This window comes from Mchenga conophoros, linkage group LG7 (genome assembly GCF_057382185.1).
Source record: "Mchenga conophoros isolate Kocher_MC1m ecotype Shallow Benthic linkage group LG7, M_conophoros_male_GT1.1, whole genome shotgun sequence".
Taxonomy (NCBI): domain Eukaryota; kingdom Metazoa; phylum Chordata; class Actinopteri; order Cichliformes; family Cichlidae; genus Mchenga; species Mchenga conophoros.
In genome coordinates, this window is record NC_140532.1 from 24,626,878 (window position 1) to 24,698,966 (window position 72,089).

The 72,089-nt window shown below is 39.5% G+C and overlaps 3 protein-coding genes across 3 annotated transcripts; 1 reads left to right on the plus strand and 2 right to left on the minus strand.

Moving 5' to 3' along the window:
- Nucleotides 1-1,115: 1,115 nt before the first annotated feature.
- LOC146570170 (carboxypeptidase A1-like) lies at nucleotides 1,116-14,532 on the minus strand. Its single transcript, XM_085283034.1, has 11 exons — nucleotides 14,387-14,532; nucleotides 13,709-13,790; nucleotides 13,399-13,533; nucleotides 13,185-13,292; nucleotides 10,630-10,731; nucleotides 10,239-10,340; nucleotides 10,001-10,111; nucleotides 7,640-7,730; nucleotides 1,917-2,113; nucleotides 1,674-1,758; nucleotides 1,116-1,422 (listed from the first exon to the last, which is right to left on the minus strand). Exons 1-11 carry the CDS (start codon nucleotides 14,461-14,463, stop codon nucleotides 1,235-1,237), a joined length of 1,278 nt encoding a protein of 425 aa, XP_085139160.1. The 5' UTR covers nucleotides 14,464-14,532; the 3' UTR covers nucleotides 1,116-1,234.
- Nucleotides 14,533-15,595: 1,063 nt separating this feature from the next.
- Nucleotides 15,596-21,701, minus strand: LOC146570171 (carboxypeptidase A1-like). The gene is made up of 11 exons (XM_085283035.1): nucleotides 21,514-21,701; nucleotides 20,574-20,655; nucleotides 20,240-20,374; nucleotides 20,044-20,145; nucleotides 17,869-17,970; nucleotides 17,591-17,692; nucleotides 17,348-17,458; nucleotides 17,004-17,094; nucleotides 16,593-16,792; nucleotides 16,382-16,466; nucleotides 15,596-15,931 (listed from the first exon to the last, which is right to left on the minus strand). The coding sequence occupies exons 1-11, from the start codon at nucleotides 21,579-21,581 to the stop codon at nucleotides 15,744-15,746; spliced, it is 1,266 nt and encodes a 421-aa protein (XP_085139161.1). The 5' UTR covers nucleotides 21,582-21,701; the 3' UTR covers nucleotides 15,596-15,743.
- Nucleotides 21,702-27,083: 5,382 nt separating this feature from the next.
- tes (testis derived transcript (3 LIM domains)) lies at nucleotides 27,084-39,847 on the plus strand. Its single transcript, XM_085283036.1, has 7 exons — nucleotides 27,084-27,293; nucleotides 31,561-31,646; nucleotides 33,884-34,460; nucleotides 35,428-36,186; nucleotides 37,435-37,650; nucleotides 37,792-37,950; nucleotides 39,074-39,847. Exons 1-7 carry the CDS (start codon nucleotides 27,267-27,269, stop codon nucleotides 39,263-39,265), a joined length of 2,016 nt encoding a protein of 671 aa, XP_085139162.1. The 5' UTR covers nucleotides 27,084-27,266; the 3' UTR covers nucleotides 39,266-39,847.
- The last annotated feature ends 32,242 nt before the right edge of the window (nucleotides 39,848-72,089 follow it).

Below are 72,089 nucleotides of genomic sequence, written 5' to 3' on the forward strand. Positions count from 1 at the left end.
GGTCTGGAAATCCCAAGGTCAGAATTGTCATGGTCCTGGGCCATGTTGGCCCAGTATTCTTAGTTTTCATGTATTTTTGTATTTTGTTCCTTATTTAGGCCATGTTTCCTGAGTTGCCCTGGTGTGTTGTTCCCTAAGTGTTTTCCCTTCGTGACTCTTACCCCCTGTGTGCCCCTCTGTGTATTCATGAGCCCTCATCTCTCTTTGTGTTTATTCTATGTTTTCCCCAGCCCGTTATGTCTGTGTTTTCCCCGTGCTCTCTCTCCTCCTGTCTGAACCTCTGTACTTCCTGTTTTACTTTGCCCGTCTCCCGCCAGTGTGGTGTTCACTCCTGCTGTGTCTTGTTATGATTATCAGTGTCACCTGTGTTCCCCGTGTGCTCCCACTTCCCTCGTTAACCCTCTGTGTATTTATGTCTGCATCTCCCTCAGTTTTGTGTCGTGTTCTCCCTCATGCTGCGTGGATTTCCCTGTGTCTCTCTGCGAGTGTTAGTTTATGGTTCCCAGTTTAAGTTTTGTATTTCCTACGTTCTGCCTCTCCAGCATTAAAGCTGTGATTTTTGAGTTCATCCCCGAGTCTGTGAGTTTTGCAATTTGGGTCCTCCTCCTGCCTGCCACACAGCGATCCATGACAAGAATGGGATATACCCCCTAGTGTTGTTGAGAATGGCCGAGCTAAGATCCTGTGGAACTTCCAGTTACAGACAAAATGGTGATGGCTAACTGACCGGACATAGTAGCGGTGCACACATAATCAGCCTTAGTGATAGACTCGAGTTCAAAGGATATGACTATGTGGATTTTCATTTTTTAACCCCTTAATATTAAACACCTTCATTTAGAAATTGCATTTTGTCTTTATTTGTGTTAACTTTGTCTAATATTTAAATTTGTTTGATGATCTGAAACAATAACGTGTGACAAACATACAAAAAATAGGAAATTGGAAAGGGGGCAAACACATTTTTTCACACCACTGTAAATGTAAAATGTAGTTTAAAAAAAGGTTCAATACTGCCTTTAGTAATTGTAAAAAAAAAAAAAAAAAAGATCTTGCATAAATACTGTATTTGTGCAATAGAATCTAAATTAAATCATAATACATGGAAGTACCAATTTCAATGCATGATCATTTATTTCTTTGTAACTTTCACAATGGCTAAAAATCCACTGAATATAACAACTGTGATTTTAGTCTTGAAGATGATGCTTAAGTGGTTATATTTGTACACAGATCAGTATGGGTTCTTGAGGGTGTGATCCATGATGGTCATCAGAGCCAGCCAAGTCTCCTGAGCGGTGGGGATGATCTCAGATGCAGGGAGGAGGAAGCCATAGCGGCCAGTGTCCCTCAGCTCAAAGGTGTACGAGTACTTGATTCCCTGGTTGTAAGCCCAGTCAATGCTCCCACCACCGGCTTGGTCTACAAACAAGCAGTTTTACCATAAGTACAAAACAGGGATTTTTTGATGGCTAAGTCACTAGTTTTCAATATCTAATAATTACTTTACATTTTGATTTTGATAGCAGTAGAACACAAGTAGTAGTAGTTTTGATTGGTAAGTGTTTTCCTTTCACCAGTCATATTGTAAGACAAAAGCGAGCAAGAAAAAAACATAAATATTCAGTGTGGTCAAACATGTCTCCCTTTTAAGATGTTTTGCAGACACTTACAGATGGCGTTGATGATGCTACCAAATTTGTAGGAAGTACCATACAGGGATGCCAGATCAGTGACAGCCTTTTGTGCTAGGTTATCCTATATCAAGAGACTTCCATCAAACTTTTTCAAATTAATGTTATACATGTTTACATTACAGGCAAACACAAGGTCTAAGAGGTTAAATGACTGGTACTAGACCCAGTTTGATCATGAAAACATTTTTAAGGTTTTCTTTTCTTTATTTCTTTTTTTACCAGCTCAGTATAGTCCTTGATCGGAGTCCTGGTGTAGCCATAGGGAAACATGAGCAACTGAGAATAGGAGTGGATGGAGATGAAGGCCTTAATGTTGTGAGAGTTCACAAATCTCACAATGGAATTGACCTCAGACTCAGACTGAGCTCTGGGTCCACGATAGGTCTGTGAACAGGGGTTGCCACTGGAACCAGGTCCTACACATGATGATAAAACAGAAAAAAAAGAAACTATCTTAAAAACGTCTAAATTTGGGTCACATCCTAAGTTTAATGGGCTTTAAAACCTGGTATAGAATACTCTGCAAAAACACCAAAACTTAGACACATTTTCATCCATTAATAAATTCAGTGCCATTTTCATATTGTAAATTATTTTAAATTTTTTTTAAATAAAATACTAAAACAAAGCTGAATATATCAAAACCAATTGACTAACTAAATAAACAAATAAGTAACTATTCCCCCTGAAAAAAAAACAATGACAATGTCATCTCACATATTTTTCCCACAGTCATGAAGGAATTCAAATACATGCACTTCTTGACTCCTTTCCCTTTACTCTCTGGTCCAGCTCATCCCAAAAAGTTTCACATGGATTAAAGTTAGGTGTTTTGTAAGGGCTAGCTCACATGATACAGTGCTGTTTCCTGCTGGTACTTTGGTCATAGAATGGACCGTTCAAGGTCTAAGTTTCCATTGGCCTAATTTTCTTTCTTGTATTTTTAGCTTAAGCAGCACTTGGTTCTCTCAGCTAGGATTTATTTGCGTGGCATGAATCACAAAAAGAAACTCTGGAAAATCCTTATGTGTGCTCTAATCTGAGCTGGTCTGTGCTTTTACAGTGGGGCAAAAAAGTATTTAGTCAGCTACCGATTGTGCAAGTTCCCCCACTTAAAATGATGACAGAGGTCAGTAATTTGCACCAGAGGTACACTTCAACTGTGAGAGACAGAATGTGAAAAAAAAATCCATGAATCCACATGGTAGGATTTGTAAAGAATTTATTCGTAAATTAGGGTGGAAAATAAGTATTTGGTCACCTCAAACAAGGAAAATCTCTGGCTCTCACAGACCTGTAACGTCTTCTGTAAGAAGCTTTTCTGTCCCCCACTCGTTACCTGTATGAATGGCACCTGTTTGAACTCATCATCTGTATAAAAGACACCTGTCCACAGCCTCAAACAGTCAGACTCCAAACTCCGCCATGGCCAAGACCAAAGAGCTTTCGAAGGACACCAGGAAAAGTATTGTAGACCTGCACCAGACTGGGAAGAGTGAATCTACAATAGGCAAGCAGCTGGGTGTGAAAAAATCAACTGTGGGAGCAATCATCAGAAAATGGAAGACATACAAGACCACTGATAATCTCCCTCGATCTGGGGCTCCACGCAAGATCTCATCCCGTGGGGTCAAAATGATCATGAGAACGGTGAGCAAAGATCCCAGAACCACACGGGGGGACCTGGTGAATGACCTGCAGAGAGCTGGGACCAAAGTAACAAAGGTCACCATCAGTAACACACTACAACGGCAGGGAATCAAATCCCGCAGTGCCAGACGTGTTCCGCTGCTGAAGACAGTGCATGTCCAGGCCCGTCTGAAGTTTGCCAGAGAGCACATGGATGATACAGCAGAGGATTGGGAGAATGTCATGTGGTCAGATGAAACCAAAGTAGAACTTTTTGGTATAAACTCAACTCGTCGTGTTTGGAGGACGAAGAATACTGAGTTGCATCCCAAGAACACCATACCTACTGTGAAGCATGGGGGTGGAAACATCATGCTATGGGGCTGTTTTTCTGCCAAGGGGACAGGACGACTGATCCGTGTTAAGGACAGAATGAATGGGGCCATGCATCGTGAGATTTTGAGCCAAAACCTCCTTCCATCAGTGAGAACTTTGAAGATGAAACGAGGCTGGGTCTTCCAACATGACAATGATCCAAAACACACCGCCCGGGCTTACAAATGCTCTGTAAGAAGCATTTGAAAGTCCTGGAGTGGCCTAGCCAGTCTCCAGACCTCAACCCCATAGAAAATCTGTGGCAGGAGTTGAAAGTCCGTGTTGCTCGGTGACAGCCCCAAAACATCGCTGCTCTCGAGAAGATCTGCATGGAGGAATGGGCCAAAATACCAGCTACTGTGTGTGCAAACCTGGTAAAGACCTATAGTAAACGTTTGACCTCTGTTATTGCCAACAAAGGTTATGTTACAAAGTATTGAGTTGTATTTTTGTTATTGACCAAATACTTATTTTCCACCCTGATTTACGAATAAATTCTTTACAAATCCTACCATGTGGATTCATGGATTTTTTTTTCACATTCTGTCTCTCACAGTTGAAGTGTACCTCTGGTGCAAATTACTGACCTCTGTCATCATTTTAGGTGGGGGAACTTGCACAATCGGTGGCTGACTAAATACTTTTTTGCCCCACTGTAATTGTAAAATTATGGCTGATATTGCCAATGAACTTATCCTTTGCAACAGAGGTCAGCCTTATTCCTTTGCCTTTTCCAGGGAGCCCCTCTTCAGAGCCAGTTTCATCATAGCATTCAAATAAGTGATAGGGCTTTACAAAATATATATATACATATATATACACACACACATATATATATATACACACACACACATATATATATATATACATACACACACATATATATATATATATATATATACACATACATACATATATATATATATATATATATACACATACATACATATATATATATATATATATATATATATATATATATATATGTGTGTGTGTGTATATATGTATATATATATTTTGTAAAGCCCTATCACTTATTTGAATGCTATGATGAAACTGGCTCTGAAGAGGGGCTCCCGCCGGGCGGTTTATCCTTCAAGCTCGGGTCCTCTACCAGAGGCCTGGGAGCTTGAGGGTCCTGCGCAGTATCTTAGCTGTTCCCAGGACTGCGCTCTTCTGGACAGAGATCTCCGATGTTGTTCCCGGGATCTGCTGGAGCCACTCGCCTAGCTTGGGAGTCACCGCACCTAGTGCTCCGATTACCACGGGGACCACCGTCACCTTCACCCTCCACATCCTCTCGAGCTCTTCTCTGAGCCCTTGGTATTTCTCCAGCTTCTCGTGTTCCTTCTTCCTGATATTGCTGTCATTCGGAACCGCTACATCGATCACTACGGCCGTCTTCTTCTGTTTGTCTACCACCACTATGTCCGGTTGGTTAGCCACCACCATTTTGTCCGTCTGTATCTGGAAGTCCCACAGGATCTTAGCTCGGTCATTCTCCACCACCCTTGGGGGCATCTCCCATTTTGACCTCGGGACTTCCAGGTTATACTCGGCACAGATGTTCCTGTACACTATGCCGGCCACTTGGTTATGGCGTTCCATGTATGCCTTGCCTGCTAGCATCTTGCACCCTGCTGTTATGTGCTGGATTGTCTCTGGGGCATCTTTACACAGCCTGCACCTGGGGTCTTGTCTGGTGTGATAGACCCCAGCCTCTATGGATCTTGTGCTCAGAGCTTGTTCTTGTGCTGCCATGATTAGTGCCTCTGTGCTGTCTTTCAGTCCAGCTTTGTCCAGCCACTGGTAGGATTTCTGGATATCAGCCACCTCCTCTATCTGCCGGTGGTACATACCGTGCAGGGGCCTGTCCTTCCATGATGGTTCATCGTCTCCCTCCTCTTTCTTGGGTTTCTGCTGCCTGAGGTATTCACTGAGCACTCGGACAGTTGGGGCCATCTTCCCAATGTATTCTTGGATGTTCGTTGTGTCATCCTGGACTGTGGTGCTGACACTCACCAGTCCCCGGCCCCCTTCCTTCCGCTTAGCGTACAGCCTCAGGGTGCTGGACTTGGGGTGAAACCCTCCATGCATGGTAAGGAGCTTTCTTGTCTTTATGTCAGTGGCTTCTATCTCCTCCTTTGGCCAGCCTATTACCCCAGCAGGGTACCTGATCACGGGCAGGGCGTACGTGTTGATGGCCCGGATCTTGTTCTTACCATTCAGCTGACTCCTCAGGACTTGCCTGACCCTCTGCAGGTACTTGGTGGTTGCAGCTTTTCTAGCGGCCTCTTCATGGTTCCCATTCGCCTGTGGGATCCCCAGGTACTTGTAACTGTCCTCTATGTCTGCAATGTTGCCTTCTGGTAGTTCAATCCCCTCAGTTCTGACTACCTTCCCTCTCTTTGTTACCATCCGACTACACTTCTCCAGTCCGAACGACATTCCAATGTCATTGCTGTATAGCCTGGTAGTGTAAAGATGTCCCAGAGACAATCCAGCACATAACAGCAGGGTGCAAGATGCTAGCAGGCAAGGCATACATGGAACGCCATAACCAAGTGGCCGGCATAGTGTACAGGAACATCTGTGCCGAGTATAACCTGGAAGTCCCGAGGTCAAAATGGGATATGCCCCCAAGGGTGGTGGAGAATGACCGAGCTAAGATCCTGTGGGACTTCCAGATACAGACGGACAAAATGGTGGTGGCTAACCAACCGGACATAGTGGTGGTAGACAAGCAGAAGAAGACGGCCGTAGTGATCGATGTAGCGGTTCCGAATGACAGCAATATCAGGAAGAAGGAACACGAGAAGCTGGAGAAATACCAAGGGCTCAGAGAAGAGCTCGAGAGGATGTGGAGGGTGAAGGTAACGGTGGTCCCCGTGGTAATCGGAGCACTAGGTGCGGTGACTCCCAAGCTAGGCGAGTGGCTCCAGCAGATCCCGGGAACAACATCGGAGATCTCTGTCCAGAAGAGCGCAGTCCTGGGAACAGCTAAGATACTGCGCAGGACCCTCAAGCTCCCAGGCCTCTGGTAGAGGACCCGAGCTTGAAGGATAAACCGCCCGCGGGGGCGTGCTGGGTGATATATATATATATATATATATATATATATATATATATATATATATATATATATATAAAATCTGATGAACAATATCTGAAACAGGAAGAAATCAAGCAAAGACCTGACATAGGACATGAGAGATGCACTTGACCTTTCAGTTCATAATTCATTAAAATCACAGCAGAAATGGTCAAATTGGAAAGGTATATTGAAAACCCATTAAAAAATAGAAGCAGGAACTATTCCTCAAGACCACTTAAAGAAATTACAAGAAACTTTGGCTAAGAAATGTCATACTGTGTTAAACAGTGATGGCAGTCATACCAAATATTAATCTTTAAGTTGTTTTTACCATATATACTGTATGTCCGCATAGTGTGTGTTCAATAAATCACTGCACCTATTTCCCACTTTCCTACAAAAATATGAAGAATGAATTGCACAGTACTGTAGTACATACTGAACTATATGTTGTAATTTGCTGCAAAGACATTGTTGTTAATCAAAATAAAGAAAAAATTATATGCATTGTCCAAACATTTACTAGTACTCTATTATTTACAATACTTCATTATTTGTTTGTATTTGCTGATAATTTGTACAAAAAGACAAGAAAGACAAAACTAAGAAATACTTTTTAAAGTCACTTTCTCTTTGTCTGTGGGGTTTTACTAATGTATTGATTTATTTATTTCCATCTTGAGGCTGGAAAAAAGGTGATGTTACTAAAGTTCAAATTTTTTGAAGAACAATACTGAGGAAGTCAGGAATGCCTCGCTCTAAAACGTATTCACAGTAAAAGTAAAACTGCAATAACCTGTTACATGAAAACATGAATACATGCATATTTAGATAAAAGATATACCTCCAAAACCAGCTTTCCAGTTCCTGTTGGGATCAACACCAACACAAAGGGACCCGGGATTAGGTTTTCTGGTCTTACGCCACATACGGGACTGGAAACATCAAAGCATCCCAATATGTGTGGGTTATTAGTTTAATTGTTAGGTATATTTACGTTAAGCTTTGATTTAACTTTAAATAAACACATCCATTATCCATTCAGTCATCAACTACTATGGTGCAGTGGTTAAGACTGTTGCCTCACACACTCTAAAAAGTAATTCAGAGGCTTAGTAAATATCACTATAAATACAGTATAAGTTAGATGAGCCTGATAAAATCTATGAATATTCTTTTAGTAATTATTTGAGTTTGATAAGTTGAAATAAATGTCTAAAATGTTAACTTATATGTTTGTGTTAAATTAAGGTATTCATTTACATTTATCTCAGACAAAAATTCAGCATGTGGTTCACAGAATACCTTCTTTGCATGTACTTAATATTTTTGTTTAAAATTGAATCAAAAGAAATAGGTATCTATACTCATCAGTATCTTGTACCAAAATCATTAATTATTCAAATCAATATTATTTATTGTCAGCAACTACAACTGAAAAGTGTAAGTAAAACACGATATCGTAGAGTAATTGAGTACCATGAGCCTTTTTCATTGTTTTGTTCATTTTGTTTTTTAAATACTCTGAGCTTTTGTGTTTGCTCTCCTGGTTTGCCATTTATCCTTCAAGTATGTAAGGTTTTGAGCTAAAAGGGAAAAGGCTCTTGTCTTTTTAGTGCTTGTTTATTTCGAGTTATTGCCATGTTTATGAAAATTACATTTTCATTTGGAAAAATGTTTAACATGTGGTCATTTTTCATACATGTATTATGAAAAACACAACTACATATTAGGTTGTTTGGTTTTTTTAGACTTAGACTACCAGTGAAATACAATAACATTCATATTTGAAAGTTAGGGGGTGATCAAGAGTCCTCAAGAGATCGTGGCTCAAAGGTTGGCAGTTCATCTTGTAATAGGAAGATTGCCGGTTCAAGCCCCGGCACCGACAGTCTCGGTCGCCTACTGGTTGCCTACTGGTGGTGGTCAGAGGGCCTGGTGGCGCCACTGTCCGGCAGCCTCGCCTCTGTCAGTGTGCCCAGGGCAGCTGTAGCTGCAATGTAGCTTGCCATCACCAGTGTGTGAATGTGTGTGTGAATGACTGAATGATTCACACACACATTCAGTGTGAATGACTGAATGATTCACACACACCTTCAGTGTGAATGACTGAATGTAGTGTAAAGTGCTTTGGGGTCCATAGGGACTAAGTAAAGCGCTATACAAATACAGGCCATTTACCATATTTAATATTAAGTACAATTTTAATTACGTTCAGTTTACAATATTAAGTAAATGGAACAAAATTTCGGATTAACTGACCATCTCTATTTCAGTTACTTTGACCAAGCATGTCAGTGTTATTTACTCAATTTTTTCATGTTTGTGTAACAACTACAATTATTCATTTCAACTTAACATGTTTAAGCTTTAGTTATATTCAATTGATCAAGTATATTGAACAGATTTGACTGGTTTCGAAACTACTCAATATTTTTAAGTGCAAAAGTGTTGCCTCAAAAATTTTAAGTAAATGTCAGTTTTAGTTTTTAGAGTGCACCAAGGACATTCCTTGTGTGAACTTTACGGGCAATGCTGTGTGGAATTTGTATGATCTCAATTTTCAACTTTTGCTGGTTTCTGCTCCAGTTTCCACCCAAAGACATGTTCATTTGTTTAACTGCAAATTCTAAATCCTGTATATGTGACAGGTAACACAGTAGCTGAGCCCCTCGTGAATGACTGAGCTTCTCAGCCTATCACTAAGATAAATCTGCCCACGGTGGAAACATAGAGTGGCAGCCTCATTTTTAAGCTCAGCTCCTTCTTCACCACAACAGATTGCACCAGTTCATATGTAAACCTCCCGTTTCACCCCACATCATAAGACCCCAAGATAGTTAAACTGTCCATATAAATTGTGAACAAAAACTGTGACAGAGGACAGCAGTGCTGGTGTCCAATATCGGCCAGGAATTGTTGTTTTTTTTAAATTATTGCTGTATTACTGTCAATACAGACCAAGCTCTCACTGCGATTGTACAAATATATAGGATATTACACCTTCTGATAGTACAGAGTTAGGGTTAGAATCATTGTGATGTCCTGGACTTTACAGGGTTTAAACAGCTAGTTTTTGTTTGTTTGTTTGTTTCTTCTAATTATTATTTTTTTATAGAAGATAATATTGTAAAAATGTAACAAATTCATGTCAGTCCCTGAAAATGAAACTATGATGTGAAAAGTCTAACTATGACAGACTCACATTGGTGTGGGTGAAGGCATAGCCATCAGGGTTGGTCACAATCTCCAGAAAGATGTCCATCTGATTGAGGACTGCGGTGAGTTTAGGGTCACGTCCAAAATCAGTCACAATCTAACAATAAAAATCAAAAGGACACAATTTTGAGTGTAATCAGTTAGCTATTGGAATTTGAAGAGACAGAGAAGATCAAACAACAACAAAAAAAGTATTGATGCTAATAGCCAGACTGCCAAAACACCTTCTGGGCAAACCATAGTCCGCTGGCCTGGGTGACCCATTCTCTTGAGTGGATTCCAGTATCAATCCAGATGGCAGGGCGGTTGGTTCCACCAGTGCTGAACTAAAACATGGGAAAGGAAAGCATGAGGTCCGTCCATCCATCCATGCACCCAGCTAGCCATTCAATTCAGTTCAATTCCATTTATATTTATATACTGCCAAAAAACATCGACAGCAACCTCAAGGCGCTTTATATTATAAGGTAAATGCCCTACAATAATAATCCATCCATTTCTAAAGGCTAATAAATTTAAAGGTACTTGTTGTAATAACAGGGTGTTTGTTCTTTTTAAAGAGCATGCATTCATTGCCATGATATTCATTCAGTTCTTTTTCAATAGCAGGTTTACCTTGAGCACATTAAGGGGACGGTCCTCATAGCTCTGACCAATCACTATCTTGCTCACCAAGTTGGGGTTCTCAGCCACCAGCATGTCCTGAAAGGAGTAGATCTGAAAGACAAGTGAAGTCTTAATAGATAAGCACCAGGTAATTGTTATACAGTGGTCCCTTGTTTATCGCGGGAGATACGTTCTAAAATGACCCGTGAATGATAGGTGAAACCCGCGAAGTAGCCAACTTTATCATTATTATTATTTCATTTTATTTTTTACATTTATTAGATGTCACTAGACACTTTATACACTTTTCTCAGACAGGCGTGAACATTTTCACACTTTTCTCTCCTGTTTAAACACTCTCAAAGTTCAAACCTTCATAGAAAAATAAGTCCAGTATTATAGAATGAAACCAAAGATCAAACCCTGTTTCCAGGTCCAGAACATGGGAATAGAGCAGCTGCGAGAGAATTCAATATTAATGAGTCAATGGTACGGAAGTAGAGGACGCAAGAAGAATGAGTTGAGTAAAGTTTGACTTATCTGACTGTTTGGTTTCGCTTAATTGGCCTTATAATCCGGTGTGCCTTATGGTCCTTCCTTTAGCATGTTCATAAGTCCAACTTTTTGTGCGATGGTTAGCATCTTCCTCTGTCTTTTGGGTGCTACCGCAGGTGCCTTTGGCCGTGCAAAATGTTTCGTCGACAGTGTTATGTTTGTTGGGGAGAAAACTTACAAACATACAGTACAGCACTTCAGTCACACTGCTAGCGATCGAAGATTTATGCAAATCTGACAAGCTGAACGCATTCTGTACTGTACAGGAGACACGGCACGGAGATTGATTGACAATGGTCTACAGCCGATCAGGACGCAGAACACAATGCACTGTAAAAACAAAACAAAAACAAAAGCATGCAAAATTGCACAAAAAATCTGCGAAACAGCGAGGCCGCGAAAAGTGAACCGCGTTGTAGCGAGGGACCGCTGTACATAGCTCAGCACTCAGAGACTCCACTCTGTGACTTTATGTGGTCTTTCACTTTGTGGCTGAGTTGCTATGGGTCCTAAATGCTTCCTCTTTACAATATTATCACTTATCACAACAGAGAATATCTAGGAGGAAAGACATTTTACAAACTCACAAATGTTTTAAAGGCAGACTGCACAGCTAGGCACTTGATTTAATACACTGGTGACCAGAGATGGGCAGTAACGCATTACTGTAATCCGATTACTTTTTTCAGGTAACAAGTAAAGTAAGGGATTACTATTGCAAAAACGGTAATTAGATTACCGTTACTTTCCTGTAGGAACACTGCGTTACTAAAACCGTGATTTTTTTTTTGCAAGAACGTCTCATGACAGTGACGTAAGCGAGTGCGACATTGGTGACAACAGCTGTGTGCAGATCAACAATGGATAATATATCGAGTGCGGGAGAGAGTATAAGCGTGCCGTGCGTTTAAAGCGTGAAAGTACTGACCTTACTTTGAGTTTGATTCCATAAAAAGTGACAAAAACATTAGTGTCCGTTGTGCGTGGGAAGAAAACTTCTTTTTACAGCAAAAAAACCCCTAAACTTCCGAGCAAGCACCGAGTGCGCTATGAGGTAATGGGAAATTCACAGAGAAACTCGCAGATTCTTCCACTGATCGCTGCAGCACACCTGCACCAGGGTAAACCTCCGCCTACCCTACTCCTGCTATACAGGTGAAAATAGAGCAAAAGGACCACTGAGTCTTTGATGTTATTTATTTTCTGCTGTGTTTTACTTGCATCTATTTGAAAGAGTGTAAACACAAAACATATTTTATTTTATGTGCTGGAATGTGCAGAAAATAGGTTTAAATGTTAAACTAATTTATTCAAGTCAGAATGTTGCATATAATAACAATTTTTTAAAAGATTAAAACTAATAAAACAACTTTTAAAAGGGGACCTTTCCATTTGATTACATTTTGTATGATGGATTATGTAGAAAAAGTAGAATTGGGCTGAAAGATCTATCGCTTTATTACCTATTCAGGTTGTAAATCGTGTTTTTAAAAAGTAACTAAGTAACTAAGTAATTAATTACTTTTGAAAATAAGTAATCAGTAAAGTCACGGGATTACTTTTTGGGGGAAGTAATCAGTAATTAGTTACTGATTACTTTTTTCAAGTAACTTGACCAACACTGCTGGTGACAGTTGGAATGAAAACGCCTGAATTCAACTATTGAGCGAAATGGCCAAACATTTTTGTCCATATAGTGTATATGTTGAGAAAAATATGGTAAACATAAGTGAGTAACAAAGTTATTTGCAAGTCTGAAAAAATCATACAACAATAATAAGCAGTTAACGTCACCTTTTCAAAAATCACTGGGCTCCAATACCTGCTATTCTCAGACATATAAGAATATATTGCATATGTTATTGTATATAACCAAGAAAAAAAAAACAATACTTATCACCTTTAGTGCCAAGACTAAGGTCAAAATTATTTTTAAAAAGTTGCTGTCTCAAAATATTTGTAATTATCCTTTTACTTTTTACTTATGAAAAGGAAAAGTGTTTGCTGACCTCACTGAGGTTGTGGTAGCTAGAAAAGTCAAAGTTATCAGTGTTTCTGGGCTCAGGGACATGGGCTAAAGCAGACTCCATTGCTTTTTGCTCCTCATCCAGCAACACCTGCAGGACAGTAGCATAGTTATATGACCTCTATCAGAGAGGTACTCTCAATCTCAAATCCAGGTGCATGAGTCAGTCCAGGTTGATTCCAGGTGTCATACGCTACCTGCAAGTCTTTAATCATGGTGGAGAACTGTATATCGTAGGCTTTCAGGTAACGTTTGACCATCTTTAATTGATGTACTGGAACTCTGATATCCACAGGAAAGCCCACATCACTCACTTCCCTCCAGATGTCAAGCTAAAAGAACAAACAGTCATTATTCCCCAAACTGAGTTGAATTGCAATCAGTTTATTAGAAAAAAAGGTTCGGCATAAAAAAAATGGCGTGTCATGTGACATAACTGAATCTGTTCTTTCTATTTAAATTTTTTTTAGATTTGTCTTGACAGTGATGTCATGGGTGATAAATAACCTCCTGCTCTATCATGTTGTGCAGGTCCTTGATGAGAGACAGATGGCCATCACTCTTTGGAACGAGTCGAAGGACCTGATGCCTGCAAAAAGAGAACCACACTGTTTTACCGTTTTTTACTCAACTCAAGCATTTGCTAAGAAATTGGTACAGAGAGGGTGAAATAATGGTTTCTCAAGCTTGGTGGGTGCTGCTTCTTCAAAAGTTGAACTGTGAGAAATTGTCGTTTGTCGTTTGTTGTTGTTGTTGTTGTTAGTGTTTTCCAATGTCCTAGGCTCTTTCAAGCTGCCATTTTGTATGAAAGGTGCTCTTTAAATAAAACTATTCTGCTTTGAATGGGAATTCATGACTTCCCAGTGTTCAGCTGATTGCATTAGGTTATCAAAGGGGAAGCATTACACTTTAAATAATTAAATGTACAAATATACATATAATATAGCGACAGTACTCTATTAAAGTTTTCAAACGCAAAAATTGCACAAGTGCACCCAGGAGATATGTTGCTGTTTTAAATGCAGTGACTAGTCAGGGTGGTTTAAATCAAAAATGCTGCTGTCATTATTTTTTAACACATCCTTACTTTACTTCTAATGCTCACAGCTTTTACACATTCCTATGTATACAGCTGACTTTCACCCTACTCCAACAGCAGCGAGAGGTTCGGGCTGGCCCACTTACCCATTAAACGTTTCTTTTCCAAGAACAGCCACAAAGAGCACAGCGAATGCGAGGAGCTTCCTCATCGTGGCCAGCATTGTGCGACCAGTTCAGGGTTTAACACCATCTTTTTAAGTGTGCAGAGTCATGTGATCAAGCCACAGCCTTGTTGAAGTTCATGGTTATACATGTTTATCTTTGGCTGACTCACAAGAACGATTGCATCATGGATTTTGACACTGAAGTTCTGACCAGTTTGAAAAAAAGGGAAGATTACTCTTTTGCTTTTTTCATTTTATTTTTTTACAGACAGCTTGTGACGTACTACATGGATTATGTGGAAGTCCATCATTATTGATTAATCTGTGGATAAATTGATCATTAATCAGCATCCTGAAATTGCTCATATGTACATCTAAAAAAAAATATCTGACATATCTTGTCATATCTGACAAGCTTGACCCCAAGATAAGCTTTTTCAGTAGAAAGCTATCTAGCTATACGATTAACTAAATAATTAACAGAAAGATCTGCATTCTTTTTAAAGGCCTCTTCATTGCATTGACATGTGGAACAATTTGCAACTCAATCAATAGATTTTTGTTACATGTTTTATTATTATTGTTGTTGCTTTAATAGAATTTATCAGGGGGATAAATGTATTTAAATGCTTTCTTTCATCTGTCAGAATATATTAACAGATGGCATTCACGGGCCTGCCATAAAAAAAGCAACAGTTTTCGTAGTTCAGAATTTGAAAATATTTTGTCTGGAGCTCAAAATGTAAATAAACTGCTGACCACAAAAGTTCCTGTATATGTCTAATGTTTCATCTTCCTTTTTGCAATGATCACGGTGGCGCTGCAGTTTTGTGTGAGTGGCATAAAGTGCATGAAATACATGGGTTGGATGGTGGTGTGTGGTGGTGTCTCAGCTGCAGAGGGAGAGGTGGAGTGGAAGGTTCGGGGGGCTGTGGAGAGCCTGGCTGGCACAGGTGGGATATGTTTTCTAATTCTGCCTCTCCTATTTATGCAGTAGTGCCCTGGGACCAAGGCGATACAGTATGCTGAGCAGCTGGCAATGATGCTGCAGCTACGCTTTGCAACGTCTGAAAAGTCACATTACATTGAGAAAAATAATAAAAGAAGCACGCAACCCAGCACACAGTGTAGGGACACTCCTGAGGCCTGAATGTGCTACAGTGCAAGCAGGATCACAAAGAAATTCAGCTTTGATTTTGGATTGTGTTTATTTGTCTTGTGGTTTTGAGAAAGTTTGAACAGCCCTCGATCGTGATGGGTTTGAATTACTCTTAGGATGGAAAAAAGGGGGCACATTTCCCAAATGTAGGATTTCCACTTTTATACACGCACACAGATCAGTATGGGTTCTTGGAGGTGTGATCCATGATGGACATCAGAGCCAGCCAAGTCTCCTGAGCGTTGGGGATGATCTGAGATGCAGGAAGGAGGAAGCCATAGCGACCCTCATCCCTCAGCTCAAAGGTGTACGAGTACTTGATGCCCTGTTCGTAGGTCCAGTCAATGGTGTTACCACTGGCTTGGTCTAAAATTAAAATAGGCATTGTTAAAACAATGAAACGGTACTGTAAAAAAAAAGAAAGAAAGAAAAAAATGGAGATCCTGAAAAAGCTTTTAATTTCAAGGCAATAATGTTTAAATAAATAAAAAAAAAAAACCTTGCACCATTTGTACATTTAATTTTAGCACAGTTTATACTTATGCATGAGTGGTGGTTGGTTGGTTCATAAACACCAAAAAACTGTCTGAAGTACAGACCTGTGTCGTTTTACTTTTATACAAATGGCTACAATTTAAAGCAAGTTTGAGATCCCTGCCACAACTTTTTTTGTATACACTATTTAATACCACTATATTTGCATTTGAAGAAATTAAAGTTATAGGAAAAGAAGAGAAATATTCATATATCTGGTCATTATTAGGCAAAATAATGTAAAAGAAGTCTGTACTGGTAAGTAGTGTTGCTTAAACTTACAGATAGTGTCAATGATGCTGCCGTATGTGTATTTGGTACCATACAGGGAGGTTAGATCACTGATGGCCTTTTGAGCCACCTTGTGCTGTAGAAAGAATATTATCATACTTTTTAATAAGGACTTTTGACAGAGCCCAAAGAAGATATAAGAACTATCATAAAAATAAGAATTCTAAAGAAAGAAATTAAATCAGAAAGATCTTTTTTATACCAGTTCTGCCGCGTCATTGGCAGGAGTTCTTTTGTAGCCATAGGGATACATGAGCATCTGAGAGTAGGAATGGATGGAGATGAAGGCCTTGATGTTGCCATGAGACTTCACGAAGTCCACAATAGACTTGACCTCAGACTCAGAGTGTGCACTGGGTCCACGATAGGTTTCTGAGCAGGGGCTGCTGCTGGCACCAGGTTCTATTTATTAATATAAAGAAAACCAGACAAACAGACACTGTGGTAAAGCATTAGAATGTAAAAATATGAAAGACATAAGCAATACACACACACACACACACACACACACACACACACACACACACACACACACACACACATGATCATTATTACCTCATACAGTGGCTGTTAGTGGCTTTAAATACAAGTGAATGGCAGGGGAAAATATTACCTCCAAAACCAGCATCCCAGTTCCTATTGGGATCAACTCCCACACAAGAAGAACCAGGATTGGGCTTCCTGGTCTTACGCCACATACGATTCTGAAACAGTAATGTTAGTCTTTGCTTGAAGAAAGATATTTTATTCTATATGACTCTCAAAATTTAATTCATTGTGCAAAACCGACTAAATACACCATTACTAATTCATCTGTATCATCTTGTCAGCTTAAGCTAATTGGGATAAGCCCTGAAAAAAATGTTTAAAAGTAAAATGAAGGTTATAAACAGACATTTGGTTGTACAGCAAATTACTCTAAAACAAATCAGACAGTAGACAGTATGAAAGACTCACACTGCTGTGGGTGAAGGCGTATCCATCAGGGTTGGTGGCAATCTCCAGGAAGATGTCCATTTGACTGAGGATTGCAGTGAGGGCGGGATCCGTTCCATAATCAGTCACAATCTAATGACAGGAAAGCAGAGGACACAATATTCAGTGCAACCTGTAAGTTGTGAGAAGTGGCAGAGACACAGACAAAAGCAACAAATGTTAATAATATTATTAAAGAAAATGAAAAAAAAAACAAAAACCCACCTTCTTAGCAAACCATAGCCCGCTGGCCTGAGTGACCCACTCTCTGGAGTGGATTCCAGTGTCGATCCAGATGGCAGGACGGTTGGTTCCACCAGTGCTGAACTACAAGACAGGAAAGGAAAGTAGCAAACGTCATTACAAATAAAAAATGAAGAGCAGCATGAGGGTGAAAACTCTTGCCAGAAGAGTATAGGAGGTTTTGTCTTTTTTTTTATTTTAATGTTCGTTCAGCTCTATTGTGCAGTTGTAGTTTTGCTTGTTTGTTTGTTTTTTTTTACCTTGAGCACATTAAGAGGACGGCCTTCGTAGCTCTGCCCAATCACTATCTTGCTGACAAAGTTGGGATTCTCAGCCACCAGCATGTCCTGGAAGCTGTAGATCTGAATGAAAGACACAATAATGCATAAGCATCAGTTGAGTGCGACATGATTCTGTACCACTGTCTGGCCTCAAATGTCATGGGGATTGCAACATGATGTAGATCAATAGGGAAATGCTAAATGCTAGGATTGCTATTAACATTCAGTTTAAATGTCACTGAAATATTGAGCACCAAATTTCCAGTGTTGGCACATTACACACTGTACATGGCCCCATACTTTTAGAAATAAATGTCCTTTGTTGTGCTTCAAAAATGTAATTGACATTGTTCACATGAACAGATAGAGTACAAGTAAGTTCCTCCCATAGTGATTGGTGCAGTAGTTAGTACTGTCGCTGCACAGCAATAAGGTTCTTGCTTTGAACCCCAACTGGGGTGTTTGCACGGCCTCCCTATAGATATTCTCGATATGCTCTCTATATGTTAGGTAAATTGATGATTCTAAATTGGCCATGAATGAGAGGTACAATGGTTCTTAAAATGTATAAGGCATTGTATTAATGCATGGTTAAATGTGGCTTGTAATCAGTGTTGGGTAAGTTACTTTAAATTAGTAACTTAGTTACATTACTAGTTACTTCTATCAAAAGTAACTCAGTTACTTCAAGTTACTCGTTACTTTCAGAGTAACTAGTTACTAGGGAAAGTAACTTTGGTTTTACTCAGAATTCTCTTGTTTATGTGTTGCTTCCGTAACTGGATACCCAGCAAGATTGCCAGTCTTCTAGCTTGCTTACTTGCCACAACTGCACTGTGCCACCTACCAATAGAAAGAAAAAAATAATGTGCACATTTCCACGAGAGAAATCCCACACCTGATTCTATCCTGGCCTGCTTTTTACATCCAACACAAAAACTGCAGTCGTGGTGCTTTCGATTGTACTCAGAACTCGGAAATTCTGCCTTCTGAATAGGAAGATGTAGGTAACACCAGACTGCAGATGAGCTGCTTACAGGGCTGGACTGGGACAAAAAAATCGTCCCGGGCATTTTGACTAGATTATAGGAAAAATCATAAAGCCTTTGAATGAAAATAAACACTGTTGTGACAGTGATGTACACTGTTCTGATGGTATATATGTATCAATCTATCAATCGTTTGTTGTAAGACTCAGATAATTATTTTTTAAAAGTGAGACATTTTAAATGAGAATAAGAAAGTATTTCCTTGTGCCCCCATTTCCCTGTTAATGCCCTACATGGACCCCTGGCAACACTTTGCTAGACCCGTCCCTGCACAGTTACCAGCTGTCAGCTACTTAGAAAAGGATCCTGGTGTTATTTGTCTCTCAGAAACAGTTCATAACTTCCCTTCAACTCATTCATGTTAACTAAAAGGTAAACCTGTTTCTCCATCACAGCTCTGATGATTCAGTAAGGACATCTCCTGGTTTCATCTTCATGTTTCCCTCTCATCACATATCCAAACCGATATCATGACCAACAGGTTTACAGCTGTGGCTCCAGCCAACATCAGCTGATACTAGAAATTAATATTAAATAAATTCTAACAACAGCTGATCAAGCTTAAAAGTGCTAGTACGAGTAACGCGTTCCCGGTTTTAGCATAATAACTAGTTACTGTGCTCGTTACCACAATAATAACGTAGTTACTGTAACGCGTTACTTAATAACGCGTTAGTCCCAACACTGCTTGTAATCTTAAATACTCTCAGTGGTCTCTAAGACCAGAGAATTGCTATAAAAATGCAAGTCCATTTCCTTGCCCTTCCTTGTCAGTCATGCCACTCGCTAGCAAAAACACTGCATAGAATGAAGCATCAGGTTAAGCTGCTTAGCCAAAGATGATAGCTTTTAATCAGACAAAAGGAGATACTGGTAATAGTGTGTGAAGCATCAGAAAGAAAAATGTCACAGCTGAGGGATCCTGACACTCAGTATGCTATATTTGTATGCTATATTTTATTACAAATTTAGCACATTTGAAAAAACTTTCAAAGAGTTTATTTGCTTTTTCTTACTGCTTTGCATGGGTTAGTGAAAGAAAATACACAGTTGGCTACAATCTATTCACTGGATAACAGTAGCCAGAGGAGTTTTGTGTACTTACCTCTTCAAGGGTGTGGTAGTTAGCGAAGTCGAAACTATCAGTGTTTTTGGCCTGAGGTACACGAGCAGCAGCCATCTCCTTCTGCTCCTTATCCAGAATCATCTGCAGTACAATGATAGATTTCATACTATTAGAGTTACTGAGCAAAACTATTAACAGAAAAAACTCCAGGGTGTATTCTGATCTTATAAGCAACCTGGAGGTCTTCAATCATGGCGGAGTAGTCAATGTTCTGTGTCTCAAGGTAATCTTTGACTGACTTCAAGACATGGAAGGGAACTCTGACATCCACGGGATTAGACACAGTAGTCACCCCCCTCCAAAAATCCAGCTGAAAGAACAAAAATATATTAACCAAAGCATACAAAAGAAGTTTCTACTCAATTTAGAAAACTTATAAAGATAAAAATAGAGCTATTAAGGCATTTTTAAAAATTTGTGGTTTTGTTTGTTTTCTTCTTTCTTCTTCTTTTTAAAGTTTATTTTAAACAGTGGTGGCTGGTGATGTCATTTAGTGGCTGATAAATTACCTCGAACTCCATCATTTCCTCCAGATCCTTGATAAGAGACAGCTGGACTTCATCCTTGGGAACAATTCGAAGCACTTTGTGCCTGCAAACAGCAAACAGCTAAGTTTTACAGCCTTCTACTCAGCGTATCTTGCTTGTGCAGAAAAAAGTCATTTATTGTGAAACCAGAGTTATCAGTTTAGGTATCTCAACCAGTTCTCATCGGCAGGCATCAACTGGATGCAGGAACAGTCCAGGTTTTCTAGGCACTGCATATTAGCTATTTCACATACTATGTATATATACTATGTAAAACTGCAAGAAAATTTAGATTTTAGGGTTTTATTCATGCTGTAGCAACAGAGGGGTGTCGGATAAATTACATACATACAGCACTATTTTAAATAACAGGAAGTGAGAAGCCTTAAGCTTCATAAAGTTGGAAGTTATAAAAGACTGCTTGCCAGTGTTTCCTCTATAAACTATTTTTCAGTTTGAGAAAAAAACTGTTTGTCATTCCACACATTGCTGGGACTGATAGCATAAACCTGAATTCTGTTCTCTGATCCACACTTCAATCTGTGTGAGTTTGCAGGCTGAAATATTGGTTTTTGGATCTCTACACATGCATAACCTTGTGTCCTTATCAAAAAATGTATGATGCAGCTTTTCTTTTTTTCCAATCGGGAGTGTCCGAAAGTAAAAAAAGGTTGAAAGTAAAGCGCTTGGTCTTTCACAGGGACAGCAGCTAGCCACAGCTACAGATACATAGATGACACCTGGGTCAATATCAAAACCCAAGAAGTAGAAGCATTGCTAATGACTGATTAATTCAATCATGACTAATTCATAACTCTTCTTAAGGAAACTGATGATAGTGCCTACGTTTGCTCAAAAACACTGATTTACTTTAGTCTTTACTTAGTAGATAGTCTTAGATTTAGTCGACAGGTCCACTTACCCTTCAAATGTCACTTTGCCAAAAACTGCCACAAGCAGCGCAGCGAACACGAACAGCCCCCTCATCATGACCAACAGTGTGAACGTTGGGCCAGAAACAGACGTTTATGGCTGCCTCTGCCACCTGATATATGCCCAAAGGTTGACCTTGCCAGAGTTCAGAGAGCTCTGTCACCGGCTGGTCCTTTTCCCACACCAGCCTAGAGATACCAGAACCAGAAGTTGCATCATACATACATATTTTGAACAAACTGAATTTATGTTTAGTTTACAAAATAAAAGCACTGGTGCTAAATTCAATCTTAGTCTGACTGAAAACATTTTTTTTTAACATGGGTCCTCATATGGGGACATTACATTTAGGCTGTTCTGCACCTCCTCCTTCATTCTGCTCAACGAAGTGTTTAATACTTTGTTACACAATTGTCCCCATGATTTTTAAAACAAACAAACAAACAAACAAAAACCTTGGAAAGAAATGCTAACCTTTGGTACTTATCAGGTCCATCTAATCCCAAATCGGTAGGAGAAATTACAAATGCATCACAAACAACAACTTAGGTCACAGGAGGAAAAGATTTTAAAAAATCCAATGCATTTCCTTTGCTTTGCTTCATTATGAATGCGTCCAGTGTAGAAAGAGCTCATTAAAACACCAGGGAGAAATACACAGCTTAATCATTTCATGCCTAAATTTGTCACTCTGTAAACTTTCTTTTTATTATTATTATTATTATTATTATTATTATTATAAAAAATACTCATGTAAAAAATGCTCTAACATCTTCAAACCGTTTATGTTGTCACAAATGCTAGCAATACACACACACACACACACACACACACACACATATATATATATATATATATATATATATATATATATATATATATATATATATATATATATATATATATATATATATATATACAATTGTATAAGTCAAGAACTCAAGAAGTTTATTGTAATTTCGTATGGTGACACCCTACCTGAAATGGAATACTGTTTCTCACCAGCCTCTACAGCTTAAAAAGCAAAAAGCATGATAAGAAAAGCAAATAGCAAATCCTCAAGAATTTTGTTTGATGGCTTAGTCGATGTATTAGTTGCTTAAAGATAAAAAAATAAAAAATAAAAATAAAACCTGTCACACTTTTCTTTAAGAGATTTTAACAAGATATTTGGGAAATAAGATAACTTGCTTTCTCATGAGAAGCAGTGAAGCTAGCCAGCTTAGCTCCTCCCATAGTTGCTGTAATGTTGTCATGCAATAACTGGGAACTATGTGCACACACTGCATACGGTCAATGTGCTTTTTTAACTTCCTATTCAGTTTCCTGCATGGCCTATTTATGCTCTGGTTTTAGAATAGAATAGAATTCAACTTTATTGTCATTGCACATGCACAGGTACAGGGCAACGAAATGCAGTTTGCATCCATCCAGAAGTGCTTTAGTGATATAGATATATTACAATATATATTAGCAATAATATAGATATGTAAGTATATTACAGGAATGGGTCTATTATGGTATGTTATAATGTACACGGTATGAAGTATGTTGTGAATGTTCTATAACTATAAGTATGTACAGGCTGTAGTGAGTACAAGCTATGTACAGGCTATGAATAGGATATAAATCTGAAATAAAAAAAACTATACAGAAATCTGAGATATACAGTTATACAGAAATGGGGACTATGCAAGTTATAAACAGTTGTAGGATTAAAAATTATCGTATGTACAGAATGATTATTTACACAGAACTATACAGTAGTGCAGTTAAGATAAGTGAGATATGTGGATAATTTCTACAGAGGCTATATAAAGTGCAAGTGGTTGTGAGTGGTGGTTCAGTCCATGTTATCATTGTGTTGTGTTGTCACTGATGAGGCCAATCACCGTGGTGTCATCTGCAAACTTAATGATGGTGTTGGAACCATCAGCAGGTCTGCAGTCGTGGGTGAAGAGGGAGTAGAGGAAAGGGCTCATCACACAGCCTTGCGGTACACCGGTGTTCATTGTGATTGGAGATGAGCAGTGGTTATCCAGCTGGACATGTTGGGGGCGGTTGGTCAGGAAGTCCAGTAACCATTTGCAGATGAGGGAACTGATGCCCAGGTCTGTCAGTTCCCTGATGAGTTGTGAGGGGTGGATTGTATTGAATGCTGAACTGAAACAGCATTCTAGCGTATGTGTTGTTGTTGTTGTTGTTTATATGCAAATAGAGGTGATGCTCAGCAGATTTTGCTAACTTTTGATGGAGCGAGGATAGCTGTTTCCACAGATTTATTTAACCTGTGGGTGTTTATGATATAAACTGGCAAAAATTTATTTAATCAAACACTAAGACATCATCATCAGAATACACGGCTTTAATTTTGCTATGAATTTTTTTTTATTTATGACTTTATTGTTGAATAATATATTTATACAACCATATTTAGTCACTGCATCCTCATTGCTTTTCCCCATTTTATTGTTTGAAAAACAAAAACGGTACTTTATGTGAAATAGACAGATTATTTGGATGAAAAAACAATGAAACATTAATAAATCATAATCCACTATTAGCTGGTATTGAATGGCTGGCTTAAATGCTGTTTACAGCTCAGGAAGGAATCTCATTGTTCAACACAAAGCAGTGTTCTGAGCTTCCTCTCTCTTACTGGTGGAGCAGCTCCACAGATGAACTGCATCAATGAGCTAAATTCAAACCAGCTGCCTGGACACATGTACTGTGAACCCTGCATGTCAATAAAAATATTTCCAGACATGAGATAACTTGTTTTGTAATGGTACAAAAACTTTACATCTGGCGTTTTAGCAGGTGTGAGGCATTAAGAAAAAGACACCTACCAAATGTTAGTTGAATTTTCCCTGTGAAGACAGGAGGCATCAAAATCATTTTTTTTAATATGCTGGGCATCAATACCCAGCTTTTGTCTTGTTTTCTTCCCTTACACAGTCACCTTTAGTGGATGTAGTTCTTGGGAATGTTGACCTATTGAGGAGTAAGTATTGAACAGCTAAGACATTTGACAATTTGAAATGCCTTTAAAATTCCAGCATTCTAGCATCTTGGATTCCTTCTTAATGCCTGATTTAAAAGATATCTATGACATACTTGGGAATTTAAGAATTGAAAGGAAATTTACAAGGTAGCAAAGTAACGTTACTCACTAATGCCACCTCCCTCCATTGGCTGTCTTCTGTCTGCTATCTACAAGTTTTTCCTATGCAACCAAGCTGATAAGCTCAGTGCAGAGGAAAAATAAACAGTAAAAAGCATCTGCAGAATTCACACAGACTTACAAAAACAAAGCAGGCAGTATCTTTGATCCATGTGTCTGTTAAAGTTTCCTTGAACTGAACTTAGCCCCTACCAAAGTTTAGAGAGATAATAAGTGCATGAAATGTGAACTATACAAAAGAGTGTAAAATCTGTTGAGGTCACAGTGATGCAGCACTTTGAGAGTGTACAGCTTCCTGATATTCTTGCGTGTTTGGGTGGGGGGAGCTGAAAATCAGCATGGGAGGGTAAGTCCTTCCATGCATCCATACAGTTATCTGTAGGGTGAAAGGTGGGGCACACTCATTTGAACTTTTTAACTTTAGTTACTCTCTCATTTTATGTGTGTGATTTTTAAAAAGTATTATAGTTGGTGTATTCTGGTTCAGGGTCACTTTTAAGTGACCCACTTTCCATCTTGGAGTCACATTTAACAGCATGTCTTCGGACATGATGCGATTTTATTAGGGTTTGGATGCAGCGATTGAATGAAACAGTTGCCTGAGAGTTTACAGGCATACCAGAAAACATAGATCAGACATCACAGGGAATGAGAGCATCGGCGAAAAAACTGCATCAAAACACGGTTCTTTAACAGTTAACACGACAGATCAAGTGGCCGGGTGTGACAGTGCTGCTTCCACTAAACCAACACACAGGAAGTTGATAACGACTATTGTTTCCTGTCACTGAGTCAAAACTGCAGCTGTTTCGGTTCAAACCACAAACATTAGTTCAAAACACGGACCAGCTGTAAGTCTGCGGACAACGAGTCCTAAGATTATTTCAGTTGCTATATGTGATTAAAAATTAAATTTCTTGTCTTGTCACAAACAAATTACCACACCGTTATCAGTGTATAATTAGATAATTTAATAATTTAGAATGTATTTACACATAAAGATGAGGGTCGGAGGAAAAACCGTAACTGCAGCAGGTTGAATGTGTCAAATACACTCACATCCTTTGTTAGGTAAAGACACGCCCTGTTGTTTCCTGGTTGGCTACCCTGTCCTCCAGTGCCTCTTTTTTGTACTCTTATTGGTTAAGACGGAAAATCTGTCAAAACGGAAGTCCCGCCCTGTTCAAACATCAATGAAAAGTGTACGGGACCTCCCGAGTGAAAGTAAAGTCAAGCTAGAAAGGAAAGAAAGAAGAAATGAGGCAAGTCCGGAAGTAATGAAAGTGTTTTTTTCACAGTAAAAGCGCCATATGAGCCCAAATTGTTGGAAAAGATTAAATAACTGCAGTGTCGTGACTAGTTAACACCAGGCTCCAAGTAAGATAGTTAAAGCAGGTCTTTCCATCACAGTGTATCTTTTATATGTCTTTGAGGATTATAAATTGATAGACATACTAATTTTGACCAATAATAAGCATACCCAAGTGTTTACAGGTGTTTACAATAAATACTGTTTTGGTTAATTAATGTGATTACTGTGCCCATGTTTACTATTTCATGCCAAAATAAATATATAGTCAACAGAACCAATTATTATTTGTCCAATACCTCATTTTCACTATCTTGGGTTCTGTAATGAAGCAGCCTCATCAATCTTTAAAAGTAAATATTTTTGTTGTGTTTTCCTTTTAAAGTCCTTTCTGAGACCACTTTTTTTGGTTTTACGTCTTTGTTGCTTTGGAGTGCCAGGAGTGCCAGAATGAAATTAATATATACATTGTTAAATAATTATCTGAACGTGTCATTAATTCATTAAGATGGAACTGTCACTTCAGCAGTTGAGCGCAGTGACAGTTTGATTTGTTTGTCTAAAAACACAGATCCCCAGGCTAATTTTAAAATTTCAGATCACATCTTAATATTTTCACATGGAAAACTAGTGAATGGACGACATTGCTTATTTCAGACCAGCACTGGCCACGCCCCAAAATTAGGTAATAATTTTAATAAACATGAGCGCAAGAGAGAGGAAGACGCTCTACAATGAGCTGAAACATTCGCTTCTTATTAATTCCTGCATATACAATTTTTATCATTCATATTGTGTCATTTTGTATGTCCCTCGTGATTTCATCGCCCCCTTCACTCTGGCGTGTGCCACTGCAGTAATTTTAGTGGCCACCCCTATGAAAAAATCCTAGAGGCTCCCCTAGAGTTTAAAACAAAAAGTCAATTTGTAATTTATCACATAGATTTTGAAAATACATGCACAAGTATTTAAATACTTCATCATACTGACACAAATAAGACCCGACTCATTAATGGGCAACGTACGTTTTATTTTGAAATGCCCAAACGGAAACTATCGACTTGATTCCGGCGAAGTTATCACCTGTGCGGAGTAGAAGCAGGACCCCCAAAGGGAAATCAGTGAGGGCAGCAGGATTTGTTTTACATTTTTCCGGCACATTCTCCCTGTTGTCTGTGTTTGGATTCGACAGTTGTTGTTTTTTTTTTACGAGAAGCACGTCTGGAATAAGAAAACGTTGAACACAAAAATGGAAATAGAGAGGGAGCTAAAGAAGGTAAGCTTTGCCCCCGTGTTCTTCGTAGATATCTCGCACAGTTCGGGGAACGCCCTTAAGGTGTGCAGAGGAAGGGACAGGTGGCAGAAAAGTTACAGTACTGCAGGTTATTTTACAGTTTAAGTTTCGGTTTTAATTTCGAGATATTAATGGTCTTTATTTATGTTTTTTTTTTTTCAATTAAAAATCTACTTAGTTCGCTTAAATACGCTTATTTCACATCATTGGGTAGTTGATATTGCTGGAACAAACTCACGTCGATCGGTTTACAAACTTGGAAAACATAGGTCGCGCCCTTTTTAGTTACTTCCCTTTCAGAATAAGTTCCGATGTAAGAAACTGCGTTTGAAATGTGACAAAGTCTCACTCTGCGTATCAACCAAACCCCCAACCTCTGTAACTTAATAGCGGAACAGCTTGACCCATTAACGGACCCATTTTACGTACAAAGTCGTCCTCCTTGTTCAGGGTTTTGATACTGTATTAATCCGCGGTGCTCAGCGTCCTCGGCTCTCTATTAAGTGGAACAAATCACTATGACAGTAAAATGCAAACCAGCTGTGATAGTTAATTTGTCCATAAGTAAATGTTGGCGTTACAGCTGCCGAATTGAGTGTTGAACTGTCAGCAGGGTTTCAAGAATATTAAGGCTCATGTCACTCATAATGCACTTAAGACTGTAAGCCAGATGCATCAAAATCTAATGTTTTTTAAATAGAGTTTGGCCATCCAAGGGAGAAGACAAAAGTTAAGAGTCAGGACAGGCAGGAAACCTTTTTACAGTACACGCTTTGTCTAGTGAATAGTCATTCATTCATCATCATGGATCACTGTAGATACTCGTTGTTGGCATTCACTAGATTCCTCTTATGCACCCCTTCTCCTTAGTTTACTTATGGTCCATAGATAATCTGTATAAATAATTCTGTTCGAGGAATCCAGGTTTATGTAGTGAATACACATGAATATCAACCAGTCAGCATTTTCCATAGAAGCTATTATAACCTCTTAAGTAGTTTAGGAAAAGAAAAATGCATTTTAACATCTGTTAAAGCTTTTGTAGTTATCAGAATCAAACTATATGGATTATTATTATTATTATTATTGTTGTTGTTGTTATTTATGGTTATTGACAAGTTTATACACAAACAAGGATTGTGTTTTGGTGGCATGGTGCAAAAACATTGGTACTGTACTGTTAATTTATGCTACTAAGTTAACTTGAGCTTTGGGGGGTCTTTGCACAGACCTGCAGAGATTTGGTAGCAGTGAAGGTGGTTACACAGACTGGTGGTTTGTTTTGTATGAGTTATTAAGCTGCAATTTAATGTCTTCAGCCACTTGTAAAAATATGGTTTACATTTTTCCTGCATTAAATTTCAGAGCTTTCAGCTTCACTCTGAAAAATTGACTAAGAGTGAGAATTTTACAGGGACAAACTGTTTCAGTGAAGATGAGGGAATCCTCTCCTTAAATAGGTCTGAGCAGCTGGATAACCCAGACAGACAGTCTGACATCTGCCTGTAATCCCTGGGGGAGATCAGCCTGCCACCGCTGCAGGATTTCTGTCTGCAGGAGGCTGCAAGTTCACAGAGATGCTGCTGTGATCTGTGTTGCGCTTGTTCAGGAAACATTATCATTGTGTTTAGGTGATATTATACTCAATTAAGGTGCTGCATTCTAATTAACAGAACGTCTGACGTAATAGGCTGTGACTATAGGGTCGCGGCGTACAGCATTGCCATTCTGCTGACTCTTAGAAGTCTGTGGAGGTCTGGCTAGGTTTATTTCTTACCTAAACACCTAAACCATCATTAAAGCTTTCATATGACTTTGTGGTAGAAATAGAACCACACCAAAGGATTTCTCTGTTTGTTTAAATCCTGCAGTGATTACAGTGTTATGAACTGAATTTCAGTTCAAGCCAGTGAATCATGAAACCAATTAAATCTTTGTCTAAAACAGCAGTAAGCGAACTGAAAAATAGTAATATTTTTTATGACCGTATTCCACCTTTACAGAGGAAAGTTTGCCTTAAAAATAGAAAAAGTTGTTCATAAATTTAAGGGTGGTTTGACTGAAACTTCCTTGACACCGTCTGTTATTTAAAGCATTAGAAACAAGATGTATACATGTAAGTAATTGAACATTCTTTTTAAAAATATGTGTTTTACATATCTTACATCATCTTCATGATGTTACAGAAACTGTGTCCAGCGTCTGAAAGTAGCTGGTCAGCTCCAGCTAAAGCGACTACTTCCTTGCCACTGGCCTGCAGCTCTGCCCTTCTCCAGTAAAGTGACTCATGAACTATGACTCACTGGACCTGAATCATAGACTTTGTGTCTAAGCTGGCTTGTAGCAAAAGTGTTGTCATCAAAATTAATCACCCCACAGGCTTAGTCATGAAACAAAGTCATTGATTAACTTGAAGTGTGAATCCAGATGGTGCAGCTGCCTTCCAGGGAAGCATGTATACATGCTGAATGAGCTCTGCCAAAAACAGTCGTCCTCCCTATGCTTGAGATAAATATTTAGGCTTCAACCACTTATCCTGTCCGCCCTTAAAGCATACCGATAAACGTTTGCATTTGCAAAGTTGAAAATGATGTTTTAGTTGGTAGTGTAAAATGACATTTTAAATAATTTGTTCTTTTGTCTCAAAGTTCAAGTACTTTCTGCAAGAGCCTGAACATCTTTGTAGTACCATCTGAAACCCCCTGAGAATCAAGGACTGGAAGTTAGCAATGGATGCCTGCACACCTTTTGTAATCTTGTTTACTTTTTCATAATTCAGGTTAAACTTTTTATTTAGACAACACTGCCTTCCACAAATATTTCTGCATCAGTATTAAAATGCAAGTAAAATCATACACAGTCGTACCCCAAAAGAATCATGCTTAATTACACAGAAACTCTCATCTTCCCTAGTTCCCTGTGACAGGCTACTCCAGGCTGCTCCTTAAGTTCTGTTTAAGCTGCTCATTGCAAAAGACACAGGAGGCGAGTACATCTTACAGTTTAACTAAGATTTACTGATGTGTTTAGTACTTTCTAGGACCATGCTGGAACAACTTATAATTGGGCTTCTTAACATCTCCCAGAGGACAAACGTCTCATTCTGGAAATTGTGGTGAATGTTAAAAGTCTGGCATCAAAGCTTCACTTTTAAACAGGAGCCACTGTCTGTCTGCATTTCTCACTCATGTACACATTAAGCCATTAGGATGGTTTGCGACCATATATAGGCAACTATTCAATAACACTAAGAGGCTGGTGGGATCCCATCAGGCACCCTGCTGTCAAGAGATGTTTTTGACCCAAAAAGACATTCTCTGCTGAGGAATGCAGACAGACAGTGACTGCTGTTTAAAAGTGAAACTTGCAGCAATTTCCAGAGTGAGACTTAATTCCCCTGGGAGATTTTAAAAAGCCCAATTTAAGTTGTTCCAACATGATTTATGGTGGTACTACAAAGTAGCAAAACGTAAATCTCATTTAAGCTGCTCCTGCTCTGTCTTCAGTAGGAATCTCTCTGCAGTGGGATCTACAATCTTCCAAGACCTGAAGTGGGCGTCCAACATAGACAAAATGATCAAAAGGCCCAACAGAGGATGTCTTTCCTGTGTTAGTTCAGGAAGTTCAATCTGCCTCAGGCACTGTTGATCAAAATGTACTCTGCAATACTTAAGTCTGTTCTTTGCACATCAATCATCAAACGGACAGTTGGGACTGCAGAAAAAAAAAAAAAAAAGATTGGCGCAGATTTTCTCTCCATTCAGGATTTCAAGACAAATTCAGAATCAGACAAACATCATACCCTGGACACAACAGGTTCCAACTCCTCCCCTCTGATAGGCATTACAGAGCACTGTACACCAAAACAACCCATTTGTTGTAAATATCTATGTACTTTATTTATTCATATAATATGCTGTCACATTCCCATATAAGTAGACACTTATTTGTTTCTTATTCTTTCACAAGTTGTTCCAACATCGTTGCACTCTGATCTCTTTGCAACAATGCAAATATAAATATGTTAAACATGTTATTGTCTCTGTCATGTTGCTATTGTCTGTTTGTCTGTCCTGTTATTTAAATAATAAATGTATGTGTACATATACTTGGCCAGTGAAGCTTATTCTGATTCTTCTCCCACAAGTATCATCATAAACTTTTTCCCTCATTTAAATACCGTATTCTGCTCAATAGAAAACAAAACACTGACAGTATGTGTCATTTCCTTTGTGTGCTTTATTTACAGGTGACGCTTGGCCATGAGTTTGGTGCTGGAGCTGCCTGTTTGAAATGCAAGGACAAGTGTGAGGGCTTTGAGCTGCATTTCTGGAGGTTTGAACAGTTCCTCTGCACATCATCACAGTTTCACAAGTTTCCTTTTCTTTGCTTCCTGTGTCCAAATTGCTGATTAAAGAGTGAGTCGCTGTTGTCTTGAGCAAAGCTGTGAACTCTTCAGTACGACTTTAGTTTAACAAAAATAAACAAACAAAAAATAGTGTTTAGTAAGGTTCAGTCAACAAACACCATATTTTAGTGCTTTTTGGGCTGAATGATAATAAACAAAATATACCTCCTTATTTTCATGCAATGGGTAAGATGTCTTAGGCAGTAGGCTGCCATTTTCAGTAAACTTGGCAGGAGTATATCTCTTGTATGTCTCTTTCTGATAATTATTCTTTCTGATAATAATAATTCTGATAATTAGTGTTTGACTTCTGAAATGCTTTTCTTGCATTGAAGGATAATATATTTCCTTTGAAATGGAGTTGTTCACCCTTGAGAACTGCAGGCAGCGTATTATTTATAGTGGATGGTAGGTGACACGCCTGCTAACAGACAGGAGTAAGAGCCTGCGCTGAAGATAAGCGCTGGTGTGGTCATGGTCAGCATTTTAGTCATCTACAAGAAATAATTACTGCTTTAGCTGTATCCCATGTTTGCAACATTTTCAGTGCTTTATGTGCTGTTGGAAAACAATGAAAGCAGCATTGCTCCTGTAAAAGCTGCCAAAGTTCTTTGATAAAACACTTTTACCTCATAACAACAAAGAACTTGCTGATTATTTTTGTTGTTGGTTTACTTTGGCATTTATTAAACTCTCTCAGATCCAAACTAACATGTTAAAACACATCGGCACACCAAAAACTCCAGGAACTATTCTTTGTAATGTAGAATCTACTGTTTTAGTCAAATGAGATGGGTGGCTTTGGAAATGAGCAGTTTCTTTCTTTGTTTGACTTATATAGTAGAAATGACATACTGTTTGTTAGCTGTTGAAATACTGGTAATTATAATATTTACTCAGAGCTTAACTTTGAAGCTTAGTTTATTGTTGAGCTTGCGGTGCAGGAGGGCAGTAAATAGAGATGGAGCTGCATGAGATGGTAATTGTAGTAAGAGGAGAAATGCAGACTCTTTACAAAAATTTTGATGCAATATTAAGCTATATTTATATAAAATATTTACTTTCCTCCTGTATCTTATGTAGAAATATATCACTATATATTTTAAAACTCAACTCAGTAATGTTGAATACCATTATGAATCAGAGCCGTCATTTAAAAAAGCATGCTTATTCTGCATGACAACAACATTTCACTCATTGACCCAGTCTGTCAACTTCCCAGCTTGCTTAATTAAAAGGATTCCTATAGCAGCAGGAGCCATCGGCCTAATGGGAACATGCTGTTCTTGAGAATAGAATTTAGTCTAATGCGGCCGGGGCTGAATTTTCAGGCAAAGTTTTTATCATAATTCTATGAAGACGCTATAATTAAAGGTTGTCACCTGCCCTCTAAAGCTACAAGTTAGTTTTGATTGTAGAGCCTGTCATAATCATTTATTATAGTTATAGAGTTTTTTTGTAATTATAAAGTTAATGGGTCTTAAACAATCAAGCTAGGTAAACATAATCTAAACAAAACAAAACTCTATTGTAAGTCATTTCACTTTATGTGTGTCAGAGGATTGCTGTATAATAATACAGCAATCCTCTGACACTTTTTTTTTTTTGTTGCAACACTGATGAAAATACCTTTCATTTTCTTTAAAATATATTATTTATCCCAAAGTTGAGAAGCTCTTTCTTCATCAGTTTTAAAATGAAGTTAAAAAAACATAAAGAAAAGAGAAGATATTTTTCTATTTCAGTGTTACAGAGTTTTCATCTGGTTACCTATGAGTATTGCTATAACGTATTGCCTATTCCACTAAAATTCTGAAGGCCTGTTTGGGCTGGAGCATGCCTTCTAGTTACAAATTATGTCATAGTTATATCAAAAGATGTGTTGAGGCATGATAAAAATGCCAGTAGTTCAGTTTTAACACAGAACTTATTGTGTTGGTATAATGGTGTAGGAGTTTTTATTTAATATTCTAAAAATAGAGGGAGGTGAATGAAGTGAGGATTTATTCAAATTTATCAAATATACCAGCTATAAAGAAGAATATGTAGTAAAAAAAAAAACTGAGACATTGCTTGTTTAGTTTGAATAAAGCAATGGTAATTTATTAGTATCAAGGTTTAAAAAGTCAAAGTCCTGAACATTTTGTTAAATTCTTCTTTGCAGAAAGATATGCCGAAACTGCAAATGTGGCCTCACAGAGCATGATGTGGCGATGAACTCGGAGGAGAACAAGAAGGTAGGCAAGCTGTTTGAGGACACTAAGTACACCGGCCTCATCGCCAAGCTGAAGACGGATGGGATCCCCAGCTACCAGGGCAACATGGTGACCATCACTTTGCCTAGCCCTGCCACTGCTTACACGGTACCACCCAGTGCGACCTCTACTGTTGTGCCCCCTTCTGCCAGAGCCGGCTCTGTGTCCCCGTCTGCCAGAGCCGGCTCTGTGTCCCCGTCTGCCACAGCCGGCTCTGTGTCCCCGTCTGCCACAGCCGGTTCTGTGTCCCCGTCTGCCACAGCTGGTTCTGTACCCTCAGCTGGAGCCTCTGCAGGTTCGACAGGCATTGGGGTTCAGGTTCATGCTCGGGTTCAGCCTGTACCAGCCAGTGCCACACCAGTCAGGGCTAGCAAAGTGCCAGTCACTGTCAGTGCCACATCAGCCAACGTAGTGCCAGTTCCTAAAGATGTACCAATGAAGACTGTCACCTATGAGTGGGCACCACCAGTGGCTAACAAGTACCTGGTAAGAGTTCATATTAGTTAGAAAATAACTTTTCAAGTCTAAATTGAGTTGGGGTTTTTTGTTTTTTCATTCCCCACCCTCATAAAACCCCCAAAAAGCATTTAAGCATTATCATATGGTAAAGGATTCATTGGTATAAAAAAATTAACATATTAATAGATAATATTCCTGCCTTGATCAGGAAGTATTGGTGGTATTGCATCATTTAAGATTTGGTAATAGGCAAAAACACATGAACCATAGATCGATGTAGGTGTAGTCAACTAAAAAAGTCAACCTCTTCCTTTATGACACTTTCCTGTAACCTTGTGCTTGTCTCCAAAGTGAAATTTAAGGCAAGATGTTACCATTTTAACACACTGGAGTGTAGATGGTTAGAATTAGACTTCCTGGCATTGTTCAGGTGCACAGAGAAAGACGACCTTGAAGGGGAGATTAGCCGAATCATTTTTGTTTGTTTATGCCTCCTAAAGTTCAAGGTATTAGAAAACCCTTGGCTAGCTACTGCAGAACAGAAGGTCTGCACATTTGATGTCACTGAATCAACAGTTTTTTGTTTGTTTGTTTTTGTTTAGGTCTTTTTTTTGTTTAAAAGGTCTGTTTCTTCTCAGTAGCAATTTCTTTCAGAAATATGTTACAAAATGTTGTTTTATTCAGTTGTCTTAAATGTGTGGCGGGGACTTTTGAAGCACTGGTGATTACAGTAAAGAGGATGTCATTTTTAATGCCAGCATCTCTCACCACCACATTAATCTTATGTTTGACATTAACTCAACTTTCTCGTCTTTTGTTTAGTCTGTTTTTGTATCTGTCCCATGTATTCCTTGTCTTCTCACTAAAAAACAAAACTTCACTTTCTTTCTGGTTAGTCTATATCTAATCTGTCTCTCTGATCTTCTTCTGGTTGTCCTTCGCATTTTTCTTCATTCCCACTGAGGTGACTCTTTTATTGTCTGTCTCTCTGTAGGCTGTGCGTTATATTGAGTTGCTCCCACCAGAGAAACGCCCAGTGGTTGGTACAGAGGGAGCTGCTTACCGTCGGCAGCAGATGGCCCGACAGCTACCTGAACACGACCAGGACCCGTCCAGGTGTCATGAGCTGAGCCCTGCTGAGGTCAAGCTGATGCAGCAATACGTTCGCAAGTACAAGGATGAAGCCCTGGGGGTTGGAGATGTCATGCTGCCTGAAGAGATGGCTCTGGTTCAGGCAGGAGGGCTGGGTGGATCTAGTGTTGGGGTTGGAGGGGCACCTAGTGCAGGAGGGGCTGAGTTTGGACCTAGAGGTGGTGCTGCTGCTGGGAGTATTGGTGGGGGTGGAGGTGCTGGCTATAAACCAGAGGCTGGGGTTGCTGGAGTTGGATTTGGTTCAGGGCCTGGAGCTGCAGGACCTGGTGTTGGGGCTGGAGCTGGTGGTGGTTTTGGACCTGCAGCTGGTGGAGCTGGAGCTGGTGGTGGTTTTGGATCTGCAGCTGGTGGAGTTGGAGCTGGTGGTGGTTTTGGACCTGCAGCTGGTGGAGCTGGAGCTGGTGGTGGTTTTGGACCTGCAGCTGGTGGAGTTGGAGCTGGTCGTGGTTTTGGACCTGCAGCTGGTGGAGCTGGAGCTGGTGGTGGACCACTTTCAGGGCCTGGCGTGGGACCAGCTGGAGGAGCCATGGGTACTACTGCCACCGCTGGAGCCATGAGTGTCCCTGGAGGTCAGCAAGCTGGACTACCACAACAGAACTTTGTAAGTTTTTCCCCCCCTCAGTTCACTGACCATCTGCACTAAAGTTAAATTAAATAAAAGTGTATATGGTAAACACATGACATGTCACACTATAACAGATGGGAGGAAAACATACAAAGCAAAAAAAAAAAAAATCCTCACTCACAGTTTTGCATAATACAAGATGAAAGTCTTTACCAATAGAACAAGTTCCAAGAACACAATGATATGTTTGACATCTAGTTAATAGATGGAGACAATAATTTTAAGAGGAACTTTATTTAAAAAAAATATATATATTATTATAATATCATGAATAAAATAAAACATGGTCAGAATACCTGTTCCCTTCCTATCTTCTAGCATACCCTCAAACGGGGGAATTACACATGTTGTAGTTTCATTTAGTGGTTTTCTAGTTTATTTCCTGTGTGTAAGTCAAACTTAGTTTCATAATATATTTTTCCTTTGGTCAGCCACACTCCTCTTACAGTTGCCCTAGGGCTCATCGGGAAGCCCGATCAACACTTATATAAACCCTTGAAATTACATAGCGTCTACTTGTGACCTTCACATCTCATAAGAGTTGGACCCACTCCACCCTGCAATACAAATCACCTATATACACACCTTTATAATATAATGTTTCTATAATTTCACATTTCCTTCCCTTTCTGCTCATCCCATTCATCTGGAAACCCTTTGATGTCTTAAGCTTAGAAATCATGCACAAAATGTTTCTTTAAAGATGTGATGAATTGCTGGTAATATATGAAAAATAGATTTTTAATAGAATATGTAAATAGCCATAGTTCAAGTTAATACATTTGACTAAGTTCAAATCTTAACTTTTGTATGACTTGGTTTATTTATCAGTTTTCAGTCATTTCCAAACTTAACACTAGGTGGAGCCATAGACCAACCATCCCATTTGAGGATGCTGGGTTTTTATTTAATGCAGTACTGTTTTTCTTATCATTACCATGTGCAGTTAATTCTTTTTGTAGATTTTTATTTCATCCTGCTTTCAATTTTACTACAATTCATGTAAAATAAAAACAAACCCAACAACATTCAAAGAGCAAAGTTACCATTGATGGAAACTTGTTATGAAATACTGTGCAGTGATAGTTTGTTCAAATCAAATATTTAGGAGAGGATGTAACAAACTATTCTGATTTTTTTTCTCCTATATAATAAAATATCAATAGAATATATTTTCATAATGAACTATACAGCTGTACTAATGTACTGTACTTTCCCTTAAAGTCATGCCATCAGTGCCAGCAGCCCATGCGTAAGGGTGAGCCAGCTGTCTATGCTGAGCGGGCCGGTTATGACAAGATGTGGCACCCAGCATGCTTCGTCTGCTGTACCTGTAACGAACTGCTGGTGGACATGATCTACTTCTGGAAGAAAGGCAAGATGTACTGTGGACGGCACTATGGAGACAGCGAGAAGCCACGATGTGGAGGCTGTGATGAGGTGAGATGAGGATATGATCATTTGCTTCTCTTTTGATTTTGGTTAAAAAAAATTGCATTTCATACACATCTGTGTGACCATTCATAGCTGAGAGTTTGTTAGCACCGTTGATGCTACATTCTGATGCATGTCTGTTTACAGCTGATCTTCAGTAACGAGTACACTCAGGCTGAGGGCCAGAACTGGCATCTGAAGCATTTCTGCTGTTTTGAATGTGACTGCATTCTGGCTGGAGAGACGTATGTTATGGAGAATGACAAGCCTGTCTGCAAGCCCTGCTACATGACGAACTATGCTGTGGTAAGTCTTTGTTGCTCTGGGTTTCTTTCTTTAATTGGCTCATTGGTTTAAATACACCAATGATCCATAACATTATGACCTCTCAGAGATGCATGTGATGGTCTGGGATACAGTAGAACATAAGTGGGTAGTCTGTTTGCGTAATCAACATTTTGAATATGGCCACTAGTCAGCAAGTCTGATATGCAGAGGCTACAGCTCATTATATACAATACTATAAGAATAATTATGGTGCTGATGTCTTGGGGTACCTTTGAAGTTTTAGCGCAGTGAGCTGTTTTGTTGCACACAAATGAGCACACCAGGTAGAAGGTCATATTGTTTTGGCTGATTAGTGCAATTGAACTTGAAGGATTTGTTAGCAGGGAGCTGTAGCCATACCAAAATTCAGATTCTTGAGTGCATATTTTTGGCCTTAAACACCCTAATGAGCTCTAACAAGAACAACAACATCTTATATTGGACGCCACAGTGGAATGTTATGGTTTGATCTAAAACCAGATGTTTAAAATAGAAGATTGTCACATTTCACTCTGATCACTCTCTTTTGGAGGCCATTATAACACACCAACAATGATTATAGCATTTTACTTGTTACCAAAGCAAATTACTTAGGGATTCTTAGGGCTTCGTGCAAAATCGTCTCACCCAAGTCAAACTTTGTGAAAAATTGATAGGGGAATATATGCTGGCCACCCTAAGCCAAGAATGTGAAGCGCTCGGTGTGTGTTTACTGTGTTTTTTCCAACATAATCCACAGCAAAGCTTATGTTGTCATATAACCAAATACTTGCCTTTGCTTGTAAGAGTTGAGGAATCTCTTTTTTGTTTGAGATAGTAATTACACTGTGCTGCCAAGCATTTTTTAAAAGTTTTTAAACGAAACATATTTCAACGTGTCAGGTATTAATTAGGCACCATGAGGACACCTTATAGTTTAAACCACATACATACATAGTTTGACTGCAGTGGAGGCTAAAGCTGTTAGGGGAAGAAACTACATAGAAATAATATAGAAACTTGAAGAGTTTGAATAATAATTTTAAAATGAATTGTGGAAAACCTAGATATCTGAAACTTAACTTAAAAAAACTTGACATCATTATTTCCTACCTCTTGCCAGAAATGCTCATCTTGCCAGAATGCAGTAGAGCCTGAGGCCCAGAGGGTTTCCTATGGTGATTATCACTGGCATGCCGAGCCACAGTGCTTCAAGTGCTCCGGCTGCTCCAAATGCCTGATTGGCCAGCGCTTCATGGCAGTGAAGAACTTCCTGTTCTGCTCTGTGGAGTGCAAGAAGAAAATCATGGCTTAAAGGGCCAAGACAAGTCCTTCATCTTCTTCATGATCACTTGCGAAACCAGGAATCGTACAGAGAGAACACTGGTACAGCTACAATAGTCTGTTATGGTTCTTTTAACAGAAATAGTGCCTGATCTCTGTAGTATGGAGATCTACTGTAACAGTGAAACCGTTTGAATTCAGGTACTTATTGTAAGTCCAGAAAGATCGCAGCACTGATATATCTTGTAGTCTCAGATAGTTTTAAAAAAAAGGGGGTTTCCACTTTTTTCCAGCCTTAAATTTCTTGTTTGCTTTTCGTGCACTGTTATTATTTACAGATGAGATTTCTTTCTTGTTAAACCTGTGACCACTAACCTATTGCTGGGTTTTTGTTTGTTTTGTTGTTGTTTTTTGCCACCTTTTTACTACTTTATATAAAAACTACTGACATTCCCTTTCCATGCACCAACGTTACTGTCAGTGTTAGCCAGATTTGAGGCTGGTTGAAAGTAAATAATCAATGTAATATCAAACTTGCAGTCTGTAGCTAAATTTGAAGTTTTGATGAATTAAATTTGTGCTTTCAACGAGACATTAAAAGTAAATTCTTCCATCTCTGTCTACAAATGGCATATACTGTCTTGTTTTATTGTCAGCCAGCAATGTTATATCATAGTATTTTCATACTTATATCAAGGCAACAAGGTGTTGCAAATAGCTCCTTGTTAGTTTATTTGTGGTATTAAAAACAGGTTTTTCTAAAATTACTTCTCTCACATACAACAAAATGCTAAAATGGTTAAATTCCTGCCTTTCAAGGTCTTAATAGGATCTCTACAAATATAGTTACAGCTTTAACCTTTGATTGTTCTGCTGTTTCTTCTATTTGGATGACCTTGGATTACAAAACTATTGGATGACAACAATTGAAGAGCACTTTGTTGTTACGGAGTTTAGACTTTAATGTGGCTCTTTTCAGATTATCCATCTGTTCCATGCTCTTGATCACAGTATCTCAGGAGCACCTTGAAGGAGGTTTTGTCACATTTAATACAATGCTTTCTTGGATACAAGGAATGTTGAGGCAACTTGAAACGATCACAATAGTTTATGAGAAATGAAAATCCCACAAATGTCTCAAAGGATACAGTAATAAAGTGTTTACACAAATGAACTGCAGCTTGACTGGTTGTCAGAGGCATTAAGCTTTTAGGAGATAAAAATATCTCCAGAAACTCTCGTTTGGAGTGACTTCATACCTTACACTGAATCTCAGACGTGCTTTGTTTGTTCACCTCCTACTGTTATAGGAAAAAAAGCAGTTTAACCAAAGTATCCAGGCTGCAATACCCAGAGGTTTTTGCATTATACTTATCTTGTCATGGAAGGGACCTCAGCACCAGGGATTAAAGTGAGCTGAAACTATCTGGAATGACATTGTGAAACCTTCAATTAACCAGCAATTAAATCAGGGTACTGTCAAACTAGTTCATTTTAATGTGCTGCTGCCTGGTGTTTCTTCCAGTGTTGGCATGGAGACGCTTGCTCAGTAATGAGGATATAATAACATCATTTGTTATCACTGTGATGCATTCGTAGTATAGAAAGTTGCAGTACTTCAGCCATCTAGTGGCACAGAAGAACAGCATGCATAAATGGAGTAAAGTATTTTTAAGTGGCAGATAACAAATATCAAAAAAACACAAACTGTTTCTTGTCACACAATGTGTATGCTAGATTATGTACTGTTGCTGTTTTGCCTACATTGAGGAAAAAAAATTAAATTTTAAAGATGAGATACAATGTTCAAAGGTAAGGGCTGCTCTCAAAGTAGAATTTTACACAATGGAATTTTAAAGCCTACATGCAATGGCCCATTTTTTAGAGCTTTTATGTCAGATGTTGGATCTATGTGTTACTGAATTATGTTTTTGTGAGAGGTCTTGCGAAACTATGTGATGTATAATAATTATACGTTATTTAAAGAATGCAGGAAAATGTACTAGGAAGTTTGGTACAGCTTAGTGAAGGCTAAACTGGTTAGGGTGACGCTCACCGTGATGTTGGACTGGTGCAGAGCAGGGTGTGTTGTTCAGTGTTACATTAACCAGTAGCAGACATAAATGTATCTTTAAGGTTATGTTTATTAGATTTACTCACCAAATGCTTCCTTTTATACTAGTTTTAAAGTCTGGGGATGGAAATCAGCTATATAGCTTGTTAACCATCTGCTTATATTGTTGAACTGGGAACCAGGGAGAAAAGGATAGTGTATGACTATATGACTGACCTGGAATGAAAATCGGTGGCAGCAGGTCTTCAGAGTGGTCGATCCAAATTTTAAACTTTTGGTTCAAATCATTGATGACACGTATGGAGGAGGTCAGGAGATGGTGCTTACAGCTATTTGTAAATGTCTAGTGCTGCATTTTAACGAGTGGTGTTGGGGATCTTGTCAAAATTGATGGGATTATGAACACAGAAAAGAACAGTCAGAGTTTGCACCACCATTCACTGGAAAGCCTCTGATTGACAATAGGTTCATTTTTCAGTGTGACAATGATCCCTAACACACTGCAAATGCAGTAAAAGCATATCTCAGTCATGGGTTGGTCTCCCCGTGAGCATGGACCTCAACAGTATAAAGTAGACATGGGTGGCTCAAGACTTTTGCACACTCCTGTTTCTCAGCACTTGTCAAAGGTGCATGCAAATGTCCTGTGTAGTCAGTCAGATGAGACATTGATCAGTGTGTTCAGTTTTATGTTTGTGAGTGGCTCTAAAGCTGTATCCCAACTGCATTACAATACATTTTCTGAAATTTATGTGTGAAAATAGCTTTGTACAGCCACATTCTCAAAATTACAGGTTGATCTTTGAAATGTTAAATCATCACAGTGACTCACTAAATGCATCATTAATGCTGCTTACCATAAATTGCCAACTACAGTGATGCTTTTTCTGTGTGAAAAGGATCTTTTAGATTTATTGTATTGGCCTCGTGTAACTTCCAGCATGGTTTCAAGTACCTGTGGATGCAGATTTACTCCTGATGAAGATACTGTAAAGGTGTTGTCACTGTTCCACACTACACATGTGCTGTACACTAAATGCTACAGTATGCAGAGCGTGATCAGTGTACACAAACATTTAGGAACAGTATTTATCCGCTGTAGGAGAACCAGTATGCAATCCAAATACAGCTCACTTTAACTCCTACAGGACCGATGTTGCTCTCTCTGATGAATCACCTGTTACTCTCTGGGAAGTCAGTGGTAGGTTGGCCATGATGGAAAAAACACCACTGAGGGGCTTGTATTTTCATTTACAATATGGAAAGTGTGCACAATTCAAGGAAGTGCCATTTCTGAGGAGGCCCATTGTCTTAAATGGCAGTCCGCCCAGAACTGTGCTGTTATTTCCCCCCTTTCAGCCACAACTCTACCAGTCTTCATGTGACTGAATTGCCTGGCCAGGGTCACACATTCATTACCTCTTTCCAACATCTTCCCGTGACCTTGTTCTGATTTTCTCATTTCAGAGATTCCTTCCATGGCCACTTCTTCTGTCATAGGAAGTCAGGTCATTGTTGGCATTTCACTGAAGTGTTGATCAAGTTTTGTTTTACGTGGTATCTTGAGTAAGGAAACAGTTAAAACTGTAAGAAGGGGAAAAAAAGGGGACAAGTCACCTTCCTGTAATACATACAGGATGGAACTTGAATGTGATTTTTTTAATTTTTTTTTATTTTTAAATAAATAACTGAATTTACATGGTGCTGTCACCAGAATTCGTATTAGTCAGTCTGTTTATAGAACCAGCTGCAGTATACTTTAATAAAAACATTTGTGTCTCTATAATAACACATTTGTGTGTTGGAGTATATGTTTAAAAGCTGTTGTCTAGTTGAAGAATAGTTTTGACTCAGGTCTGATTTCCATAATTCAGACTGATTGCTTACAGATCATAAATCCTCAAATGCATGAATGTAGGGCAGCATCTATGTCTATCCAATATGCAAACAGTAAGTCATATTCATATGAGGAGACATACAAGATTGCATCAAGATGAGATTTTATGAGCTTCTTGGAATTGGAGTTTTCTGTTTGTGTAGTTTTTCACCATAGTCCTCTCACTTAACGTGTCAAAAACTAAAGACATGATTATTGATTTTAGGAAGTCCTCTTATAGCTCATCACCCACTATCATTAAAACTGCCGATATTGGGATCGTTGAGAGCTATAAATATCTAGGTGTGGTACTTGACCATAAACTGTGTTTTGAATCTCATGCTGATGCCACTACTAAAAAAGTTCAACAAAGACTGTTCTTTTTAAGGAAAATGAGATCTTTTAACGTCTCATCTGAGATGTTGTCCTTGTTTTATAGAAGTTTTATCGAATCTGTGATGTCTTTTTGTATCGCTGCCTGGTTTGGTAACCTGACGGTGAAGAATAAGAATCGGTTGGGACTTCTGGTAAAAACTGCTAGCAAAATTTCAGGGTGCTGGCAAGATGGACTTTTGGCCATTTACAATAGAAATGTGCTTAGAAAGGCTCATTCTATTATTAATTGTGTGAACCATCCACTTCACAGTGAGTTTGAGTTGTTGCCTTCCGGCCGCCGTTTTAGAGTACCTCCGAGGAGGACTAAAAGACTCCAGGTCTCTTTTATCCCTACTGCGTCTTGTCTCCTTAATGGCAAATAATTGTCCTTGAATTTTCTATCATTATTATTGTTATTATTGTTTTATAGTATTGTTCTGTTTGTTCTTATCCTCCTGCTGCTAAACTAATTTCCCTTTGTGGGACAATAAAGAAATTGAATTGAATTGAATTGAATTGTAGAGCGGTGAGGAGAAACACATGGAAAGCACCAGAGACTGTTTGCAACGGAGTCTATGCATAGATTACATTTCTTCAGTTTCAGAAATCGGCATTCTGTAGAATATACTCTAGAGTAATGCTTGAGTCCAGTGGCAAATGCAAATAAGCGGGCTCAAGTTTAACATCTCTAATTACTGTAAGGAAGCACCTGCAGTATTTCCATGGAGCCACTTCCATAGCTTATCACAAGCCTTCAAATGGAGCTCTTGTAAATGTTTTCCTTAGCTCAGTTAGATAACCCATGCTCACTCTGTTTTAGTTCTCCAGAAAAATTATTCGGAGATATATTCAGATGAAATCTTCCTGATTACATCCATATTTTTAATTTCACACCTCAGCTGCACTGGCAACAAACCTTGAAGTCAAATCCAAGTTCCACTGCCTCATAAACTAAAATTAAGGGAGGAACTATATGAAATGTCAACGAGAAAAAAACAAAAAGAAAAAATAAGCGCCTTAAACACAACACAGGATCTAGACTAACTGTGTAGTTTCACAGATGCCCATCTGGATGAATACCACATCTCAGACAAGTGCTGCTTCTCGTGAGTTTTTTCTTTGAGAGCTAACTGGGACTGCCCCAAATGCGCTGAGGTGAGAGCACCTGAAGATCATCTGATCTCACATTCTTTAGTTCATGTCGTGACTGCAAAATAAAAACCAGTCATTAAACTTAAGGATATGTTTGAGGTAGCAGTTTCTGTATGCAAAACATTTGTTATAACTATGATAAAGAATTTGAGAAGATGTGGAAAGAAGAGACATGCAGAGATACACTTTGATACTTTTTTTTTCACTGAACTTGTGGAAAAAATATTGTAAGGATATTAAAAATGAGAATGTGAGACCTTCATACTTCCTATTTAAAAAAGAACATCCAGTTGTGGATAATTCAGGTTGAACCCAGACATACTGCACACAGGAATCTTAAAGCTGAAGATGAGCAGAAAAAGCAGCCAGGGCAGGCATTTTAACCCAGATGGTATAAATGCCAGATACATGAAACTTCGATAACTCACCACCCACATTCCTCCTATGAGGAGGGAGCCAGTGAGCAGGAGTGATTCAGTTTAATGGAATGTCATTATAAAGCAGGCCTGGCATTACAGGCTAACAGCAGCCAACAGGAGCAGTCATGTTTAATCGTAGCATCAGACAAGTTATGTTCATGTTTGGCTCACAAACTCAGACTTCAGTTGAGATTCATTTCACCTTTGCCATTATTGTAGTACAAAAACACAAGATTAAAGGATAACAGGAAATCTGCTTATCCACAAAGGTTATGAGATATCTGCCATTATCCTTGCTAATATGCGTAATAAATAAATCTCATTTAAAAGAAACTATGTTCCATTAAACTAACAAAACAGCACTGATCCTGAATAGGGATTATTTCCATATAATCCATCCAATCCATTTGAGAAAGTAGGTCAAATAATTGGGGAATTGTCAAGCCTGAGTATTTAGTGGCTCGTTGAAGCTAAGACATCCATCTTATTTTTATTTTCCATCCCCAGTTATAGTCATTGCTCTCTTATCTGATCATCCAACCTACAAATCTTCTTTAGTATCTTTGCCACCTTCCATCTGCCCTCACCATATCCGTCCTTCTTTTTAACCTCTCTCCTATAGTCTATCTGAATATTATACAGATCATTACCATCTTCTCCATAACACATTTTGTAATCAACTTTCAACGTCTTCCTCGTTTTTAAAGTGCTAGAAGCCTCACAGGGTTATTTTGGTGTGAATTACACATGCACAGATACTTCCAGATACACAAGTTATATGTATGGCTCACATGGTTCTTCTTCATGCTAAAATCATCCTTAGCAGAGATCCCAGTTGTGATCAGTCTCACTGAACCTGTTCACCAGGGTGTCAACATTCTGACACTATATGAAGGTAATGCAAACAAAGGTAAACAAAAAACAACCATTCAGCTCCAATATGCTTTCTTTGTATAGCTGCTTAGCTATGTTTTGTAGTTACATATTGTTAAGCATTGTGACTTACATGATTTTATCTATGAATGCAATTAAAATTGAAGTAGAATATAGAGTTCACTGGTACTACTGAACATTTTAGAAGCTCTTACAAATAATAGAACGAAAGACAGGAAAGGGGGAAAAGAAGAAAAGGATGCCTAGGTGAGAAGGAACAAAGATAAACGTCTAAACCATTCCTAAAATTAGGCATTTTTCTCCCAAAGGACATTTTAAGAGACATTTATGGGCTAACATTAGAACCAGTCAGTTTTTTGTTGTTTCCAGCAGGAGTCACTCTTCCCTATAGGCTTGTGCTTTATAATTTGGAGTTTCTCTGTTGGACTAACTTTTTGTGTTGGAAATCCTTTCTTCAGGGAAGGATTTCAAGACTTCAAAGAATGTCTGACAATGTAGGAGCACCTTTTTAGAAAGCGCTTTCTCTTCACAGCTTGTAACATTATCTCCATTATCTCACCTGCTCATCCTTTTTTTCTACAGTGCTGCTCTACCTGACAAGCTTTGCTTTTTGTCTCTAAGATAACAAGTAATTAATTTATTCTTTTGTAGAAAAATAGTGAGTGGAAAGAGCCCTGCTTGTTTTAGCAGGATTATTGGCTCTCAGCTACTTCACATTGAGTCTGGGTTGCTTGGTTACTGTTTGCATTTCACGATAAGTCACCAGTTAATGATTGTGTCTTACAGCTGGCAATATTTGTTTCAGTTACACATGCTGATAAGGTGTGTTTAGAGCCATTCGAAATATGATTTGCTCTGCGAGGACTCGCATGTCTGTGTTCAAGTGAGGTTTCTTAGAGTTGGGTGCTCCCTGGTGCCTTCTGTTTCATATTTAGATAAGATCCGTCATTTATTAAGTCAAATGTCATGGGACTGTTACACATTGTAAGAGGGAGTAAAACTGATACTAGTGAGAAAGCAGTAATTTGAGTTACTGTGGAAATACTTCAGACAGCAGTATGGTATACAGTGCATCCAGAAAGTATTCATAGCACTTCACCTGTTCCACATTGTGTCATGTTCCTCATTTCAAAATGTTTTAAATGGATTTTTCACCTCGAAGTTCTTCACACAATAATACTCCATGATGACAAACTGACAAAATGTTTGCTTAAAATTCTTGCAAAATGAAGACATAGTGCCTGTTAATATTTATGTATGTAAGTATTCACAGGCACTGCTATGACGCACAACAATGAGCTTATACTGTTTCCACTGACCTGTCTGATTGAAGTGACTGGAGTCCACCTGTGCACACACCTGTCTATGTAGGGTCGCATAGTTGACAGTGAGCACAAACAAAGCCATGCAGTCCAAGGAATTGTTTGTAGACCTCAGAGACAGGATCGTATTGAGGCACAGATCTGATAAAGAAAAAAATTCTGCAATGAGCACAGTGGCCTCCATCGTCCATAAATGGGCGAAGTTTGAACACCAAGAGTTGCCTGCCTGGATTATGGGGTACTGCGTAGAGAGTTTTGAGGTGAAAAATGAATCCAATCCACTTTGGAACAAGGTTGTAACATGACACAATGTGGAACAAGTGAAATGCTGTGAATACTTTCCGGATGCACTGTAACTGAGTGGGTTTGTACTGCAAAATAAGTTAAGCTGTGCATTTTTTCCACCCTCAGGATAAAGTATAATTAAAACTTTAAGTTATGACCAATTTGATTTAAATCTACTTAGATGCCTACAAGAATGAGATTAAGGGAACAAAATACTAAAAATATAATGAGACATCAAAGTATAGGTTTGCTACCGACACCACATTACAACCAAGAAATTAACATTTACAGTGTCTCCAATTATTTTAAGCCTGCACTGCCATTAATGTGCCAAGCTTCTCAAAACAAGTTTCCCTTTCCTGCCATTGTTAACCACAGACTTCCTCCTTTCCATTCTGCAAGCTCGAAAAGGCTGGAGCTAAATTCTCACAGAGGTAATCAGAATACCACTCAAGGTTATAGTGCACCATGATGATGGTGATAGTCTTTCAGGATTATAGGGCATTAATCAAAACGATGATTTAAAAATGTTAAATTGAGGGCCATTATGTATTTTCTTTTAATTTCTCTCAACAGGTCCTTATGGGTTTGGCTTTCACATATGCATCAATTTTCTGTCTTTGCTAAATGGCATTTTGGAATTTTTAATTTACTGTTGGATAACAGCAGCATTTTGAGAACAAAGGAAGCAGTATCACGTCCTGACTGCATCATTACTTTATGTGCATGACTCATTTCAACCTTATACACATGCCCCTCCCCCCCTTAACACTGACTTTTCATTTAGTTCAAAGAAAGGAGAAGGAAAAGTTGACAATCTGCAACCCTTACTTAATAATACCTGCAAAAGTAGTTTCATCTACATTATTTATCTGCAATTTTAAGGCCACGTCTTCCAGTGGGCTGGGGTTGGGAATTTTTCTGTTGATTCCCCAAAAAACTGTAAGCATATTAGAGAGAATAGGAAGAATAGCAAAAATTATGTTTTACTTATTTACCGATTCGGACCAGTAAAAGCTGTACAGCAGTGTGAAAGACACTTGCCTCTAGCATATTAACTATAAAGTAGTAAGGCCTTACAGGATTTCATCCCTGCATTTTGCAGATGATGTGGTTCTGTTGTTTAATTGAGTGCTGATCGTGTACCGACAGTCTGTGGTTTGCAGCTGGGATAGGAATTGGCAACCCTAATTAGTACTCTGCCAGGAAAAGTGAGAAGTGCTCTCATTTAAAGACAGGATGAGCTTAACTTAACCTGGGTGTCTGTTGTCGTGTGTAGTCTGGGAGATGATTGAATGTTGGGGTGGGTACAGTTTCCTCTGCAGTGGGGTAGGGTGGGCTGCCCCGGGTCCTGTGGGGCTTGGCAGTGCTGCTACCGTAGGCCTCGGTCTGGATGGACCTGGGCTCCCTTGCCTTGGTGGGTACCAGAGGACGGGGGTGCCTACTGGGGTCAGCGGGGGAGCTGGCCCTAGGGAGGGGCATCCTCCCCTCCCTCCTTTTCCACCCCATCCCCGGCTACCTCCCTCTTCCCGCTCCACCACACTCACCCACACAGGTAGGGCCTTGGGGTGCGGGTGTGTCACCAGGGTGCAGGGGAGACATCCCCCCCCCCCCCCCCCCCCCCCCTCTGTCCCCGTCTGGCCACCTGTGCCTCAATTTTTTCTCACAACTTAGACATCCACATTACTTACACTCTCATAACACACACACATATATATATAAGGCCTTGAGGGTGGGCACATTAACGGCGTCCAGTGGACGGTCTGTGTACTCAAACCTACCTCTGGCGCCGGTGCCCACCTCTCAATTTTAAATCCATGTAGACATTGAGGGTTCTCGGGAGGGGCCGTGCTAACACCTGCTGCTCTCTGGCAGCAGCACCATGCTCTCCCTTGTTTTAAATGCACTTTAGAGCAACACGTAGCAACACTACACATGAGCGGGAGGAGGGAGGTATGGGGTCTTCACACACCCCCGTTCTCTACTAGCCATCGGGGCGGGGGGGCTGGGAGGAGATGTTGGCTGTCCGATTGGCCTCCCTGCTGCTGCGGAGCCTGGGACGGTCTGCTTGCCTCCACCCTGGGGGGAAGGGTAACATCTCTTGGGTCTGGGTTCTGTTTCCCCCTCTGGGGGCGAGGGTACCTGGACCCGGGGTATAGAGTATGTTTGGGGAGTGTGACTGTGTGTACATGTCCATTTATGTCAATCCTTACGTTGGGTGAGTGCTGAGTGTTTGTATATGTGTGCATGAGGGTGGGAATGCATGTTTGTGTCTGTGTGTGCCTGTTTGTCTGTGTCTATATGTCAGGTCGGGTCTTAGACTCCACCTCTCTGGGAACTCCCAGGCCCTCCAAGGCCTCCCCTCACCACACTCCCTGCCGGTGACTGATGCCCTCAGGGGTCGGTGCATTGGTGGTTCTTGGTGTCCGGGGCTGGGCGCTCAGGTATGTACCAGCTCACTCCCGGTGGCTACTTGGCGAGGCCTGGCGTCTGTTGCTCGGTCAGGCCTCCTCCGGGGTGCGGGGGCCCTCAGGCCTCTGGGCCTGCGGCTCGGTTCACTCTGGCACAGCTGGCTGCCGGCAGAGCCGGCGGGCACGCCGGTGCAGCCCCCTCTAGCTTCTGCTCGGTGGCTACTGGGTGACACCTCGTCTGGGGATCCTCAGCCCTTCCCATGAGGGTGGCACAGATGCCCCTCCGGTGGTCCTCCTTGGGCTCTCGCACTCTGGGGCCTGGATCTCCTCCATGCCTGCTTCATGCCCTGGGGGACTGGGCTATGGCTCTCTACATCCTCTAGCAGACCGTTACATGGGGGAAACCTTTTGAATACAAGTGCGCTGATCCACACAGGTGTGCACATGGGTGTTCACTGTTCGTAGACTTAAATTACACCTTTCTTGGCTGCTACTTCAAAGCACATTGTGCGCTGTCTGTCCTGCGTGCTGCACAACAACATTGAATATTTAGTATTTACTGCTGTTTACACTTAGCTAGATTAATAGAAGAAAGAAAAAAAAAGACAGGATGAGCAGCTCAGTGTAGAGCTGTTACTCCCCCACATTGAAAGAAGCTGGATGGATAGATAGTTGGACGTTCGGCTCATCCATCCATCCTCTGCCGCTTATCCTTGTCAGCGTCACAGCCTATCAATTCAATTGAGGCAGGGTACACCTGGGACAGGTCACCAGTCTGTCACAGGGCTAACACATAGAGACAGACAGCCATTCAGACCTATGGGTGAATTAACCAAACCCAAATAACTGCATGTCTCTGGACTGCGGGGGAACACCAGACTACCCAGAGAGAAGCCACACAAACAGGTAGAACATGCAAATACAACAAAGAAAGGCTCTGGCCTGGTGGTGGAATCAAACTCAGGACACTCAGGACACTCAGCCCACTTGACCAAAATACAGTATAAGGGCAACATTTACTTTTGTTCCACTGATTTTGGTCTCCACAACAACTGTTGTCTGCCTGGTACTAACTGGTGCTAAGTAGAGAACATTTGAAATTGTTGCTGGTTTCTGAAGCTGGAAATAGCAACGATGAGAACTCCAAGAAGCAAGTTATAAATAATGATGAAAAAAGTGTATAATCTGTCAATACATATTTACAACAAAGATGTTTAACTTTAAAGCCCACACACTCACACACTCACAGATGAAATGTTGAACCCATGACATAGAACAGCACTGTGATATTGAAGTGTGCCAGTGTGTGGGTGTTAGTTGACAGTCTGGTATCTCTTCATAGACTAGCATGGATTAACCTAATGACCTGCTACAGCATTTGAAATTATTACTTCTTGCACATAATTTAAAATTAAACAAATACTGGTGATGATTAATGATACGCACAGACTGATTGATGATAAAAATATTGAGTACAGACATTTGTGGTCAAGTTTCTTTTACGCATGCATTAAAAACAGGTTTTCCTCAGTATGAAATATGAAGCAAATTTTTAAATATAGAAAATGAAGACACTTTAATAAAAAATTTCCCTGTTTTTGTCTATAAGCATTTTCAGCTACACACAGTACTGGATATTATGAAAGTGTAATAGAACCCTCAGGCAAGGAATTTTTTTTATTTTAGACCAAGATTCCCATTAGTCTATTTGATCCCATTTTGTCTCCACAATTATTTGTTCTTGTTAACCTTTAATATAAACTTACTCTTTCTTCCACTACTCATCATGCTCCCATAACTCCCTCCATATACTATGAAAATACTGATAAGAATTCCTCTCTTCACTTTTGGCAAGCACCAGGCTCCAGTTTAAGAGCCTGTAAATGTCCGAGGCAGGAATGTGGCAGCCTTGTATGGTCATAAAAGTTGACTGCTAGTTCTTTTTTTATACTCATGTCTTTTTTTTCCCTCCTCACTGAGGATGGGCTAGTTCTGTTTCACTTTCATGAAGAAGTGGGCCCACATGGGAGGTAAACGAATGCAAAGCAAAGAGGTGTCACCTGACCATTCCCATCACTTTTTCTGGTTATTATATTTATATTTCAAATGAACAGTTAGGCTACCATAAGAAAGTTTTTTTCCCTGCTATTCCAGTTATAAATTCAATAGCTTGCAGTTACATGTATAGGTCTTACAGATTGATATATTTTCTTATTACTTTTCCCATTTTTTTTCCTTCAGCATTCTTCACCATCTATTAATCCCCTCTGCACAAGTCCAAACCATCTTAGCCTGCACCCTCTTCTTCACCTCTCTTGAGCGTTGCGCATTGCTTTGGTTGATAGTTGATCTCAGGCGTTTAAACTCATCCACCTTCACTACCTCAGCTCCTTACAGCTTCGCTGTTACACCTGTTTCCCTCTCATTCACACACATGTATTCTGTCCTGCTTCTACTGACTTTACCACCACCCTCGAAGGCTTTCTTTATACTGCTCTCCATGATGGTTTCACTACAAATCACATTGCCATCTGCAAACATCAAAGTGCACAGACACTCTTATGTCTACCTGTCCATCACCCCTGCAAACAGGAAGGAGCTCAGAGCCGGTCCCTTATGTAATCTCACCATCACTTATTTCTCCAACCACACACTATCTATATTCTATATTACTCCCTCATGCAGTACCACAGCTCCTGTCTTAGCACCTTATTGTATGCTTGGTCCAGATACACAAAGACACAGTGTTACTCCTTTCGACCGTCTTTGTACTTTTGGTGTCTTTTTCATACAGTTGGGAAAAAGATTTGTATAATAAGGAGAACATAACATAACAAGATACCACATAAAGAATGTCTAGGACTTATACTATCCCCATGTAACTAAGTTTTATTTATATAGTCGTAATTCACAACAACTGTTGCCTCAAGTCACTTTATATTGCAAGGTAAAAATCCTACAGTATTGGAAAGAAACCCCAACAATCACATGACCACCTGAAAAAAAACTCCTGCTGCAAGGGGTAGTTGAGGGGAAAAAGAAAAAGCAGAAAGCGACTGGACAAAACACGTCGCAGGCTTTAAATAACACTCACTTTGAACTGGTGTGATGTTGGGGATTCCTAAACTGAAGTGCGGGCCTGTTACTTTAACTCTCAGGTGATTGCCACTCAAAATTATGTCTATTAAAACCTTCCAAAGCATATTCTAACCAATCAAACTGCATCATGCAAACATTACATTGTGGTAGGTGCAGCCAGTCATTCAGTATCAAAACTAAAAACACATTCTCATTTCCAACACTTTTTATTTACATGTTTCTTATTAATTGGCAAACTCTTGGAGATTAAGTATCAGAATTTCAGGAGCGAGAAACACGCTCCTTCTGGTTCTCATCTATACGTGTCCCACCTTGAATTGAATTGAATTGAATACAGTAACAAATAGGGATTGGTTACAGTCGGTGCCTGATTTAGATTAAAACAACAACAGCAACATGTTTAATATTGTCAATCATAAGAATGCATTTATAGAAACAAACCCTCTTTCTGTCTAACTCTCTCTAAAATATTCTGTCCAATTCTTCATCATTGTCTGGCCAATCCTTTTACCCAGCACATAATGTGTCATTTATACATGTAAGTTAGATGGTAATGAGTGTGAGATGTTTACAGATAACTCTAAGATCATGGCTCCATAACACCTACTTCTCTTCTAGTGTCACTATTTACTTTGTCCCCTCCCAGTGCCACGCATGCACTAAATATTCTGTTCCCTAAAGTGAAGACTTAACACTGTGGAGACTTTCCAGTCCCACCAATTAATCATTTTAATGTGACTGGCCAGTATATTTAGCCTCACCACAGTGAGATATATATACTAGATCAATAGCTCTTGATATGGTTCTTGCACAGAATACAGAGCATGTTATACCTGAATCAATGGTGCTATGGATATAGCCATAGAATTTTTACTCCACCTACTTCTGTTTATCCGTTTCCAGATTCAGATGTGTTACCAGAATACCTCAGAAATTTAAGAATGCATTAGGTTCAACAGGCTTAGTCAGGCCAACTGTGTTAATTACACCCATGGGAAACCCCCACCTGAATCCTAACAAGTACAACCATTGCTACAGGCATAAAAGTAACAATATGATCCCTTACACTGTCATCCTGATCAGCAGCGAGAGAGAAGAATACATTTTTGTTGTCTCTGCCCGTAAAGGTACAAACTTGCCAGACTAAGATACAGCTGAGAATGGCAACTTAAAAAAAAAAACTTTTCTAAATCAGCTTCTATTAAACAAGCAAATGAGATGATACCACGCATCTTAACAGGAAGGCAGTAGTTGAAAATAAACTTGTAGAATCTGACCTACAGCTTCTGTGTATAGGAGTTTGTTAAGCCTGTGTAGGCTCCCGTCTACTTATCAGATTGTATTGCAAAGACAGTGGAAACCAGTGTACTATTACATTGCTGTTTTTTTTCTTTGTTTTCTTTCACGTAACTCCACCATATAAACAGATTCACATAGATTTGTAGAGCAGTTCTGCAATAATCAGGTGCAATAATTTGTTTAAGGCTTATCCCTGCATTTGACTTTACTTTTACTCTAAAGTGTGTTTGCAATGGTTTATCCCTCTTCACTCGCTGCTTTCACAGGGAGTGGGCCCAGCACTCGCCTTCTGACCTTTGACTACACACACTACTACTTGCTTCTAACCAATGCCAAAATCTTTGCTGCTAGATTTAATCAGCTCCGCTCTTTGACCCAGCCCACACTAACCCAATCCTTCTCCACCAATCATTACAAAGCATCCCCTGCAAACCTCCTCCGGCTGATGCAGTTTTGCACTGACCTGCCAAAATCAGACATCTCCTGTTTGAGTGAGTGAAGATTTCCATGGGCAGCCCTGCACTACTTTCTTCATGAATAGCTGGAGGAAAGCCCACATGCACACTGAGTGAAAAGGAACAAATGAGCCATTCTGTGTGCACTTATCAGCTGTTTGTTGGCAAGTGAAGAGAAATGTAGACGCGGATAAGAAGACATAGATTGAACACTTAGCAATGTAATTGCTTCATATATCTCTGTGGAGCAGCTCATTTTCCTGGCACAAGTAGTGTCTAAAGTCATATCTCTGTAAGAGATTAGTTTTTCATAATTACAGGACTTGCTGAACAGCTTGCAGATGTAGGTGACGTTATCAAAATGATCGACTTGTTTTAACACTGCTTATATTCACGCTTTCCAATGAACAGTGTCTAGATCTGACTTATACTATATGTTTCATGTGTACCAGTCTGAGTATATTGTAAGGATGTTTTCATGGGATCTTAGCGAACACATCAGGTATAAATAACATTGCTTAAGTCAAAAACAGCATCTAGGATGTGGGTTGCAAAGTGGCTTACAGATACTGCAGCGACTCCACACAGTCTAAAGCAATTTACATACCACACTGAGATTCAACTGAGAAGATGTTTACAACTGCAAAACATTCCCATGAAGCTTTAGTTGTTTATGGGCATGTACAAACCTTTAAAACCTGAAACATGAAATAACTCTCAGAAATCTTTAATTTTTTGATAATGGAGTGTTTGTTGAACCTTTAGATAAAATATATAAAAATACTTCAAATTTTAATCAGCATATATGAGTTTTAATTTGTATCACATTTGCTACATAAGCTATATTTTTGCATTTTAGTCACTGAAAATTTGTCATGCAATTTATATTATTTTTTAGGGTAAAACAAAGTAACGCTGATGATGTAGAAGTCTCAAAAACTCAAAAAACACGTATCAAATACGATACTCTTGGCTTTAAAGAGTTAAGGACAAGTTATCTTGCGTAAGGAGCATGTGAAAAGATTACTGTTGCTCCCATAAAAGACTCTATGGAATGTGTTCCATTATAATATACAAATTGATATCAAGTCTGTATTACAAGTAGAGGGGCCTGAGGTGCTTTTTTTTTCACTTCACATCTTTTAAATGTTTCTTAAGTTTTATAAACCGCTGTCACATTGTGGTATTATCTGTTTTGGCGCAGATTAGGCTGTTTTGCCAAATACAACAGAAGCTGAATGCTGTACGGCATGAGTCAAACCTACAGTCTCCCAGATACCAATCCTGCTTTATGAGAGCTCCGTAATCTAAATCAACTCTCACACAGGAAATTACTAGATACAGATGTTAATTTTGAATAACAACTGAATTATTAGAGTTATGATTCAAAAACACACACAGGTAAAACGCAGATTATCCTCCAAAACTATTTTATTAATGTTACCAGATGCATCTGAAATTGAACAAGATAACAGTGTACTCTATGTTTTAATTTAATCACTTCAACTTTTACCTCAACTGTCCGGCTCCTGTCAGTTCTGCAACTGCATGTTTCCATTCAAATAATTATCAGCTAAGCTCCATAGCCAGAAAGTTTTGTAATATGAAAATCTGACAAGGTCGTGCATAGGTGCAACATATATGCATACAAACACGCACACAAGCATGACAAAGAACTATACATAAACCTTTGAACTGGTAAACCTAACTATGCTGCAGTTGTTGTCTCACATTCTTATAATTCTCGTCATGTTTATCCGGTGCTTTATAAATCCATGTGTTTAACACTGACTGTCTGCATCTGGGCCAACCTGCTCTGCATCATCTGTCAGTGCTTCTTTTTGCATAACATTCATACTCAGCAGGTAAAGAAAGCACTCTAGAGGTCACTGACGTAAACACCACATTTCATACTTGGACCTGTTACCTTCCAGAGAGGAGAGGCATACCGGGAAAGTATATTTACAAAAAACACAGATGTCAGATGACAGTGAAATTCTTAATCTCTGCTGTTTCTTGGCCTGCGCTGATCTCTCGAACAGTTAAGTGTTATGTTTCTGATAAAACTGAGACACATCAAAAGAGTTCCTTTGGCAGCATTTGTCATTTTTCCTCTCGTTCTTTGGAAGTTAGGTAATAGTTAGGACACATTCAGGCTTGATGGGCAGAGCTGAGCATGTCTTTGGCATTGGGAGTAGACAGACATCAGCTTTAAGTACTCATTTAGCAACAAAGCTGTTGCAGGGAAGGAGAAGACATCATACCTTAAGAAAATTCAGAGTTTTGGTGTGGTGTAACACTCTGAAACTCACAAGAACATCCAGTACAGTACGTTTTATGGTCCCACTTTCTAGGTACATTTGATGTTGCAAACATGTCACAATTTATATGTAGAAAAATCCATTGTCTTTTACTACTTGGGCTTATTGGCCTTGGGCTTGTTGTATGACTTGAAGGAAAACATAACAAGCTGTCAGGCTTTAAAGTAAAGTAAAAGTTAAAAACACTGTGAGTCTTTTGGAGATTAAGAAACATAATCTATAAAATGATGACCTGGACTGTCTAATAAAAGCAAGATTTGTTTAAGTTTGTTTAGTTTGTAGCTTCTAGCTTTTATTGTCTACCTTTCTGAATTTTGTGCTTTTGTAAAATTGTGGACTTTCTTTATTTTCCTATTAAATCTTCATCTTAGAGACTTTGTAACAGCCTTAAATAGACAGCTTGTTTTTCATTCCTGGACTCTGCTTCTCTGCACTTGGGTCCTCACCTCAGCTACACTCCAAGTCATGACAGTGGAAGAAGTGTTATGGTTAGAGTTAGATATGGAATATAAATAAAAGTTAGAACTACACCAGTTAGATATAAAAACAAAACCATAATTTGTTTGCACTCGGCTGTATTTATATCCTTGATTGCTTAAGTGATTTCCCCTTTCTAAATAGATCTCACTCAACATGACAGATTGCTTCACATGTTGATCTGGAGCTCAGATCAGCATCGAGGCAGCCCAGGCAGACTGCTGTGCTGACTGAGCTATGTGTTTCCCTGTGTTGTCCCTGAAAACAAGCATCTATTGAGCCAGCCGACTCATTTTCCACAACTAATTCTAGTCGAAGTGAGACTCTGTCTCCATGATTGGACTCAATTAAAGTCACTGAGGTATGAAAGCACAGCAGCAGGAGAATGAGAATCACACATGTAGCATAATCTGTAGTGCATTACACAAATGCACAAACACAGACAAGGCAGTCATTGTTGAATTTCCAGCTTTCGCTGTATGCCTGGTGATTTACTGCTGTACTTTGGCACCATTCCCAAGAAAGAATGTTAGGAAAATGTGTTTACCTCTTTCTGTGATTGTTCATTACACACATTGGTCTTGCAGCTGGTGATTAAAAGATAAGAAGTGTTCAGTGTAATACACAGGTCACTGGAAAATCCTGTGCAATCTCGCTAACTTTTTAAGAAAGGTATTCCCCAGCCCTACTCGTGCTTTCAAAACCCAGCACACCCTTATCCAAACACGTGCAGAATACCTCTCCCTTTGGGCTCCTCCTTTCTTCTTCTGTCTCCTGGTGGTACTGTATTTTCTTTGCCCTGGTTTAAGGATTGTGTGAGCAGCTGAGTAAGACACTAACATATCTTTATCAGTAAGTAAACAACTGTATGACAAAATGCAACAGTTAAGTCCAGATGAATAAAAGCTGTCTTTCTAATGGCCAGCAGGAGGCAACTTCTCTGACTGCAAAAGTTTTAAATCATCTGTGGATTATTTTGTCTTATTTATCTGGTACCGGTTCACAACATGAAGAATGTAACACCAAAAAGTCTCATCTCTAGCTTCACAACGGGTTGTATATAACCAGTGGATGATGTCACAGTGGCTGTATTCATCTTTTATTTACAGTTTGTGTGTCACCTGGAGATTCTGTAAATAAATTACACCAAAAGATAGATAACCTTCATTTTCGCTTCTCTTTCTGTGCAACATACTGTCAGCTTTTACCATTTGCCATAATGTTTTCACTGGCAATGCAGAGATTTATGCCATGAGCTATATCTAAAAGATGAGCATAGGCACCATAGCATTACCGATTAGGTCCCACTTTGAAGCCTTCTTTAGATAAGAAGGATGATCTCTTAGTTAGCGACTTTAACAAGAAGAAACCTCCTGCAGAACTGGGCTCAGGGAGGGGAAACAATCTGCCATGACAGACTGAGAGTGAAAGGTACAAGAAGAGGGTTTGCAAAGGGAGACAGGACAGTTATTATCCCAACTGTAAAGCCCTTACCATTTCTCTTCAGGCAGTGAGTGGAGCCTCAATATTTCTCTGTGTGGCTGTTGGAGAATACACTTGGCTCCGCTCACTGTGATAAATCCTATCTACTAACAATGTGAAGTACCATGGAGCCATGGAAGGAATTAGTGCTTTAGCTCTTCCTGTGGTCACTGTGGCCACACATGTCTCTGTATTTAGCACTCAGTCCAAGTAGATTGTGAACAATGTGTTACTGTGTGTGGACCTGTTCACAATAGTGGTAAATAGTGTTGCGTTGTTTCTGCTCACATAAAGTGCACATTAATGTTTGAACCACCTTGGGCTATGTGTGTGTACAACCTTCACACAGATTGTGTATGTGTGGGTTTTTTTTTAACCAGCTTGCTCTCCACCATTTCCAGATGAACTCAGCAGACTGAATACAAATGTGTATTCCATGATATTATCTGCACTATTGCTCCAGCTGTTTATTTTTGTCTGTTGAAGTTACTCTCCAAAACCATCGCACAGGATACATGTCAAAGAATTTTTTTACATGGAAAGTTTATGCTGTGTGACAGCTCCTCTAATTCCACCTATTGACCTACAGGGGTCTACTTGTATGTTTATAATAGTGTCATAACATATCATAGTGGCATGAAGAAAAGTAGTTATTACCACCACCAATGTTTTTGGTAGCCTTTGCGTGTCTGTGTGTGTGTGTGTGTGTGTGTGTGTGTGTGTGTGTGTGTGTGTGTGTGTGTGTGTAAGCTCAAAAAGTTTTGAATGAATTCTAATACAGTTTTGTAGAGTGGTAGAGTGGGGTCATGTTAACGATCCATTACAATTTGCCTGATATCCTCCAAGGTTTTCAAGGTCCACTTAATGATTTATTGGTCAAAGAAAAAAAGCCTTAGAAACTTCAAGGTCAGCAAATTAATCTCAAGGTCAAAGTGATAATAATACAGCATCGAGCTATTTAAAATGACAACATGTCCTTTTCCACACAAAAGGCATGTTTGACGTGTATGATTTCCTGTTGCTTTACAGATGCTGCCCTGAACTAGATAATGCCGTTTATGGTTTAATATCTGGTTACAGAAGTTCATGGTTCGCTCTCTCTCTGTCTTTATCCCTCTGTCTCTCTCTCGCTGTCTTTTTTTCCTGTTCCTTTAGTCTGAACTTACACAAAAGAAAAAGCAGACGTTACCCAGCAGTGGAAACCTCCAAATTAACTCCAGATGCTTCATCGCTAGCTATTAAACAGTATTTGGCAAAAAGGAAGGTCAGCTAGGGACGGCAGGCTGAACTTTGATCATGAGCAGAACAAGATTAACCCCTTAAATTAATTAGAAACCTTGGTTGATCTGGGCCTGAGGCCAGCTCCCCCAGTTACAAGAGAGAAGACCCAGAGCAGATGTGGGCATACTCTTGTCCAACACTGCCAGTATCACAAACTTTCTCATTTACAACTGCAACTGCTCACTGTACAAGTAATTTACAGAGACGCCCTACTGACACAAACTCAAGTATTTCTTAATATGTGAGTGTGTTTGGTATAATCAGTGCCCTGGTGTAAAACATACTGGTCTAAAGCCTCGTATGTCTGCTATTTATCCTAAATTTAAATTTAATTTAAATTTTGATTGTTAAAAGTAGCAATGCTAATGTTGCAAAAAACGTTAAAAAAAGTTTCTTCCACGCATGTATGCTTGTTTACCTAACAAACATACTTTTAGCTAAATGGAGCATTACTTACTGAATGACTGCACTAAAATAGAGGCACAGATGTGGGGACCAAGTAAACAGGCTGGCCTGTTTTCTGGTTGGTTGTACTTCTACAGAGCCCTTCAGAGGATTCCCTGTTTTCAGGCACAAGAAAAGCTTGTCCAATCACATCAAAGCTTTTCTTGGTAATCTGTGACATGTCTTCCCATGTCAGCTCAAAGGAAAAAGTATACAGTACGGTTTACACCCTCTGGGATCATTTCCTCTATTGTGTTTTCATATTTTCCCTCCTGATTAAGTTGTTAGAAAGAATCCATTAGAGGAGTCTCTGCCAAGTCCCTCCACTGCAGCCACCTCCCCTCCTTCTCCCCCCTGTGGTGACAATACATGGAAGCAGTCAGCAGAGGCCTACTTAGGTAACACAAGAACACTCTCTGGGGTATCATTTTCACATCCAACGCTCCAAAACATTCCGTCATATCCTCACTGCTACGAGGCAGCAGACAACACTCTGACATGGGACAAAGTGAGCCAGAGGATAAGGGTGTATGCCTGCACGGCCGGGCTTATGGACAGATTTACACACATCAAGTAAAAGCCCCATTAGCAAAGAAGTGTTCCACTAACAGACTGAGGAAATCCCTGCTCCTGGCCAAAACGTGGTCATGCACACAAATTGTATTCCATCACGTAGTTCGTGCAGCCATCTGGTTGAAGGGTTGTCCTCAGAAATGCAGGGACTGTGAAGTTCCCAATCTAGACTCTGTTTGGGTTTTTTTGTTTGTTTTCTTTCCTGGGCTTTCCCCTTTAGGTCCACGATTGAGCATGAGGCTGTGTTGGATTCCAGTGTGAGAGCGCATGTGAGGTCACAGGAATGCATATGTTAGAACATTGCGTTTGTCTGTGTGTGTGTGTCTGACTGAGTGAGGGTGTGGTAAGAGGCTGTGGAAGGAATTTCGTGAGATGATAGGGTTTCCCTCTCAGGCTTTTGACCAAATGTACTACATCCCACGGAGTTCCTTTAGATGTGGCAGACAACATTTCTAGTCTTTCTGGCCACTTGTTTTTTTTTCTGATTGTGAGTTAGTTGTGACAAAGCTATGATACTGCAGCCCATCACCGTGGCTCTGAACTATAAAGACACTGCAATCATTCTCATACTGAATTAGACTTCAGCTATTTATGGAGCTAAAACTTGTAGTTCCAGCATCCACACTACCCTGTGATATCCTACAGTTTGCATCACAAAAAAACTTTTTCTTGCCAAATTTTAAAGATACATTCACAATTTTTAAACAAATGCATAAACTGTCAGAGGCTGTCAATTTATTCTGTGGGGTTTTATTTGATGGCTCATTTATAAAGTCGCATTTTTCTTCCTTTATAACAATCCATCTTTCTTTAGTTTTGCAGCTCATTTTCAGTGTGTGTTTTCTATTGCTAAAGTCAGAACTAAGATTTGGGGTTTCCATGCATGACAACATTTCTATTCATTTGAAATTTAAATGATCAAAGTAAAGAAACTCATCAAAATCGACTAAAAACCCACTGAAGTTTGTAGTATTTTTACTAAAAGCATATGTTGAATCCTGCTCTGGTTAAAATTTGAGCCGATTTGAATCACGGTCACAACTATTAAAAAAAAAAAGCAGCAGTTCATTCATGCTTTCTCTCTACAGAACATTTTTTGTGTCTGATGTCTTATTTGTTACCTGTGTTGTCCTAGAGCCCAGTACAGTATCCAAACTTGTCCTGCCCCCATCCAAAATGTAATCTCCTTACCAAAGCAACCTGTTGTCATAGGAACCACTGCTGATGACAGAAAAGGAGAAAGGCAAGAGGCAGAGCAGGGCAGGATGTACGTCAGCTGCAGAGTATTCTGACTGGCTGCATTGTGGTTTCTGACTGTGAGCATGTGTGTACATGAGCTAGTGAGTGCATACATGTGTATCTGAGTTACTCATTGAGTAATTCTGTTTATTTCTAAAGGGATTGGCAACGTGTGTTAGTGCACATTTTTCCCTGGTTTTCGTTGTAGAGAATGTGTGTAGGCATGCTCGTACACACGTAGCCTACTTACCACCCAAGACTCCATAGTGTGGGGATGAGGATTCCCAGTTGGCACAAGTTGGTGAGGGATGAGGGGAAGGAGCTACACATGGCCACTGCTGCTGCATGCTTTGTTGAAGGGTCCGTCCATTAACTAGCACTGTCACCTCCATAAAGTTTTTTGTTTAGATTGTAATGATCCTGTGGATAGTTATTTCACCAAATTACATACGTGTTGTTAAGTTAATCAGCTTTAAATGTTTTTTTAATGGTACGACAAGCACACAAAACACTGGTCAGTCATACAGAGAGAAAGAAGGGAACTTTGTTACTCAAAGGCAAGAATGAGTCAACCCAACTGAGGAGCACCAGAGAAGAAATATGCATTTTTCTTTTACTGCCTAAAATGGCAACACCGAGATGTGTTTAGAGGAAAATGAAGGGGGAACGCTGACGCTATCTCGCTCTATTTCTGTTATTAAGAATTTAAAACATGTATATTGTTATATCAAAGTAAATTTGTTTTCCTCATATTAACTGTCAGGTCAACAAAATCTTATCAAAAAGTTAAATGACGATCACTACATCTTAATGCTTTTAGCTCAAGAATAGTGAGACTTTAGGTTAAGTGGCAACAGAAAACTTTTGCAATTAAGAAATAGGGAGATTGATGAAGCGAGAGAAGGGAAAGCATCCTTGCTGATCAAAATTTGTATTAGTTGCTTGGGTTGAGTATAAACTTGACCTCTGTGTGAGAAATAAAAACACAACTTCTTGTGTTTCTTTGATGGGATACTTAACATTGTAGCTCTGTATATGCAAACATTTTTACACCTCTATTACAGAAGCTGTTGAACTCCCAAACAAATATTCAGTTAGAGAATACAAATCTGAAAAGTTGGGAAAGAAAAGTGATGGAATGGAGAAACGCTAGGACTGGAGAAGAGAGCAAGTGTAATGCAAGACAGAGTGAAGAAGAGAGAAGTGAGGAACACCTCCAGAATGTTGCCTTTCCTTCTCTTGATCATTCAAGTATCTCCGTGTTCTCACAGTATGTCCTGATAACAGAGACGTCGAGGCAGCTTATAAAGGCGTGTGTATTTCCTCTCCTTCAATCTCTGAATGTCTGCGTGTGGTTGTGTGACTGTGTGTTTGCGTGTGTTTTATTATTGTATCCAAGGCAAAGAAGCCGTCTCTAAGTTTCCATCCTCCTCTTCCTCCTCCTCCTTCTCCTCCTCCTTCTTTGGAACGGCAATTTCCTGAACCAAAGCCAGGAAACTCTGCGTCGGTCAGTTGGGTTGAGAGGCACAGAGGATTGTGGGAAGGGCAAAGGATGGGCGAGGGAGGCTTTATATAGACACTTCTTTGCTGGTGTTAGTGGCTAAGCCTTGCAGAAAGAGGGAAAAGGGGAGAAAGGCAAAGGATGATAGAGAAATAAACAGCAAGGAAAACAGAGCATGCTGAGAAGCAAGTGAGCTAGAAGTGCTCTGAAAGAGTGAGGAAATAAAGAAGTGAAAGGTTGATGAATAGAGCAATGGGTGTTAAAAATTGCAAAAGAACAAAACGGCAGCAGAGACAGATTGGCAACTAATGAAGCAAAAGGTGACAGGCTACCCAAAGAAAAACACGGAGAGCTATTAGTGTCCATCAGCTACCATGGCTGAACGAGACTGCCTGACCCCACAACTAACACCCTAAGCATTACTGATGAGAGCACTTGATTTAACCACCTCCATCACTGAAGAGCTAATGTTTTTTTTCTCCTGCTGTGTAAGCAAAAAAAAAAAGCATTTATATTGTTTTTAGACACACAAATTATCAGAGAGATGCAAAGTCAAATGCATTATATGATTTATAATCATTTCAAGTTGCCTTTGTATATTTGGTTAATTGTGGCACTGTTGTTACCTAGCTAAGAGGGCTGATAATGCTCCCTCTCTTTTACCAAAGCTGCATACAGCTGAAATGAGAATGTTTTAATTCCTTGACAAAATTAGGATACCACTATAATACTGTTTTCTCTTCCTTTAGTTATTGCAAGCCAGTATTAGTGAGGTGACCTTCAGAAGACCTTTACGGCTCTACAGTTGCCTGACCTCTGACCTATGCAGCTCAATTAGAAAATCCCATCAAATCTTGGCAGACATGGAGACCGGGGAGCTGAGAGGCCAAGATAACGCCTGTGACTTCATGTTCAGCTGCACAAAGAAAACAAACCTTGCACTTCCTGGTTGTTATTAATTAGCCTGAACTTAGCCGCTTGTATTTAGTTCATGGCTAATTTGTGTACAGATACAAATACGTGAACATTTGATCTGTACGATGCTCCCTCTTCCCGTTGCCTCCTTATCTGCCTTACACCACTTCCTGAGTGGGATGTTGACGAGGGCTTGTCTCAGTCTGACACAGTGTTTACATCTCTGGCAGAACAAGATACTGTGTTTGAGTGGTAACTTTCTGTTTCGTCAGAGCTTTTTAAATGGAAGTGCCTAATTAATATGTAGCAAATACTGATTTTACTGAGACACAGATTGACTATATCACAGTCCGGAGGACATATCAGAGCACTGTGAGGGAACTATTTATTGTATGGTATATGTAAGGTCCTTGATAGTTGGAAGTGCATTTTAAATGTAGTATTAAGAATAGTTTTAAAGTAACTTAAAGTGTTATAATCTGGTTGTGTGTCACATACATTCATACACCATATAATAGGGTTTCATAAACGCAGATCTGCACCTGCAGAATGGACTAAAGTTGGAAAACAAAAGTTTTTGCATGACAAATGTTCAATAAATATCAGTCCTCTGTGTTCCTTCAGAAGACCCCTTACCGAAATGAACTTTAAACGAGTTAAATAAATTATAAATTTAATTCAGCACTGTCTGACTGACTTGATTTAGTAGTCTTGCAGAAATAACACACCACAAGCTGTGCTGATAAAAAGTAATAAACTCAGCAGAAACATCCACATGGTCCATGATGAATGATTAAGCTCAAGAGGTTCACAGGGGAGTCTCATCTACAAATAATCTCTCTGGAAATGAGAACGTCAACGGCCAAAAGTGAATTGAGTAATTTGAGATGCAAAGCTCAGACATTTGCTCTAAAATTAACAGAAACTGAAAATAAACATGCGATCAGACAAAATTTGATGCACAATGTCAGAGTCCATGTGCACAGTGTCTGCTGGAGTAATTTTCTTATGACAAAGTCATAAAGAATGTCTTCTATAAAAGGAGCTGAATGTTCCAGTTTGCAGCCATTTTACATCTGCTTGCAAGTGCAATAATCCCTTTAAATAATGACTCTCTAACATTCACTGGAGCGAATTAGAAGCCAGATGTTAAGTCTGTGATTGGTGTTTGGGGATGATGTAGATGTGCAACAAATTTTAAATAACACAACACATTTACTAAAAATATATTCTTTCATCTTTTGTCAGGGAAACTTTACTTTTTTTGCCAGACAAGTTTTTTTGAGTGAAAATAAAATATCCTGTGGTCAGAAATGACCCCCAGGACAACACGAGGGTTTAAGATGAATTAACAAAAACTCAGTGTCACTGTTTCTGCTCCAGCAGACAGACAAGAATTGAAGAAGTTCATATCTGACAAGGTCTCGGCAATGAGAGCAAGAGCTAATTAAGGTTAATGTGGATTATTATTATCAGTAAAATTTTGATAAGCAGTTACCGATCATAAATTCTTCTTTGGTGCGGTTACATTTTTAAAAAAAGCACTAACACTATCAGAAATCTTACTGGGAGATAAATAATGGTTGTAAAATTAGGTATTATTGCAATGATGTAGCGTGGGAAAACTTTATTACATGTTAGTTTATTAAAATTATAAAGGTTCAAAAGACCACATAGATGATGTGAGAGCTCCGGTTCAGTAACTTAGTTTGGTTCTTTAGTGGAGAAGCAGCCAAGGAGTGATCAACTTCAAATCCCCATGTGGGTAAACCTTTTAGTTAAAGCAACCTAGTTTCTAACTTTAAGCCTTAAAACTATTCCCCTTCATCCCTCAGCATCGCTGCTATCAAGGAGAAAATTAGTTATAAACCATTATTTTAAAACTAAGCTGTAAAGCTCTAACCCTAACACATAATTTCATTGTGCATGTACAGCGACTAGGGATGGGTACCGGCGTCCGGTGCCATGATGGCACCGGTTCTGACATAAACGGTAGTAACCAGACCGAAAAGCAGCGCACATTTCGGTGCTTTATTTCGGTGCTTTTTTTTCCTGAGCTGTGATACACTTCTAGCCAATAATTTTACGTTTCCGAGGATAGTAGGCGGGGCCAGGTACGTGCGTTCTTTTAGAGCAGAGCTACAGATTAAAAATGCCCAAGGCAAAGCGGTCAAAAGTCTGGCTGTACTTCACAGCAAAATATGCAAACTCAGCAGCCTGCAACAAGTGCTTTAAGCTGATACTGTGATACTGGAAACACCTGGCGACGCATAACGTTTTTTTTTTAAAGCCCAGAAATGCGCCGTATGATAGCTTGCTGCAAGACCTCACACCGAGCGCATCTACTGTGCGTGGGTTGCCTGTTATCTGACCCGGAGTTAGCAATATCCCCCAAAAACCCCGAAGAGTAGAGTCCTGGCCCCTAGCCCTGCCAGTGTAGCAGAAATGATGAGGATGATGATGGCAGCAGCAGCCGTTCTTCTCTGCGTGAGTAGCTTAATGTTCGTGTGTAAGTTACGTTGAGTAGGCTAACCATGTTATTACATTAATGCATGTAAGGTGAACTAGCAAACATCATCATAACTACATGCGGCTGTCCTCTTGTTTGATGGCAGATACTCCCTTCACCCTGGCCAAAAAGGCTAAAATGACCAAGGAAAAAGTGGAAAACAGCTAAACATGAGAGGTTTTGGACAAAGTTTGTGTTTTTTCCATTGTTTAAGCACTGCTTCCAGCCAAGAGTGATACCATATATGCCCCATAGCTGCAGAAAAGGCTAACATTGTTATCTTTTTACAAAAAACCAGCTGAACATGAGAGGTTTTTGGACCAATTTTGTGTTCTCCATTCTTTAAGCACCGGTTTGAGCACCGTTTGAGCACCGGCACCGTTTCAAAAGTACCGATTTGGCACCGGTATCGGATAAAACCTAAACGATACCCATCCCTAACAGCGACAATAAAGGGCTATTCTAGTCTATTCTAAAATACTCAGCTTCATCATTCTCCTGTCACCAATGACCATTGCAGGAACTGCAGTTTTTGCCACTTTCATTTTTCAGATCTTGAGGTTGCTGGTTGTCATATCGTGTACCCTACGATGGGTGGGCCACTATGAAGGATGGTAAGAAAGGGATTTGTAAACTTAATTTGGTAATATATTTATTTATAAGCACCTCTTTGTACTTTGAAAAAAACACAGACCTGTGTTTTGGCTAATACGCAGGTAAGTCAACTCCTTCACATGGGAAAAAGTTCAGTAAATGCCCAAGTACGTTCAAGGCAAAAGAAACACACATTGCTTGTGTGTCGTGGGTTATTTCTGCCCAATAATGTGCAATATTTTTTTTAATGGCTATTTGCTTATTTTATGATAGTCATCATCTTAATTCCTGCCAAAATGATTGTGCTAAAATCCCATCATTCACCTTTCAGTCTGATCTGATCCACTGATTGTTTGTAAGACTGAACCAAGTCTTGAGTTCTCTTTTGAAGTATGACAGAATTTCCCATGTCCTTCTTATTTATTCCCTCATAATCTTTAACTAATATATCATTCCTTTATTCAACACCGATGAAACATGCAGAGACAACAAACTGGTGTGTCAACAGCTGCAGCAAAAAAAAGATGTAATACTTCCTAAAGGCACTCTTTTCATCAGTATCTTCCCACCATTCCAGATAAAAAAAATTTATTGTTACAGCTTTTATGAAATGTGTATGGATTTATAGTCTTTCATTTTACATTCTTCCTCTTTTTTTTTTATCTCCACCCTCTGTCTCTTGTCACCTTTCACACCCCTGAAAGGCTGCTGCTTGATGGCTCCCTCTTCTCTTCCTCTGAGTTATTCTCACCACATGTAATCTTTAAAAATGAGTCAAACACATTCAGTTGCACTCTGCAGGTTGTGGTGTGTGGTCTCTCTTTCTTACACTCCCTTTTTTCTGAGAATGTTCCTTGTCTGCACACATGTGACGATGAGACCCAAAAGAACACAGTCCAGCCCTCTAATACAAAGCCTGGCTGACCTGTGAATAGTTTCTCTGGCAGATTTAGCATTTACTTACAGTTTTAGATAAAATCCCATTGCTTCCGTTACTTCAGAGGAAAATAAGATAAGGATTAAAGTGTATATGATAGCCACTAGGACAGGATATTCCTAAAAGAAAACAAAAATCGGATTCTTGAAGTTGTCGTTAAACAGCATTTAATGTAGTTTGACATATATTTGGTGGTAATTTGGGATAAATAAATATGTAGAATTTATGATGGACGATCATTTTTTGCTTCCACGTGTTTCTGGCATTAGATTCCTCACATTATCCAGCAGGCACTCCAACTGGCATTCTGAAATAAGGCTCAAATTCAGTCCAAATGGTGGCAGATTTCTAACGGCTCTCCGCTGCTCTGATCTGGTCTTCATCTCATCGTCTGTTGATGAAGAAAGCAAAGCAAACAGCTGCACTTGGTCAGTAGGCTGAACTATGCGTGCCAGATGAGGCCGTAATGAGTGAGTCAATTGAGTTTTCCTCCTCCAGAAGGGGAGTGGACTGCTTATTTGTGGAGCAAGGTGGAAAGAAAATGGGAGGGGGTGACCCCCTAAAAATATCATCCAGAAGCTATTTTGTCAAGCCTATCTGATGGTGAAGAGAGAGCAGCTAGGGTAAGGAAGAAGGTAACAGAGGGGGCAGTGTCTGGGCTTGGATGATGTGAGATTACAGGGGAACTGAATGTAAGCGAGCGAGAAATCAGGCGTAATTACATACGAGTCAGGTTTAGGAAGGGAACTCCGTGCACTAGTGAGAGGATGGGGGGGAGGTGGCCTGTGACTCAGAGAAGGGATGTTTGTTTGACTGGCCCTGTGGTTGCTTCCCAACATAGCAACCGTCTGTTTGCAGCATAGTAACCACTCAAACCAGTTCACCACAGGGAGATTCCTCAGCAGAACGTACCATTGGGATTAAATGGGAACCAGACACTTGTCCTTATCATTCGCATCACCCTGGCAGTGAGCTCAGCTTCCCAGGCTATTTAAATATACAAAACCTAGATGTAAATGACACGATAGCAAACAAACTGTACTCTGCATGGTACTTTTGTCCTATATATTCAAATTCTGGATATATGATGGTTTTCAGAAACATTGCCAATTTCACACAAACCATCTCTTTTACTGATCATTTGTAAATTGCTACTGAATGTCATGGTGTTATTCCTATGCAGAAAAATTGAGTCAGCACGTGAACTCAACACGTAAGACTGCAGCTCTTCAAGTGTCCACTTGAGGCTGTCTCAGAAAGCAGATACCTAATGGCTTTTTTATCAGACTTGAGGGGCCTTTCTGTTGTTTTTAGTGCAGTCATTTCCCTCGTTGCCGGGTTTCAAAAATGGTGGTTTTGATATTTGTGAAGGCAACGCTCTCATGAGTCATTGAGTGAGCCCACTGACGAGTCACTCGGTGCTATGCAGTCTGTTGACCTCGAATCGCCTCAGGTCGCTTGGAATCCCGGCCGAGTAGACACTAAAAAAGTATCTGGTACCGGGTACTAACACCTTATGGAAAACCCTGAAAACGCGAGGGGCGGAGCCAACCCAAGTAGGGAGTAGTGGAAAAAAGCTATAAGTGTGATAAATTTATTTGCAATTTTTTTGTAAGCTGAGCAAGTACAAGTCTTAGGTGTACTCTATACTACACATGGTTTACAGAAAAATGTAACTATTTAAAACAACAAACTGGAAATAAGCTAAATTCAAGTTGCTCCATGTGCTTTCATGGAGCAGATGTCAAAGTTGCCAAGCTAGTACAGAGGAGGGAGCTAGTACAGATAAGCTAATGCAGAAGAGAAAGAAGGCCACTGAAAAAAATAAACCTTTTCTTAGGTAATGCATTTGTTTCTCTGAATTCTGATTTTAATCTTAGAATTAGTGCTGTCAACATTAACCTCGTTAAAATGACGTTAACGCCATAACCGCATTAACGCAGCAAATCTCTGTTAGCGAGTTAACGCGGATATCCCAATGCGTGGAGCTGCACGGAGTCAGCACGTTAGCACGTTAGCTCGTTAGCGCAGATAGCTCGTTAACGCATTAGCTGTGCAGCCCACACACACAGGGCGATCCGCGTTATCCTGGTTATGGCGTTAACGTCATTTTAACAAGATTAACGCTGACAGCACTACTTAGAATTTATTTTTCTTTCTTTTTTTTTGTCAAATGTTGAACTTTAAATCAGACATGGCAATTTAAAGGGTGCTAACACAGGTGTCTGCAGGCCATAGCTGTTTGCCAGGTATCTTCTCGGATAATTCCAGTCAGAGAAATGAACGCCTCATTTGCAGTTTTGTTGCCTTAAGGGTAATTTGAATTAAATTATCTCACAAATATAATGGCAACCACTCCAAGAGGTTTATGCTCCAGTCTTAGAGTGGGAAATTCTAGTCTTTATACTGAAGTTTTCCTCAATTAGCAGGGATCTGTGTCTGTCCAATGTACCCACATGTTCTGTGATACACATTTCTTACAAATCTTGACAGTGCAGCTTTGAAAGTGTTTCTATGCGATTCATCAGCTCTAACTTTAATTCTCAAAAATAAGATCGGGAGCCTGGACTGTGGAGCAAGTTCAGGATAACCAGGATGTCTTTATCTGGCTTTAATAAACCTTACATCAGCAATACATGGACAAAAACTTTATGCTCTATCTTAAAGTAGGCTTTAATTAGGGACACAAGTGCTGGTGTTCTGGTTTCTTCAGTAAATGAGTAAGTCTGATAAAATTCCACCTTTATTCCAGCTTTATACTGCCAGTGCTGGAAATTAGCCACGACAACTGTAGTAACATCTGCTCATAGCTCATTGAATTCACTTAGATGAATTCACAAAGAGCATTGAATCTTACAGCAGCAGCAGCAATATAAGTCAGCTGATTACACTCAAAATTTACAGGCGCTCACAATAGAAAT

Excerpts from the sequence above, each read along its gene's own strand:
- LOC146570170 (XM_085283034.1), bottom strand. The coding sequence starts at position 14,463 with ATGCTGGCCACGATGAGGAAGCTCCTCGCATTCGCTGTGCTCTTTGTG. Across the intron at positions 7,731-10,000 it reads ATGCCTTCACCCACACCAAT|TCCCGTATGTGGCGTAAGAC; the intron begins GTGAGTCTGTCA and ends TGATGTTTCCAG. Across the intron at positions 1,759-1,916 it reads TCAAGGACTATACTGAGCTG|GATAACCTAGCACAAAAGGC; the intron begins GTAAAAAAAGAA and ends CTCTTGATATAG.
- LOC146570171 (XM_085283035.1), bottom strand. The coding sequence starts at position 21,581 with ATGATGAGGGGGCTGTTCGTGTTCGCTGCGCTGCTTGTGGCAGTTTTT. Across the intron at positions 20,146-20,239 it reads CCATGATTGAAGACCTCCAG|ATGATTCTGGATAAGGAGCA; the intron begins GTTGCTTATAAG and ends ATTGTACTGCAG. Across the intron at positions 17,095-17,347 it reads ACGCCTTCACCCACAGCAGT|AATCGTATGTGGCGTAAGAC; the intron begins GTGAGTCTTTCA and ends TTACTGTTTCAG.
- tes (XM_085283036.1), top strand. The coding sequence starts at position 27,267 with ATGGAAATAGAGAGGGAGCTAAAGAAG. Across the intron at positions 27,294-31,560 it reads TAGAGAGGGAGCTAAAGAAG|GTGACGCTTGGCCATGAGTT; the intron begins GTAAGCTTTGCC and ends CTTTATTTACAG. Across the intron at positions 34,461-35,427 it reads CAGTGGCTAACAAGTACCTG|GCTGTGCGTTATATTGAGTT; the intron begins GTAAGAGTTCAT and ends GTCTCTCTGTAG.